We start from the raw sequence: 72,089 nt of genomic DNA on the forward strand, positions 1-72,089 counted from the left end.
TGTTTAGCCGAATGGATATATTTACTCTCTGTTGGAATTGTTTAGTTGTATAACATTTCTCTCCCTAGAGTTTAAGCATCATATATGAGCACTCTTTTTATTTAACTTACCAATCTTCATATAATATATTGACAAAAAACAGAAAGCAGCCAAAATTTTGTTGCTAATATTTCTGGCTCTATATTGCAAGTCTTGGTATTAAATACCTTTAAAATGACCTTATATTTATTAGGCTCTAAATTTTAAGGAAAATAGATGGGGCCCTATTGTCCTAAATGATGATATATGAGCAAAAATTTTTGCCTAATATTTTTCATGTGATCTCAGGGAGCGACAATAGTTGATCTATCTGTAAACATAACTCTGGATCCAGATTACAAGCTTCCTCCTGCTGCTTTGGCACCACCTCTTGTAGGAATCATCCAGAATCTTTAAATTCTCATATTTAACACAACAGACTAGTGTTTCTGACCTATTGTTTCTTAAACTTTGCAGACAACAGAAAACAAAAGTCCAGGTGGTGGTGAATCTGCTTTCCAAAAGGCAGAAGACGTTGTCAGCAGCATGCTTGCGAAGGGCTTTGTTTTAGGCAAAGATGCTGTCAATAAAGCAAAGGGCTTTGATGAGAAGCACCAGTTGACTTCGTCGGCCTCAGCTAAAGTCGCTTCCATTGACAAAAAAATCGGGCTTAGTGAGAAGATAAGCATTGGGACTTCTGCTGTCAATGACAAAGTTCGGGAAGTAGATCAGAAATTTCAGGTTTCCGAGAAAGCCAAATCAGCTTTTGCAGCTGCTGAGCAAAAAGTCAGTAGTGCTGGATCAGCCATAATGAACAACCGGTATGTATTTACCGGGGCTACGTGGGTAACCGGTGCTTTCAATAAAGTTGCAAAGGCAGCCGGAGAAGTCGGCCAAAAGACGAAAGAGAAAGTGGGTACAGCTGAAGATGAACAGAGAAGGAAAATGGTGGATGACTTTGCTCAGGTTCATTTATCCGAGTCTCCTAAGGCTTCCGCGCCAAACGAGCAGCCGCCTCCGAAGTATGAAGAGGTAAAAGGTTTGATCCTCTGATACTCTAATTCTGTAAATACCTTGGTCAAACTTTTGGTTTCCGTTGTCTTTGATATCTTGCTGCATCCTTTTCTTAAGGAGTGGTGAATGTAGAACAATGTGCCATTGTAGTTGGATTCAAATCACATTGTTGTGTTGACTTCTTTATTTCTTTTATAAATCTTAAATAAATTGAACTTTAATGAGATTTTCTGGTAGTTCCTTTTATTTATTTATTTATTTATTTGTAGTATGGCTTGGAGTAATTTTTTGGTTTTAGAAACATATTTTAGCTGTCTCTATGCCTCAGTGCTGTGAATTTGTAGTTATTAGTGTTTGTGAATGTAGGACATTCCTTTGTGAGGTTTTCTGATACGGGGGTTTTCTCATTAGGGAGACTTAGAGTAAGCTTGTTTCTATCAGTCCCCACTGGATTCTCTTAATGGTTTATTTCTAGTATGGTACAGTCGAGATATATATATATATATATATATATATATATATTGTATAATGGGGCCAACAGGACTTCAACAAAAAAGTTCTCTTGAACTTGGAAAATGATCTTTCTGGTCTTTTCTTGAGATTAGCTTTCACTTCTTTGATAGGTGCTAGTGCGACAGAAAGATGATAAAGAAGAGAAATACAAGAATTATTGGAGGTTTCCATGATAAATATATAACTCAAACTTCTCATAAATCTATAAATCTATTTGATTCATCAATGGGCGTTTGTTCAGGTGGTATGATATTTTCTTTCCGAAGGAGAGGTTTAGTGCTGTGTCATGTGTGCGTGCGTTTGCTTCAGCTTTCAGAGTTAAAAAACTAAAAGATCGAGTTGATTCATGTGATGTTGAAACCACTATTAAATCTTTAAAAAGTGCTCAATTAGGGATGATAATAAGGCAGGGATCCCAATTCCATCCCCATCCTTTTTAGCGAAGCTCACCCATCTCTGTTCAAAATCATTTAATAAACTTACGAAAATAATATTGAATGAAATAAAATTTTCAACCGTAGTAATAATTTAAACAAGGTTTAATATAATACAAAATAATATCTAGTGATTAAATTAGGATAATCTAAAATTTGCTTAATATATACTTGATATTTTTTAAAATTAAAATAAATTATAATGATAAAATTATAATTTATCAATATAAACATATAAACGAATAGACATGCAACCGCTCGGTTTTTTAATTATAAGTTCTATTTTCGTCCCAAAATTATTTAACCACGGACAGGCCGTTTCCCACTTTAAAGTCACGACAGAAACAAGGTTCATTCCGTACAAGCATGGTGATGGTGGGGAACACGTGGACCACCCATGCACGTGGTCTTGTTGTTCTAAAGGCTCCTCCCGTGACAGTTGACCCCTCCGATTCAAGTAATCATCCTCAATCATAGAGTGGGGTTGGGTAAACCGGACGCTGTTGGTATCGTTTTCAAACAATTTTTTTTTTTTTTTTTTTTTTTGTTTTTGTTTTTTTTTACTAATTGATTTAATTATGAAAGAGTAAACTAATTGAATCCAAACCTTACTTATCTTTACTCCATAAATGTAATTCTAACCTACCAAAATGAAAAGATATAAGAGGAACTAATCTTCAATCTTATCCATCTGCACTCCTACCAACAAAATCATATCATTTATACAATAATTATATTAATTATATAATAATTACATTATATCATTATTTTATAGTGTTACACTTATTAATAAGCTACTGTCCTATGATGTAGAGCCCGTTTGGAATTGTTTCTCTACTGTTTAAAAATATGTTTTTTTAAAAAAAAAAAAAATTTAAGTTTAGATGTGTTTGCTAATTATTAAAAACGTTTTTAATAGTTATCAAATTTAGTTTACTAGAGTTTTTAAACTAAACTAGATTTAAAGTTTTTAAAACTGCATTCTAAATGATGGTTGAATATTTTAAATAACAGACAATTTCGTTATTTTTGGTTTTTTAAAGACAATTACACTATAAGCTGCATAAAGTAAAAGCCGCAAAATTAACTAACAAATAGTGGGAATAGGATTGAAAGCGCATTTGAAAGTTAAGAATAATTGTGTGACTTAGATTATTACACTACGTCCTTAATAAAATTTTATTATTAAATTTGGTAACATCTTATTAAAAAATATTATTATAAAATTAATAGAAGTAATGTAAAAAATATTGTTACTAAATAATATAAAATTTAATTAATTATAAAAAAATATTTATTATAACCATCATCAAACACTTCAATTTTCAGTCATATTATCTCATCACAAATGGAATTGGATTTCAAATATTTGAACCCAATTAATTTCTGACTGAAAATTAGATTGTGATAGATTTCAATTGTCGGTTCTCTATCCTCCCAATGCATCCACATGATACAGTTGCACTCCCCAATGTCAAAATGGTTATTAAATATCACTAGAATATAAAAATCAAATAAAATAATAAATAAAATTCGGGAGAATTTGACTCTTCATTAAAAAAAAAAAAAAACTTAAATAGACATTTTATTATTTAATGATCATTCATATATTATTACTATTAAAATACATAATTCTAAGTGGTCATGCTCACGTCATCAATTTTGGCATCTTTGATGCCCCTTTTATACATAATTGCACTACACAATGCATCCAACGACTTGGGCAAATTGGGGCCCCAAACACAATCATTGACACAACCAAATGACAATACCATGCCCATAACATGACTATATCATAAAATGGTATAATTTTGATCTCAAATATGATTGAATCCGAAGCATATCCCACTCTATTCGGACTGAATTTGAATTTTAAAGACATTTAAATATAGTCAAATTTGATTTCAACATAATTATTATGGAACAACACTTAAGACTTTACCATCATTTTGATTGATGACGGTGTACGTTGCAGTGTTGATAGGGGTCTAGGAAATAAGTAAGTCTCACTTTTGAATTGCATTCCTGACTTAAATGGTGCAAGAGTTATGGGGCCGATACACGTATTCTAAAAATAAAAAATAAAGAGAGAATGATGTATATCTTCACTGGTGAAGACCTAAGTATTATTCATTATGATGTGCACAAAATAAATGAGTTTAATGATGGTATGATTTTTCATTCTCAAATTGGAGGTTAGGTGTTTAAATCTTTTGAATGATAATATTGTGAGCGTATTTACAGTTGTTTGAACTTTCAGAAAATAATAATAATAATATTAAATGCAATACTCGATTCAAAATTATGAATTTAAATTTTAAAGCAATTTAAAGATAATCCAATTTGAATTGAATATAGATATAATTTAAATTTTATGCTTGATTTACAATTATAAAACAGATTGATTACACATCTAAAAATACTAAATATTTGTGAAAATTTTCATATCTATTTATTAATTTAAAGATTATCCATCCAATATACAATGAAAAGATCATATTTAGATGTGTGAAGTTGTTCGGATCCTTTTTTTTTTTTTTTTCTTTTTCTTAGTGATACTATATTATCTGGTCAATCCTTCAAAATAAACAGCGACGATTCAAATTCTTGAAAAATGGATATGCAAATTTAAAATACACACACACACATATATATATATATATATATATATATATATGTGTATATTATTAGTAGTGCACTTATATCATTCATACATGTGAATGACATATTTCTACATAGGCACGTGCTAAGGTGCGCTCTAAGTGAAGCAAATTCACATGCAATCCGCACGTACACGCGGGAGAAAATAAATAGCTGCCCGAGTTCGCACGTGCCAACTCCACCGACGGAAGCTGTACCTCTGAGAACTCATAACATAGAGCTAGAGAGACAGACGCATAACTAGAGACAGGCATAGTGAATCCGCAAATGCTGACTAAAAATTGCTGATTTTTCGGTGTCGCCGATTTGCCGGACCATATCTACTGATCTCCTGCAACTTCCTCAGGCCCCGAATCGCCAAAACACCCCCTTTCTTGATCTCCAAAAATCTTCCAACATCATCAATATCTGTTGAATCTACGCAACACAAAAAACAACAACAGAGAAAACACAATAAGCAATGATCGCTCAAAAGCTTCGACATAACAATTCTTAATATTGTACCTATAAGCTCCGATGATCGCTTTAAGCCATTGAACTGAGCCAAATCTGAAAAAAAAAAATAAGTCAAAGAAAATGAAATAATTAGTTTGACACAATATTGTAAGTCGCAGAGTCTGTCTTGTTACCACTATCTACTGAGATTTAATTTTTTTAAAAGGTGATTAAAATTAACTAATTAGTTTGCTAGTATAAGTGATAGAGTGATCTTGCTACCACGATCGACTGAGATTTAATCATTTGAAAAAAGTAGTTTAAACCGTACTAATACTAGATTGTGTTGAATGAATTTGTTTACCATTTTGAGATGGATTGTGAGAGGAGAGGTAGAGGATGAGGAAACAGATGACGGTGAGGATTGGAATGAGGTGTATGAATTTGTAGCTTTCGGATCTCGAAGGCGATTTATGAGCTTTCTGTGACTTGTTGTTGTCTTCTTCGTTGTTGGTGAGCCTACACACTTGGTCTGCTTCATCTTTCTCTTCTACTGCTTCGATTCCTCCATGACTGTGGAGCTTCGAAGCTGGTGAGCCGAGAGACTGCCGGTGCATGATCGGTGTAGAGAGAGAAAGAGAGGAAGAGATAGAGAGAGCAGCTGGGGAGCCTAGAGACTGCCTGTGCATAATGGGTGTAGAGAGAGAAAGCTAGAGAGGAAGAGATGGAGAGAGAGTGTGTATGTGTATGAGAGGGGAGAGAGAGAGATCGAGAGGGGGTTTTAGTTGGGCTTGGGTTTTGATAGGTTTTAGTTCGTCCGAGATTGGGTAGCAAACGTTTTTTTAGCTTCTTCTTGTTTTTGTTTTAATTTTTAAATTTACGTTTCAATCTAATCTAACGGTCATGAAGAGGCGTTTCCAAATATATATATATATATATATATATATATATATATATATTTCTAGTCACATGCTATATAGCTTATTGCCTCTACAGGTGGTCAGGTTGTGATTTTGTTTTTTTAGTCCTAACAATTATTAATTTTTAAGGTCAAATTGTATGAAAGACCTCAAGACTATCAATTGGTAGGAAAATTATTTTTTTTTATTTTTTTTTCCCGGAAAGCTTTTTATAGTTTTAAAATGAAAATTTCATTTTTAAAGTACCCATTATAAACAATTAATGTAAAACACAAGTAATCAATAGACAATAATAATATGAAATCATGTGGCACATTTAGGAGTAAAAAATGATTCTGTTGTGACACTTATTGAGTTCGATTTATAAATAAATCTAGAGTGAAATTACATGAAAAAAATATTTTTCGATGTGGAAAAGTCCTTCCATTTTGATTATTACTAGCGCCACTAAAAAAAATAAAATTTTTAAAATTACTCTCACAAGTAAAAGAAATACTGAACTGTACTTTTTCTCGATTAAATGATTCTTTTCAAAATAATATGACCGTTGAACAACTTGGTGATCTCTTCTGGGCTAATAAATCGTCGAACTGTCTCACTCAACACAAAACATGGTATGCAAAAATTTGGCAAATAATGTAAAACTTGGTCAAAATTAGTTTGTGCAACCAATAGTATTTGGTCACAAGGTGGTAGATAAATTTAGGGTCACGAATAATATATTGTTGGTGGAAAATTAAAAACTCTTCATAATTGAGCAAAATTTTAGTAGTAAAAATAATTCACTGTGACCAATTATTTTAAAATAAATAAATAAATATATATTTTTTGCAACTAATTTTATGTTAGTTGTAAATAATAATTTACATTTTTGTTATTCAAAACATAATTTATAATTTTTGTTACCAAAAATTTGCTTGCAAGAAAAAGCAAACTTTTTTTCGAACCAAAATATATTTAGTCAATAAATATTTAATTACAAAAATTTTATTTTTAAAAAAATTACAATATGTTTTAAAAAAATTTAAATTATTCTTAACCAAGAATACATTAGAAACGGCTGAAATACATCTAATTATATGATTAGTAACTAAAACAACATACTCGAATTAAATTTAAACTTCCATACAAATTATGCAATATGTCCAGAAAGCAAATTGCATAAACAACATTTTTATTAAAAAGTATTAGTAGTAATCCTATATATATATATATACTGAAATGATCTCTTGTTTAACGATGTGCGTGTGAACAAAACTTTCTCCACACTAAATGTAGAGATCATTGGATATGATTTAACTATATATAAAAAAAATAGTTAATAAAAAAATATTAATCATATTCAACAATCACATGTTTGGCATAGAAAAATTTCTTGATTGACTGTGAGCAAGAGATCATTTTTGTACAAATTTATAGGATAATTTTTATCTTTGTTACTCTTCTGTTCCGCCCAATTTTGGACCGATAAAAATATATTGCAGAATGCTTCGTCCCTCACTTCTTACTTATTTTTTCTTCTTCTCCTTTCAATCAAATAAGGAAAGCTCATTCTACCCCTCCTCACTTCCATCCTTTCACAACCCTTCCTTCCTATCAAACATAGCATCAAACTTAGTTGATTATTTGCCTCCTAACCCTTCAGAACCTCACTGAATTCTAAAACCGGCTCATCTTGCTTTCTGACACATTCTTAAGTTAATGCTGGTTGCATCTAAGTCACACAATATAAGTGTAAAAACAAAGCGTAAAAATAATAAAATCTAAATCACACATAAAAGAAGGATCAAAAGCAAGTGTACAGAGCAAAACTCGTTTAGATGAGTTAACCTGCAAAGAGTTGATTTGGTACTGCAATGATTTGTTGGTTTTTTTTTTTTTTTGCCCTGTTTGCTTTATTGGTGTTGCTCCTATTGTCCACTTCAATTTAATATATTGTTAATACCTAAATCTACAAATATAAATTTACCATATAAATAGAATAAAATTGATTGAGCACCTTGAGTTTCGGAGTCACGAAAATTTTCACATGCAGCATGCCAATCCTCAAGTCCAAAATTTCTATAAGTAGGTGTGCATGTGACTTTTATGTAGTCTAAATTCACCGCAACTCATTCATCTTTTCAAGAAATAAAATAGATATATTTAGAATATATATATATATATCATAGGACATTGTTGCATGAATATCTCACTCATATAGTTATATATAACATGGCTTACAACACGAATTATCATCTAATATATTCAATAATAACTTTGGAGAGAAATTAAAATCAGGGTGAAGTAGTTGGAAAAATATTGAAATAGTTTCCATGCCCCAACTGATACACAGCAAAAATCAAACAATGCATAATGAGAGAGCGCTAATCTTCAAGTCGTTGCATCATGCCGAGTGGGTTCCCTCCATTGCCGTCGAAGTGAAGAGTGCACTGTGAAGTAGACTGATAGGGTTTTAGTGATAAGAAAATTTTTATGTGGGCTCGTACTCCAAAATTATAATAAATAAATAAATAAACCTATATGGTGGGCTTGTTTATTGACATGGACTTGATTTGAGTTAATGGATTTTGGGCTTTTTGAACGATTGAAACTATTTAGAGTTGGGTTGGATTGGGTTTTGTAAATATATGGATTGGATTGAGCTTTATAAATTTGTTTTTATGTTTTTTTTTTCTTCTTTAAAGGCTTAAATGATTAGTTTTTAGTTTGTATTTTTAAAATTTCATTTTCTTTTCCTTTCACAATTTCCCTCACTAAATCCATGAACCAAAAAGAACATAAAAAAAAAAAAAAAACCAATTCAGCATTCTGTTATAATTCACATGGTGGCATGCAAAAGAGGAAACTACGCTTCAACTCTAAAATTTTATTGGATCAATTCTAAAATTTTACCAAAAGTGCCCTTCAAATCTAACCATTCATTTCTAAGTTTTCATGTTAGGAAATGAGACTTATGCATGTTTATTTGTAGAGAAGTCGTCCCCTGTTGTTATATATAAGGGTTTTAAAACCTTTATTCAGCTCTATTAAAAGATAACTCTCAGTCGAGGGTAAACACTCTAATGTTTTGCAAGAATTTATAAAAAATTATATAAATATTCTAAAGGTATAACGTGGTTTAATTATCAATCAGGTATGATGTCTAAATTACTTTTTATTTAATTAAAATATTCTTGATTTCTTCATGAATTATTAAATTAAAATCCAACAATAAGTCAAGTTTTTTCTTCTTCAGTTCTTAATTGTACTAAAGAGGAATCTAGGGAGCAGAGAGTATGATCCCTAAAAGAATCACACTGCAAATACAACTATGCAATAGGTTTGAGTTTTTTGAACCATTTCTTGATTTACAGTAATTCACCCTTGCTAGTTTTCTTCACTCTCCACCTGTTTAATCACTAGTGAACCTGTTTAATTAAATTAGATTGTCAGAGTTTTGGACTTTACCAAAAAGAAAAAAAGAAAGAAAAAAAAAAAAAAAGTGCAATCTATAAGAAAAAAGGGTGAACCAAATTTGTACAATTTTAGGAGGTTACGTGGAACTGAGTCACTCATATGCAGACACGATTGTATGTAGCGGGCACAACGGTCAACAAATTCAAACCACTATGTGAATTAAGCAATGGATGCTTGGGTTAAGTTAACAACCAATTTAGATGTAAAATATATATTTTTTTATTTTAGGTGTTTAGTTGTTAAAAAAAAAAAAAAAAAAAATTATTATTTAATAAAAATAGCTTACTCATCAATTTTCGACAAGTTATTTTATACATTTTATCTGATGGACTCGACATCGATATCGATTTCAACTTCAACTTAGATTTTTGTCAAATACCAAAAAATGAAAATAAAATATTTTATTTAAAAATATATATATATATATATTATGTCAAAATAAATGGAGCCCTCAATTTCAGTTTCTTTTCTTTTGCACAATTTCCCCCGCTAAATCCATAACCAAAAAGAACTTAAAAAGCTAATTCGGCATTATGTGATAGAATACATGCAAAATAGGAAATTATGCTTCAACTCTAGAATTTTCTTGGATCAAGTGTTTGCATCATATAGACTCCGTATATACAAAGACCATGTAAGATAAAGATGCAAAAATTATTTGATTCAACTACTTCAACAAGTATCCAAGTGTTTGATTGAGACTAACACAAGAATATTCATAAAGGGTCTGGTTACAAGAATATTCAACTAATTTAACCAACTAACAATTTCAAGATTCTCCAAGATGCACTTACCTAATAAATGACACTACTCCTTTTAAAACCTCCCTCATCATGTTTTAATGTATCGAAATTATGATGTTATGTTTGTCGGCACTGAAATGACATTTTAGATTAGAAATTAAAGAAAATTTAACACAAATTTTAAACTAAACTTTTTCAATCTCAAATCTAAGATGACCTCCCAAACATAAATGAGAGTTTAAACGGTTGAAGAAAAAAAAAACAAATGGTTGCAAGTCATGAAACAACGGTCATCTGTTGTCCATCTTATCCGAACAAGCATGGTTAAATACAGTAACAGAGAAAAATGGCGAGCAGAGAGAGAGCATAGATGGTCCCGTAAGTGAGCTTAATGTAGAGTGGGAAAGGTACAGTGATGGCGAAGAAGAAGGCTGTGAACCCAAATAGAACACCCACATGCTCTAGCACTTGCGCTAGCTTTGGGTACTTGGGATGAATGTAATTTGAGACAAAAAGCAAAGCGATTGCAATAACGATGGCGTGAGAGATTAACTGGAAGCTCAAAGGGAGCACTAATGGCGCATGAATTTGGAGCGGTTGAAGTGCAACTGAAACAGCACAGGAAAAGCAAAATCCGATTACTTTCGCTGGCCACTCAACGACATTATGATGTGCTGCAATGACACCAATGGGATTAGGAACACCGTTGGCTGGTTCGAGTCGGTGGTGGTGCTGATCATCAGCTACTACAGGTGTTTCGGTGTCTGAAGTAGCAGAAAATGGCGAAGATGGTGGTTTTGGTGGAATGGATATCATCAGGCTTATTGCAACAAAAAGTTTTTTCTTCATCTCCTCAATTCTCTTCATTCTTCACTCTCTCTCAGTGATTTGATTTTTGTTTGGATGGGCAATGTGATCATTTTATAGGCACCAAAAGTTGCGAGCTGGGGCTAAATAGTAACTCACAGAAAAGTACAATTTTTAATATTTTAATCGCCACCAAAAAAAATAGCCAATCTCTGTGCCAAAAAAGTGTCCATGTGCTCAATATACCAATTATTTTTATACTCATATGACGACTTACGAAACCGCATCACCACTTAATCGTCGGCATCGTCTTCGAAATGTCGACCTTTGTGATATCCTAAACAAGTCTGGCAGACTTGGACTCCAGGCCTTTTGCCGGTTTTCACGGCCATTAACAAGGACGACGACAATAACAATAATAATAAATTTTTACTTTCTAAAAGGTCAAAATTGATGGAGTAATATATATTTTTCATTTGATCGGAAAACTCTTCCGCGAATCTTCCCAGCAAATACAAGACCAGCTTCTAAAGTATCAATGCACATGTTACAACTTTGGTCTTGTTTAATTGAGCTCAAGAAGTCTAATTCGTCACCTTTTTGTTTCTTGTGTTTGTGCCTTCTAACATGCTACTGATACAAGAAATTAGGCACGAAATTTAATTTTGATTCCAATACAGAATGAGATTAGATTATTTGTTATTCTGTTCACTTCTTGTAAAATTGTAACTCAAATTTGAAAATTAACATGAATGATTTTAGTTAGTTTTTAAATTTTAAATTTTTTTTTGAGAAAATTAGATTTTGGTGATCAAAATTTTAAAAACAATTGATTTACAGAGACCTTAAAACACAATAAAAAATAAATAGTAACTAAACTTAGACAATAATTACCATTTAGTGAGTGACCGATTAACATTTTATGTCCTAAATACTCTTCAATTTCACATATATCATAACATTTATATTATATAGACAATTTGCTCACTTCACTTTTCTATAGTTGCTCTCCTCCTAAAGAAAATGACTATTCAATCCTTTATTTTATAAATTAGTAATTTTTTTTTTCAAATACTACATAATTACCCTTTCAGTTATTGAAATATGTATTTGTCTTCATCTCTCTCTCTCCCCATCTCGGGTCACTCCTAATCTCTCTTAATTCTGTATCTACACGTACAATAATCTTCTATCTTTTTTCAGACTTTGTTTGGTTAGCTATAATCAACTAAAAAAGAAAAGAAAAAGAATTTTTTCTTTTATTTTATTTCGAGTTTGAATAGAATAAAAAAGAAACATAGTGGAAATTCATTAAAGACATCTAATTATAAACTCACCATCACGTTCCACCCATTGCCCCAAATATACTGGACAACAACAACATAAAATCAAATGTATTGTCATTAGTTTATTCATCTCTAGGCTCCGTTTGATTAGATGGAAATAAAAAAAAAAATAAAAATAAAAATGAAATGAAAAATGAAATAAAAGTGAAGTGAATGAAAAGAAAATTTATTTTCTAACATGCATTTGGTTAGCATGAAAATTTATTGAATAAAATATTAATTTATTATTTTGGATAACATGAAAGTGAAAAAAAAATGATTGAACATATCAAAATTATCCTTATGATTTAGAATCCTAAAAAATAAATTAATTTGTATTTGATGATGTATATTTTTAGCCAAAAAAAATAGTAAACTGACGGAATATTAAGTTTAATAATATAATTATTTATACTTTATTTAAATTTAAAATAAGGCTTCATAATATTTTCTTAGTAGAAGTATAACTAATTAGGGTTAATTACAACACCACTCCCTGAGGTTTGCATTATTGACAGTCATATACAACTTAGCCTTTTTTTGGACAAAGACACCCCCCAAGTTTGCAAACTCAAACAATGACACTCCAAACATGATGAAAGTACATGTTTACCCTTTGACCACGTAAAATGACCAAATTACCCTCATCTAAAAAATCCTTTCTGTTGCCCAAGTTTAGACTCTAGAGGGGGAGGTGAATAGAGTCTATGCAAACTATGGTCAATTATCGATCTTAAAAATTAATTAAAGACAAACTCAATTTCTTTGACAGATAATGAATGATGCAATCTGAATTTTAAGCTTCAATAGTTAGCATTAATGAAGAGGCATATTAAGACATACATAAAGCAATAAGTATAGAGATAGAGATAGAAGTTGCAAACATGTACTCAGTGATTTTTAGCGAGGTTCGGAAACTCCTACTCCTCGGCTCAAGACCCCTCTTGAGACTTCCCAATTCACTATAGCTTCTCCTTGCGAGTGGAGAGCAAACCTCTTACAAGAAGCTCTTCCTAGCTTCTAAGTGCTAAGAGAAACACCTTCTCTTAGTTTTCCTTGGGCCACACCAGCCCTTACAAGTTTTGAAGTATATTGATGGAATACAAGATGATCTTTCTCTCAGATCTAAAGTACAAGATTTAGCTCACTCTAGAGTATATATGAATAACTTGAAGCTCAATACTCTTTTGATGAAATGAAGTGTGTGTGTATGATAAAAGCTTTATGATTGCAAGTGCTTCTTTCTCAATGTGTGCAACTCATTTAAATAAAGTTCTAAACTGTTTTTATAGACTTTCAGACATGTCTGATAAAGTTATAGCTGTTGGACACACATCCCAAGAATAAAATGCCCGTTTGAATTTTGAAACACTCAGTTTCGGTCGACCGAAATGAAACACCCTTGTGTTTCGGTCGACCGAAATGGTTTGAGGTTGGACACATACTCTTAGTACCCTTGTTTTGGTAGACCGAAGTAAAGCCTCGTTTTGTTTCCGTCAACCGAAATGATTTAAGCTCGAAAATCATACCCTCAGTACTCTTGTTTCGGTGACCAAAGTAAACCCTCATTTTGTTTCAGTCGACCGAAATGGTTCAAACTTGAATATCATACTCTCAGTACTCTAGGTTCGGTAGACCGAAGTGATCTCTCAGTTATTTCGGTCGACCGAAATAACTATTGGTTGGATCTGTATATTCATTTCGGTAGACCGATATGAGACAATGATTTATTTCGGTAGACCGAAATAACTTGAAGCTTTAATCTTAACTCTTGGTTCATTTTCAGATAAGGATATGCTTAAGTCCTTTGTTCCTTAGTCATGGTGAATGAGATGATATGCATAATGTTGGAGAGTTTGAACTTCAAGATGTTCATATGCACTTTAACAAAGCTTCCTAAGAAACTCACCAACCTAGCTAACCCCATTTTGATGTCTTGTGATGACTTGACTTTGACTTTTGATTGCTTAGTCCTTTGCTCATTCCTTAGTGTTGCTTCTTCAGTTTTGTCCTTGTATTGTAGTGCTTGTTTTGATGAATGTTTTGCTCTGTAAATTCACTCAAGAAGACATTAGTAATCATAGAACATCATTAATGAATTATGATCATCAAAGACCTTTGATTCAAGGTCAACAATCTCCCCTTTTTTGATGATGACAATTCATTGATGTGTTCGTTAAGTGAGAAAAGGTATGTGAGTGATTCTCCCCCTATCAATGTGCATAGTCTTGATGAATAAGAGATTTACAAAACTTCCCCTTTCTTTGTGCAATCATTTAACCATCATTAGAAGTGAAAGCATAACATATTTAAGGCATACAAACAAATCATAAAAGAATTGAAGGCATGAAGGCATATAAATTTTAATTGCCAAAAACATGTATTTTCATTGATTCATGAATTTAAGGTCAAGATACATCATTCCCCAGTGACCAATACAACCAATGTTCCTATTACAACTACTATCAGCATTACCATCCACAACCTTCGTTAGCAACTCTATCAATTTTTTTAACAGTCAATATTCTATATTCCAGCACAAAAATCACAGAGCAACATCAGCCAAACAACATCAATTAAATTATTCTCCCCCTTTGTCATACATCAAAAAGGAGGGGTGTAATACCCCGTATTTTATTAAAGAGTTTAGTTTATTTGAATTAATTAATGTGTAGATTTCTTTACCATTCTTATATTGAGTTCATTTAATGGTGCATGTATTATTATTAATAATTTTATTTGTTGATTATGTTTAATTAAGCATTATTAGTTAATTAAAGTATTATATTTGTGTTATAAAGTATTATGATGATATAATGTATTCTTATGTAATAATAATAATAATAATTATAATAGTTTAATAATAATAATAATTATAATTATAATTATAATTATAATAGTTTATTAATAATAATAATAATAATAATAATAATATAATAATAATAATATAATAATAATAATAATAATATTTATAATAATAATAATAGTATTAAATCATAAGTCATGATGAAATTAGAGATTAGGATATGATTTCATTAATGTTTATGGGTAAGACTTGAAGCCATATGGTTGGGAATGTGGTTAGTTAAATGCAAAATTAGATATTTGTAATATTTATATTATATAAATTGTATATAAATTAGCTAGCCTACCTTAGAAGGAATAGAAGGGAGTTAGAAAAAGTTATAACTTTTAGTGAGCTATTGTAAAAGTGTGGAAAGGAAGAGAGAGAAAGAAAGGAGCTTGGACCGGTGTAGGAGAAATTTACCCGACTACGCGCAACCGGCGGATTTATTTTAAATCCAAAAAGGCAAGTTATTATCTACTTTTCCCCTTTGAATTAATAAATTAATTGTTTAGTTTATTTTTATGCATAGAGCCCAGGTTAGGAGGTTAATAAATTATTAATTTTAGTTTATTAAATTAATGAAATTTTAATTATATAGGATGGTATATATTTATATAATATCCTATGAAATTAATAATGGCTGAAAATAATTAAATAAGGCTTTAGGGATTTTTTCTAGAATTTTCTAGATTTTTCTGGGGCTTTTCTGCAATTTTCGGCGAAACTCCGGCGAGGTTTCCGGCCACCGGCAGTGAGGAAGGTGACCGGAGTTATCTGGTGTGTTGCGGCGTATTGTAACAAGCATGCGCATGGATCCGCAGCCGTTAGATGGGTTGTGGATCCTTAGATTGATACGGCGTAGCGCGGAACACCATATGATGGTGCGCGCTAATCATCAGCCGCAGGATGAAAGGAGCATAGGTGGATTGATCCGGTGTGGCGCGCATGTAGGAAAGATGATGCAGCCAACCAACCGGAGGTCGCCGCGTCAGCAAGAAGCCATCAACGCGCGCGTGGGAGCGCGTGCGCGAGCGTATAACTCTCCAGACGCGCGTGCAAGCGCATGGGAGAGTGGGGAAGGTTGGGCTGCGCGTGGGGGAGCTTAGGGCGACGCGTGGGGGCGCGTGAAGGGCCCTGTCAGCTGCTGGAAATTACCAGAATACCCCTAGGGCCTGTTTTGTAAATTCCAGAACCTTAAACGTGGATTTTTAGGTACTGTGTTGGTATTTACGGGTTTAACGGGCCACGAAATTATTATTTTAATACCCGGTAATTATTCTTATGGCCGATTAATCTTTTCTAAGCATTTATTGGCTCGTTTACAGTACGGATATTAATGTGATTTATTTAATGACATTGTTAAATATAAATAGTGTTATTATCTTATTAAATGGTATCAAACATTACTGTTAAATTAAATAATGCCATGGTTTTAGTCATATAAATTATCCATGATATCTTATGGGATGTTTATACTGTTAAATGATATATAAACCATGATTATTATGCTGTGTGCATTTCAGGAAATAAATGGACTGTTTAATCATGTCACATTTATATTATATGGATGTGTTGCCATATAGAACCATGTGAGCTGGCTAATAAATTTAGACTCATTTATACCTTATGTATTCGTTGCTATAGACAGATGTGTGGCTGTTGGGGTATGTGGTTTAATATTATTGGCATGTGTTGCCTAATTGACATACTCAGTTTATTTAGTATTATTATTGGCATGTATTGCCTAATTGTTATGCTCAGTAACTCATTAGTACATTGAGATGCGTTACTACTGTGTAGTCTTTACAGTCTGTGTTGTCAGTACCGTGCACCATGTATAATAGTTGATTTCCCGGGTAGGGAAAAGAGACACTTAACCACCTAGTGTGAGTCTAAGTGATCACCGTCTATTCTGGTTGAGGTCATGTTATACATTGGATAGTTCCATTAGGATGTATACAGATATAGTACTCATCCGGATATAAATGATTAATTTATTTGATTCTCTGATTTGGGTTATAGTAGAGAGGACTTGCTCGTGGGGTTGATCCACCATTGTTGTTATTTCAGGATACGGTCAGTACCCGTTCCAAGGTTGAGGTTAGCAGTGTGGGACCACCATCCGAACTCATCTACTCTTACGATCCAGTTTAGGGTAGAAGTTTATGCATTACTTCAGTTTCAGTTTTTATTTACTTTTGACGTTGAACTCTCAGGTTTATTTAGGGATCCTTGATATAGGATTTCCAAGTTGTAATGGAGTACTATATTAAATAAAGGATGGATGGATGTTGTATTATTTAGGGTTCCTTTCCTGTCTAAATTCTTTTATTATTATCATTTTGTATTCCATGCTTATATATTGCCAATTGTTTTTGATATCCCTCGTTTTTCGTGTATAAGCCTGATCAACTTATGCGTGGAAAATGTTGGGGGTGTCACAAGGGGGGGGTCTGAGCATCAGAAATGGGGAAGTCCCATAGCCCGAAGGTCAGTAAGATCGTGCTTGACAAGGTCAACTTCATTGGCTACTTCTTCAACCCGTTCGCGCAAAGCAAGAATGTGATCTCGATTTTCTTATGAAAGAGCAAGATTTTCAAGTAGAAGCTCCTGTATCGATCGTTCGTCGGAAGGAGGGATATGTATGGGTTTTGATTCTTCCTGTTCTTCCTCTCCAACCTCAATTTGCTCTTCTACATTTACACCTTCTTCAGCACCTGCAGCTTGGTGCTCTGCCGTATCAATGTCATGGCCCTCATCTACTGGATTTCCATGCTTGGGATCATACCAAATGTTGTTGTCAGATTTTTTGAGTCCCATTCGACCTAACAACTCTCGATCAAATCTGTAGAGATTGGTAAGCTCCTTTCGATCCTCGTCTTCTAGTCGCACTTTGAATGCTTGAAAGATTAGGGTAAGCGGCATAACATAGAAGAGGTGAGTTTTTTCTCTCGTGGCGCAATCGATCATATGATGAAAGATGAGAAACGCGAGATCGATTTTCTTGCCATTTAGAACACACCAGATGAGAAATGCCTCCATGAATGAGACATCGAAGCGACCGCCAGATTTAGGAAGGATGCAGTAAATGATGACATGATAAATGAGACGGGCTTGTACCGTTAGTTGACTTGCAAAGATTTTTTTTAATGTTATTGGTAGGAAATTGGCTCATTTGTTGAATGACTTGGTAAGGATTAAACCCTTCTCTATCATACCAGTCATAAGCCGTGAAATATGTCATATCACCGTGTGGGATTTTGAGAATGTGACGAATGGCTGACAGAGAAAGTGTCATCTGAGTTCCTACAACGAAGGAAAGAAAAGTGTTTTCTCCCACTATCCTCTCAAGATGAGTATAAAACAACCTAACCAACTTAGAGTAGATATGAACTTTCATACATAGGAAGTCACCCAACCCTATGGCTTCAAAGAGAGAAAAGGTGTGTGTGATGAGTTCTTCAGTGTCATTTTTGTCGAAAATTTTTCCTTTTTCAACTATCTTATGAAGAAATTTGGTTTCATAAACCTCTTTAAATTTTGGTTCACGAAATAAGCACATAGTTGGGGCAGGATAAGGGTCGGAAGGAACAGGATTTGGGGGATTAGACCCTCCAGCCTCAGTGTCATGTGTGTGCTTAGTTCTCTTAGATGTATTTTTCCGGGTTGCCATTGGTTTCTCTTGACAGATTAGAGGTTATGTGAAGGGATGACAGAGATTTAAACAACACACCCTAACTATCAGTGATGTAACAAGAGATGATAAAAACTGAAAGGAACCTTTGACGAAGAGATGATAATAATAGATGTATAAACTCAGGAATGAATCATACGAAAAGACTAGAGATTTCAATGTGCAACTTACCTTGAGAGATAATGAGTGATTCGCATGAGAAGATAGAGGAAGAAAATCGCAGGAGATTTGCACGAAGTGAGTCGCCTCAGAGAATGAGAGAGATAGGTTCGCGAATAGAGTTTTGAGGTTTGAAACCAAAGGTTGATTTCGCGGGTCTTTAATACTCAGAGATATGCCATATATGATGGGGCCTGAAGGTTCGGTCGACCGAAACGGCTTCATCGGTCGACCGAAATGACTTTTATAGAGAATGTCTAGATCTCATTTCGGTCGACCGAACTATGATTTCGGTCTACCGAAATGCTGATCCTGAGGCTTAATTTTTCTGATGATTTTGAGGTTCAGCTACTGCTATGTATCTCATTCTGTATAGCCATTCCGATTTCTCGCCGAAGAGTGCAAAACCTATCTTCTTGAAGTGGCTTTGTGAGAATATCCGCCAATTGATTCTCGGTGTTGATGACCATCAGATTAATATCGCCTTTAGAAACATGATCACATAGGAAATGATATCTGATCTCAATATGCTTAGTTTTAGAGTGCTGAATGGGATTCTTTGATATGCAAATGGCGTTGGTGTTATCACATTTGATAGGGATTTTGTCGAAAAATAAACCGAAGTCTTCTAGTTGTTGTTTGATATAGAGAATTTGTGCACAACAGCTACCAGCAGCAACATATTCAGCTTCAACGGTGGATAATGCAACTGAATTTTGTTTCTTGCATGACCAAGAAACAAGTGATTGACCTATAAAGTGACACGCACCGCTTGTGCTTTTTCTTTCAATTTTACAACCAGCAAAATCGGCATCCGTAAATCCTACGAGTTCAAAAGATGTGTGCCTAGGATACCATAAACCAAGGTTAATAGTACTATTCAAGTATTTAAAGATGCGTTTGATGGCATTCAAATGAGATTCATTGGGACAGGACTGAAACCTAGCACATAAGCACACACTAAACATTATGTCTGGCCTACTAGCCGTTAAATAAAGAAGACTTCCGATCATTCCTCTATATTTCTTAATATCAACTTCCTTGCCTTTTTCATCTTTGTCAAGTTTTAAGGAAGAACACATGGGAGTTTTAGCATGTTTGGCATCTTCCGAGCCAAATTTCTTTAGCAAATCTTTGGTGTACTTTGATTGGGAAATGAAGATTCCATCAAGAGTTTGTTTAATTTGCAGCCCCAAGAAGAAGTTGAGTTCACCCATTATGCTCATTTCAAACTCGTTTTGCATGGAGGAGGCAAACTCTTTACTTAGAGTGTCATTTGTTGATGCAAAAATGATGTCATCAACGTAAATTTGAATGATCAACAAATTTCCATTTATGATTTTAGTAAAGAGTGTGTTATCAATCTTACCTCTACAAAACCCACTTGTAAGTAAAAACCCACTAAATCTTCCATACCAAGATCTAGGAGCTTGCTTCAAACCATATAAAGCTTTTGTTAATTTAAAAACATGGTTTGGAAAATCATTACTTTCAAAGCCCGGTGGTTGTTCAACATATACTTCTTCATCAATAAAACCATTTAAGAAAGCACTTTTTACATCCATTTGAAATAATTTGAATTTTTTTAAGGTGCAAATGCAAGTAGCATTCTTATGGCCTCAAGTCTAGCAACGGGAGCAAAAGTCTCCTCATAGTCTATACCTTCTTCTTGGTTTTATCCTTTTGCAACAAGTCTAGCCTTGATCCCAATGATAGTTCCCGACTCATCATTTTTGTTTCTAAAAACCCATTTTGTCCCAATAATTGTTTTATTTTGAGGTCTTGGGACAAGATTCCAAACCTTGTTCCTTTTGAATTGAATTAGTTCTTCTTGCATTGCCAAAAGCCAAGATTCATCATTTTCAGCCTCATGTATTTTTTTGGGTTCGAATTGAGAAACGAATGCCACAAAATTGCATACATTTCTTAATTGTGACCTTGTGCTGACACCTTTGGATGGATCACCAATAACTTGGTCAATGAGATGATTATGAACTAACTTCCATTCATTTGGAGTAGTTTTGTTTTGAGAGGTATCATCACTTGAATTGGAACTTTGATAGGTATCAATAGGAGACTCATTTATGTTGAGATCATTGATACTCTTCTCAAGCTCTATAGGGGACCTATTCGTATCAAGTTCATTGGTACCCTTTTCAAGTTTAACTTCTTCATCATTGACCATCACATTTTTTTGTGGGAGAGGTTGGGGATTCATCGAATATAATGTGTATGGATTCAACCACAACTAAAGTCCTCTTGTTATAGACTCTATATGCTTTACTTCTAGTGGAATATCCAAGAAAAATGCCTTCATCGGATTTAGCATCAAACTTTCTTAGATTATCCTTGTCATTGAGGACAAAACATTACACCCAAAAACTTTGAAATAGCCTATATTAGGTTTTCTTTTGTTCCATAACTCATAGGGTGTTTTGTTGAGAATCTTTCTAATGACAACTCTATTTATAACATAGAATAAAGTATTTACGGCTTCGGCCCATAGAGATCTAGGTGATTTGTGCTCATTAAGCATGGTTCTAGCCATTTCTTGAAGAGATCTATTTTTCCTTTTAACAACACCGTTTTGTTGGGGAGTCCTAGGTGCCGAAATATTGTGATTGTAGCTATTTTCGTCGCAAAACCTTTCAACGTCTTGCTTGTCAAACTCTCTACCCCTATCACTTCTAATGGATTTAATTTTATATTCCTTTTCATTTTCGACTTTTTTGCAAAATTTTGAAGAATTGAATGAGCCTCATTTTTGCGTGCAAGAAAGAATACCCAAGTGAATCTAGAGTAGTCATCTACGATCACAAAGACATAGATTTTACCACCAAGGTTAGCAATTTTCTCCGATCCAAAAAGATTCATGTGGAGCAATTCAAGTGGTTTTGAAGTGGTTATGTCCTTTTTTCTTTTGAAAGAAGACTTGATTTGCTTACCAATTTGGCAAGCACTACACGTTTTATCTTTTGAAAAATTTGTCTTGGGGAGACCTTTGACTAGTTCAGTTTTAGACAATCTTGAAATTCAATCCATGCTTGCATGACCTAACCTTCTATGCCAGAACCAACTATGTTTATTGGATGACATGAAACATTTGACATCTTGTTCTTGAAGTTCACCTAAGAGCAAGGTATATACATTACCATTTCTAGGAGCACAAAATATTTGGGATTCATTTCTTTTAACAATGCATTTATCCGATTTAAAAATCACATCAAATCCATTATCACAAAGTTGACTAACACTAAATAGATTATGCTTTAGACCCTCAACGAGTAAGACATGTTCAATTGATAAGAAGGAGAAATACCTATGATCCCAATGCCAATTACCTTGCCTTTAGAGTTATCTCCAAATGTAACGCTTCCTCCATTGTATGCTTCTAGAGAGGAGAATTTTGCGCGGTCACCCGTCATATGCCTTGAATATCCGCTATCTAGAAACCATTTGTCCTTGGAAGATGTGGAGACTTTGAAACCATCCTACAAAAGAGATTTCAAACATTTTCACTTGGTACCCAAATCTTATTGGGTCCATGGGAGTTAGCTAAGAGCATATATGTTCCTTTAAGAACCCACTTCTTATTTTTATGAACTTTGGCTTTCTCCTTGAGCATTCTTGAATAAGATGACCTATTCTTTTACAATAATTACATCTAGAACTTTTGTTTTTGCTTTTAACAAAGTAGTTGGTCAAAGGCTCTCTCTTATTCAATAGACATGCTTTCTTGTCAAAAGGGTCATAACTTAACCCGTTTTTATTAAAGAAGCTTCTTTGAGCACCTAGCATAAGTTCTAGATTTTTGGTACCTTGAGTGAACTTTGCTAGATCATTTATTTGGTTTTCAATGATTAACTTTAAGGAAGCATTTTCAGAGATGAGCCTAGGAGATCCTGTTTCTTTAAGCAAGGTGCATTCCTTTTTCAAGCACTCATTTTCATTAAGAAGATTTTGAAGTTTGTTTTCAATGATAAGTTTCTCTCTTCTTTAAGAAGCACATTTTTTGACCATTTTACTTAGTTCGTCATGTAATTCTTTAAAACCATCAAGTAATCCATTATATGCATCAACTAAGTCATCATAAGACATTTCACATTCAGAGGAAGAGTCATAATTTGAGTTTACCTCATCTCTATTTGCCATGAGACAAAGAATTGCCTTTTCCTTATCACTTTCGGATCCATTTGAGTCGTCATCTTCCCAAGTGGCTTGTATTGCTCTTCTCTTTTTCTTTTCCTCTTTGTAGGCATGACAATCAGCTTTAAAGTGTCCCGATTTTCCACAGTGAAAACAGGTAGAGGTATCATGTTTGCCTTGCTCATTAGATGATTCTCCCTTTTTGAACCTTCCCTTGTTGAATTTCTTCCTATGAAGAATTTTTTTGAAGGAATGAGTGATGAGAGCTAAATCATCGTCTTCACTTTCGTTGTTAACAACTTCCTTTTTTCTTGAAGATACTTTGAGAGCAATTTCCTTCTTTTGATGATGATTTCCTTCTCTATCTTTTAGAGTGATTTCCCAGGTGAGAAGAGAGCCAAGAAGTTCATCCAACTCAAGTGTGTTGAGATTGTGAGCTTCTTTGATTGCCGTAACTTTTGCATCCCATTTTTCGGGTAGGCTTCTTAGAATTTTCCTTGCAAGATCAGAGTTAGTCATAGTTCTGCCAAGATGTTTCAAGCCATTAATGATGTCAGTAAATCTCACAAACATTGCACTAATAGTCTCATCTTCATTCAAACGAAACAATTCATATTGATGCATAAGAATGTCAATTTTAGATTCCTTGACCTGTGAAGTTCCTTCATAAGTAATCTAGAGTTTTTCCCAGATTTCTTTAACTATGGTACAAGTAGAGACTCTATTGTATTCATTAGGACTTATAGCACAATTCAGATTAACTTTGGCCTTGGCATTCAAGGAGATAAGTTTATAGTCCTCTGTATTCTATTCAGCTTTAGTTTAGGGACCCTTTCAACACCAAATCCTTTCATTGGAACAAAGGGTCCATTAATAATAACCAACCAGATTTAATAGTCTACGGATTGGAGGAAATCTATCATTCTATTTTTCCAATAGCCATAATTTGTTCCATCAAACCAAAGGGGTCTAGTATTGGACTGACCTTCTTGAAGAAGGTGACCATTTAAGTTTGCCATGATCGATCTCTAAAATACTTAAGCTTTTCCAATAGAGACCCAGCTTTGATACCAATTGTTGCCCAAGTTTAGACTCTAGATGGGGGGGGGGGGGGGGGGGGGGTGAATAGAGACTATGCAAACTATGGTCAATTATCGATCTTAAAAATTAATTAAAGACAAACTCAATTTCTTTGACAGATAATGAATGATGCAATCTGAATTTTAAGCTACAATAGTCAGCATTAATGAAGAGGCATATTAAGACATACATAAAGCAATAAGTATAGAGATAGAGATAGAAGTTGCAAACATGTACTCAGTGATTTTTAGCGAGGTTCGGAAACTCCTTTTCCTCGACTCAAGACCCCTCTTGAGACTTCCCAATTCACTATGACTTCTCCTTGTGGGTGGAGAACAAACCTCTTACAAGAAGCTCTTCCTAGCTTCTAAGTGCTAAGAGAAACACCTTCTCTTAGTCTTCCTTTAGCCACACCAGCCCTTACAAGTTTTGAAGTATATTGATGGAATACAAGATGATTTCTCTCTCAGATCTGAAGTACAAGATTTAGCTCACTCTAGAGTATATATGAATAACTTGAAGCTCAATACTCTTTTGATGAAATAAAGTGTGTGTGTATGATAAAAGCTTTATGATTGCAAGTGCTTCTTTCTTAATGTGTACAACTCATTTAAATGAAGTTCTGAAGTGTTTTTATAGACTTTCAGACATGTCTGATAAAGTTATAGCTGTTGGACACACATCCCAAGAATAAAATGCCCGTTTGAATTTTGAAACACTCAGTTTCGGTCGACCGAAATGAAACACCCTTGTGTTTTAGTCGAACGAAATGGTTTAAGGTTGGACACATACTTTCAGTACCCTTGTTTCGGTAGACCGAAGTAAAGCCTCGTTTTGTTTCGGTCGACCGAAATGATTTAAGCTCGAAAATCATACTCTCAGTACTCTTGTTTCGGTAGACCGAAGTAAACCCTCATTTTGTTTCGGTCGACTGAAATGGTTCAAGCTTGAATATCATACTCTCAGTACTCTAGGTTCGGTAGACCGAAGTGATCTCTCAGTTATTTCGGTCGACCGAAATAACTATTGGTTGGATCTGTATATTCATTTCGGTAGACCGAAATGAGACAATGATTTATTTCGGTAAACCGAAATAACTTGAAACTTTGATCCTAACTCTTGATTCATTTTCAGATAAGGATATGCTTAAGTCCTTTGTTCCTTAGTCATGGTGAATGAGATGATATGCATAATGTTGGAGAGTTTGAGCTTCAAGATGTTCATATGCACTTTAACAAAACTTCCTAAGAAACTCACCAACCTAGCTAACCCCATTTTGATGTCTTGTGATGACTTGACTTTAACTTTTGATTGCTTAGTCCTTTGCTCATTCCTTGGTATTGCTTATTCAGTTTTGTCCTTGTATTGTAGTGCTTGTTTTGATGAATGTTTTGCTCTGTAAATTCACTCAAGAAGACATTAGTAATCATAGAACATCATTAATGAATTATGATTATAAAAAACCTTTGATTCAAGGTCAACACTTTCTTCTTCCAATTTTTTGATCTTCCGTGAGCCTCATCCAAAATTTGATTTGGGTTTTTTTGGTTGATCATGGTTTTTTTTGTTGATTGATTTGGTTTGTTTAAGTGATTACCACTTAATTTATTATATTTATTGTCATTACACTCATAGATTTTAATTTTCTTTCTAAACTAAATTATTAGGGTTGCTAACATGATAGAAGATGGGAGAGAATTAAAGGTTAAAGAGGATGTGTAGTTTTGGGACAGTTACATGGCTCATGGCACCGTTGCGGTGACTGTGCTTATGGTGGTTTACTGCCTGGCACCTGTCATGGTGAGGTGGTTGTGGTGGTTTGCCGCCAGTAAAGGTTAGAAAATGGGAAAGAGAAGATGAGTGTTAAATCACATTTCAACAGTTAGAAATATATTTATCACTCTCATTGCTAAACGAAAAAAAAAAATATATATATATATATATATATATATATATATATATATATATGTAAGAATTAAACTGAGCAAAAATTAATTCATTATATTCAATTCAAAATTAATAATTATTGAAACAAATCAAACAATGACAAAAAAAGAAAAAAGAGCCCATCCATAAAAGAGTCGGCGCCCATCACCACCGCTGTCAGTCAGCCGCGCCCGTCACCGCCGTTTCGAAGTTAACCGAGCCAACTGCCGCCGATTCCATCCTACCAAGCTATCCACCGGCGTTCAGTGCTATCAGCCCGTCGCCCACAGCCGTCTTTATCACGGCCGAGCCCTTACCAGCCGCCGCGAGTCCTCCATGGCCGAGCCATCCACATCCAAGTTCTCCACCGGCCGAGCACTCCCTCTTGCTCGTCGGTCGCCATCCTAAAAGTGCTCCACGGCGAGTCCTCCATGGTTGAGCCCAACGCCGTCCTAAAAGTGCTATCTGAACCGTGCTGCGGCATGGAATTGGCCGGCAAGAATCGAGATTGGGGGTTTGAGATGGGAGTTTGAAAGATACTGTGTGTGTGAGATAGATAGAAAATTGGGTTTGATTTAAGGATTCGAGGTGTGGAAGAGAGAGAGAGAGGAACTGTTGAAAGAAAGAGATGAGATGAAAGGGTAGCTTGGTCATTTTAAGTGAGGATTAAAATATATCTTAGGGTATGTTAGACATTTTATGTTACTTAAGGCTCTGTTTGGCTCCGTTTTTTTAAAATAGGATGTCATTGTTCAAGTTTGTAAATATAGGGGGTGTCTTTGTTCAAAAAACGGCTAAGTTATATATGACTGTCAATATAGCAAACCTCAAGGGGTGTCGTTGTAATTAACCCAACTATCCAAACTCAAAAAATAATTTAAAATTTTCTCTTACCTTTCTTTTCTAGTTGATTCCACATAACCAAACGAAGCCCTAGCATTTTAAACTAATAATTAGTTCTACTTCTACATATATAAATATTATGAAGTCTTATTTTAAATATAAAAAATAGAAATAAATTTAAATAATTATATTATTAAATTTAATAATCCATTATTTTACTATTTCTTAGCTAAAAATAGATATCATCAAACTCAAATTCATTTATTATTTTTAATATTTAAAATCATAAGGGTAGTTTTGGTATATACAATTACTTTCTTTTCACTTTTATATTTTCCAAACTAACAAATTATTATTTTTTTATAATTTTCTTGAATTAATTTTCATACTAACCAAATGCATGCTAGAAAATTATTTTTCTTTCATTTTCTATTTCTTTTTGTTGAACCAAGAGGGGGAGGTGGGGTGAATTGCTTCAAGCTCTTTTTAATCCTTTTCTCAATTTGTTAACTAGTTGTCATACTGAAGTGTTTGCAATGCAGTGGTTATAATCAAATACTCATGAAATGAACCTTAATAGCACACACACAAGGACTCGGGATATTACAAGGAAAACGCCTCTTAATAGGGTAAAAACCTTAGTTCTTGGCCTTAGCAATGCAAATCCACTAGTTGAATGCAAGTAGTTACACACTCAACTATCTCACACTCTGCACACACCTATGTATAAGATGAAACACTAGTTTTCACAGTCTCTACACACACACTGGCTCCCTCTGGTGCTCAACAGCACTCCCCCTGTCCTAATCACCTTTGTTTGGATAAGATTGACATTAATACGCACTAACGGATCGAGAATGGAATATAATGAATCCTAATATTTAGGCTCTAAACAAAATATATATGCAACATGTAAGTCAACTAGCGAAAGAGACCCCTAGAGACACTTGAACCTAGAGTGCTCTAATACTAACTGTGATACCTCTAATTTCCATGTGTAGGTTGGCCAGGCCCACAGCCGAAAATCAAAGGATATCAAAATCAATCGATAATAAACAAGCACAAAATTTTGAAAATAATAATAAATACGTTGAATGTAAAGCTGTCTAATAAATAATTCATTTGATAATATATTCTCGGTTAAAAAAAAGGCTAATTCCATAAAATCCCCATTACTTTTATATTTTGATCATAAACCCCTAACCTATTTTAAAAAATAAAAAAATAAAAGTGATCACATTGTCCCAATATCCATACCCGACCCATTAACCGAGTTGTGAAATGATAAATTTAACCTTACTATTTAATGTTAAATTTAAAACTGCAAACTATTTTTTATGAAATTACAACAATACCATTGTCTTCTTCATCATCACCCTTCTCTGTCTCAAACTCTTACCCCTTTTGTCTCACCCCTTTGTATATACGAAAAAATAAAAAAAGGGTATGACGACAAGTCTTTCATGATAGTTCCATATGCATCTTTCACAATTATAAAACTAACACTCAAAAGAGTTAATTGATTTGTTGGGTGAGCCGACCAGGACCGACCTGAGAAATGCAGAGCCCCGAGTTTAGTGAAGACGAGGACTCGGTTTGGTGAGCTGACTAGGACTGACCCATGATGCGACCATACAGATCCGAGTTGGGGCAATACTCGGTACTGCTAAGTCAAAGGGTTACTAGTGACGAGCGATTTTTTAAAATCGGGGGAGTTTGCCTAGAGATAAATGAGTCTGAGAGAGGAAGCAACGGGTTGAAGGGAACATATGGGAAGAAAATGAAGGGGGAATCTGAGCCATTGATTCTGGTCCGGATCGAAGACATGGAAGGTGGGATTTGGGGACGCCTGGCGGTAACGGTGGTGATAGGGGTAACGGAGAGTGAGGAGGTGGAGGTTTGGTCAGGTGGTTATGAGGTGTATGAAGGAGTGTAAGGTGAGAATGTGGTTAAAGAATTTGGAAACTAATGGCAGATGATGATTTAACGGAAAGGGAGGTTTGAGAAGATTTGATGGAGGGCTTATGGTAGATGGTAGATCGGTGATGCTTCTATTAGAAAGAGAGATTGTCGAAGATGTGGGGTTGGAATTTTAGTGGGTCTGCTAAAAGTGAGGGGGTGAAGAAGATGAGGGTATTTTTGTAATTTTAGAGAAAATATTTTTTATTTTTAATTTAACATTAAAGAATAGTAAGGTTGCATTTGTCATTTCACAGCTCGGTTCACGTACGGGTTGGGTATGAATGTTGGGGCAATGTGATCACTTTTTAAAGTGTAGGGGTTTTTTTTTTTTTTTTTAAATAGGTTGGGAGTTTATGATCAAAATTTAAAAGTAGCGAGGGTTTTATGGAATTTGCCCTTAAAAAAACATAATATAAATAAACTTCCAATCGTACACAACTGTATAGTAAAATTAATCTCCAATTTACAACTTGGAAATCCATAAATTAATGACTCCTAAATAATCCCATAATATGAAATAATAAATCTCCTATTGTAATAAATAAACAAATAAAGTAATATCCTACATCGAATTATCCGGGGAAGTGATGAAGACTGGCTCTGATCAGCACGAACACAACTCTAAGACTGAACTGATGTGAACCTGAAAAATATTAACAATAGTGGGTTAAACCCACGAGCAAGTCCTCTCTACTACGACCCAATCAGAGAACTAATAAACAAACCATCTCTATCTAAAACTCAAGCAATAGCTAAATAGTCATACATAAATATACGCATTAATAGACGTCACTAAGCATAGGGAAGCCTCAACCAGATAGAGGGTATCACTTATAAATCGCACATAAAGTGGTAAAACGTCCCCTACATCCTACCCGGGAAACAAATCTCATATACCAACTACACATTTTCGGCAATATACGCCTCAGTCCTAGACATTGATCCCAAGGCCACAAATCAACTCGTATCAGGTTCTATACATATATAATATTAACTACAGAGTCATATCTAACAATGACACGATATAAATGAGTCTAAATTTATTAGTTAGCTTACTCACACATCTCATAACCATATCTAACAATGGCACCTCATAAGTGAATCTACACTTATTAGCCAGCTCCCTTAAATCCACACATCATAGCTATATCCTGATAATGGCACAATATATGTGAGACTCAACTTATTAGCCAGCCAGCTCACATAAATCCATCATATACATTCATTAATTAAATTCTTATAACATCATCATACATAAGCATGATTAATATCATATATCCTTTGTAGGAAAAACTAATTAATGTCATTCACTAAACATAAACATGATTATTATCATACATCATTAATAGGAATAATTAGTCAATATCATTCGTTAATACGCAATAAACAATCCAGCTTGATTAGTATCAATTATCACATCACTTAAACGTAGACTTAACTCAGTTAATTAATGTCTAATACGAGCACTCATCTCTACAGCGCGACCGGTCACACAAGGGTTGGTACGTTCGCATCGAGACCGATTGCGTTGGGCGTGACCGTTTGCATCCCCACACTTAGAATATTTTTTTGAATTCTAAAAACTACACCAACTTGGTCCCATCGTTCACATCAAAGGCTCGACCGATCGTGTTGATGACGCGATATCAATGCAATCAATTGCATTATCCACATCACCGGTCGTGTTCATCCTAAACACGAGATCTGTTGTGCGACTTCGGGTTTCAGATCTAATTTTGCCCGATTAGAAGTACTAGTGATGCAAAAACATGTCCAACAGTTGATAATACGTATCTAAACGATAATCCCAATATTAAGCAAGCAAAATCAAGCCTTATGAACATATATATACATATAGATACAAACTTATATAGACATATATATACATATATACCTAACCGCATATATATATATACGTATATATACGTACACTTACATATAGATTCGAAATCATCATTACACATATATAGGTTTAGATTTAAAATTATAAATGTACAAACATATCTATTGATCTGAAAACATTGATACACATATATAATCGAATTCCATGCTTTTACACCTATGTCTAGTCATGATTAATCTTCAATTATTAACCCTAAAGTTCCGCAAAGATGAAAAGTTTATAAATTCAAAGGGAAAGAGTAAAGTTGTGACTTGCATTAAGTTTTCGTAACGAAAATGATGTCACAAGCCTTCCGAATCTTCTTCTCCAACTCTTATAGCCCTAGATGGTTGGTTTGCCTTCTCCCTCTTTGCCTTTCAATTCTCTCTCTCTCTCTCTTAATTATACGTATGATACTAAACATAATAATAATAACCCTAAATATATATATAAATAATAAAATCATATAAAATAAAATAAAATACATATAATATAATACATGGACTTTAATCCCAACATAGCCCAACAAGTCCCTCACATAAGCTAAACTCAAGTCCTGTGGTCCAATGATACTAAAACCCAACCCATTAAAATTAAAATAAATACATTAAACAATTTATCAATAAACACAATTAATTAAACACATAATAACAAGTTACAAGCAAATAAAATGAACCACAAGCGAGTAAACCACGTAACACAAAAATCAACAATTTAATTGCACATAAATGAAATAAAGTAATCTAATTAATTAAATCTAATCAAATAAGCAAATAAACCAAGTTAATGAAATCAACAACTAAACAAATAACACAATAACAATTTAAATAAATATAATTAGCCCAATAATCAATTAATGTAAATAAAATAAATAAAAATAAATCCTCTGAAAATTAGGAAGAGGTATTACAAATACCATCGCGACAAATACCTTCATCTTATCGACAAAGTAATTCAAATCTTTAAGTAAGAACCTGTACAACACAAAGGCTAAAATCATGAAAGAGAGTTTGATGGGTCATACAATGATTCAAGCATTGCTTGAAAAACTAAGTCAATGTGGTTTTACTTTTGATATTGAGCACGACAAGGATAATAGTTTCACTCATTTATTTTTTGCACATCTTTCTTCAATTACGTTAACAAAAAGTTATATATATATGTCTTTATAATGGATTGTACTTATAAAACAAATAAATACAAGATGTCATTGCTTGATATTATTCGAGTGTCAAGTTTCAACAATTCATTTTATTCTTATTTTGCCTTCCTTAAAAAGAAGAAGAAGAGTATTATATTTGGGGTTAATTTGGAAAAGTTCAAGAAAATTACTGGTGGTGATAAGCATCCTTGGGTGATTCTATCCAATAGATAGTTAGCACTAATGAAAGCTATTCAAGATATCTTCCCAAGAGTTGCACATCTTTTATATGTATGACACATTGAGAAGAATATTCTTTCAAGTTGTAAGCATCACTTTAAAGAGAAAGATGATTGGGATACATTTCTTTCTATATGGACAAAATTGATAAACTCTTATGATGAATAAACATTTGATGAAGTTTGGAATCATTTTGAAATTCAGAATAAATGATAAGCATCTATTTTAAACTATATCAAAAGCATATGGCTGCCATTTATAAAAAAAAAAAAAAAAAAAAAATGATTTGTAGATGCATGGATAAAGAAATATACACATTTTGAAAATCGTGTCACTTTAAGGATTGAAGGTGCATATGCAACGCTTAAGAGATATCTTTAAGTTTTAACTGGTAATTTTTGGAAGGTAAAAGACAAAACTAACCTTAGGTGTTATAATAAAATGACAAAAAGAACCACTAGCAATGTACTAAAATGCCCTTATAAAGTTAAGTTAATTACCTAATACCCATTCTCTATTTATGTAGTATTTATTTTTACCATGGTTAACCTCTACCACACCATTGCTACCTCCACATAACCACCACAATTGCCGACCTCCACCACCATCACCAATAGCAACAACCCCCAATAGTAACAACCCTAATTCTTTGTCTTCATCTTGTTTGTCGGGTTCAATATGGTTAAGAAGATTTAATCGAGTATGCACTTAGGTTCCTCAAGTTCGGGTTCTTGCATCGTCCTTGGCCTTGGGCTTTCAATTGCTTCTATTTCTTGCATGTCCTGGGTCACTCCTATTCATTCCCGTTACTTCCCCGTATATGTATATAAACATATATTATATATATGATATATATGTGTAGTTATACAAATAGGTAAACAAATTTTTTCGAAGGGGGTTAGAGTTAGGGTTTGGAGGTAGTTAGAAGGATCAATGAAATATTCTAATGATGAGGATTGGAAGATTTGAGTGACCTTATAGATAAGGTCGCGACGAGGGAGCAAGTAGCCTTGTATATCAGTTAGGAAGGTGGTAGAGTCGACTTCAATGGCGAATGAGCGGCAGTTGTCGGATTCGACAACAACTTTACTATTGTATTTGGTGGCGAAGACACAACAGAAGGAATAGAAGCGATGATACATAAATTTTTACATATGTAATCAAAGAGAGCGATGAGAGAGAGAAAATGTAAAGGCATCTGACTAAAGATGGAAGGCAAAATTTGACTTTTCAAGTAAACAAATATTCTTAATATAATATAGGGTAAATTGCACTTACACCCCTGAGGTTTGGGTTAATGCCACTCAGTGGACAATCAACGCACTAGTTTACATTGATACCCCTAAAGTTTCAAAAGTCATCATACACACCCCTCTACCCGAAAAAATGACCATTTTAACCTTTGAATTAGTCAACAAATACAAAAAAAAATTGTAAATTACAAAATAACCCTATAAACTAAATTTTGAAGGACTAAAATAACCTTCTCTCTAACTCACCATACCCTCTCTCTCCAACCCACCACACCATACCCTCTCTGTCTCCTTCTTCCCAAACACCACCCATCACCATACCTTCTCTTTCTTTCTCATCAGAAGCACCACCACAACTCCCTGCCGCCACCATCGCCACCACAACCCACTGCCGCCACAACCAATGCTACTCTCAAACTCACTACCTGACCCCCCTCCTCTACGTGACTCACTGATCTAACCTACCACAACCACTGGTCCACCCAAACCATCCACCTCTAACTGGTTGTTCTCCACCCACCACCTCTACACCACCGCCGCAGTATAGGCTAAAAAGAAATCAGTCTCAGAACTCTTGAAAGTTCAAATCGGAGATGAAAAAAATCAGATCAAGGAAAAAGATAGCAAATAACCGAAACCACTAACATCTCCACCATCTGGAGGCCGTTGCTGGTGTTGCAGTAGAAGCGGTCATTAGAGTAAGTGCAGCTGGCGCGGGCACAGATGCAGCGCGACTAGTGTTGGGATGGAGCTGTGGGTCAGTTTATGGAGGGGGAAGCCACCGCGCTAGAGGATGGAGTGGCCGACGTTGGGTGGATGGCGGGCCGGATGGCGTAAAGTTGTTGTCGTCACTAGGAGGTCCGACGAGTAGCGCGAGCGGTTGAGATTGAAATGAAAAACTATAATCTTGTTCACAAAGCTGAAAGATCAATCATGTTGTTTTGCTTGTTTCCAGATTTTGTAGGAAGTTTTTAATCTATTAGTGGTGAATTTGAGTGAGAGTTTAGTGAAGGTTGAGGTCGAGGCTCAAACTGGTGGTTGGGGTTTTTTATGGGTAAAGAAGGAATAGAGAAATGAAATAAGAGGGGTGTTGGCTATGGGTTGTGGTGGGGGCAAGTGTGGGTATTAGCTTGAGATGGCGAGGCTATTTTGGTCCTATAAAATTAGCTAGAAATGCTTATTTAGGTAAATTTAATGGTTATTGACAAGTCTAAGGATTAAATGGTCATTTTGCGTGTGAATGGGGTGTTAATGAAATTTTTTGAAACCTTAGGGAATGTCATTGTCCAGAAATCCTTTGACCAATATCTGAGTGGCATTGACCGAAACCTCACGGAGTGTCAGTGCAATTTATCCTATAATATATTATTAGAACATTGGGACATTAATGTCTTTTCACTCTAAAATTTCTTTTCTAGGTTAATCTATCTTTTAAGTCACGAAAATATTCTAATGTATAAATGATTAAATCTTTGGAAAAACACGAAAATTTTGAATTAACTTAATTGAGTTCCTTGAAATCACATAAAAAAAAAATAAATAAATGTTTTAATGAGTAACAATTGAATCTTCCAATGAAAATATATTAATCAAATACCTTGTAATTTATTAAATATATATGTATAAATTTAATCTGTAATTCATATTCAATTTATTAAAGTGACGAATTACCAAATTTTAATATATATTCATATAATCAGATCAAATTTAAATTAACATATTCAAGTTCTCACTCAACCTAAAAATAAATGAACACCATTTATATATTACAATTTATTTGTATTATTAATTTTCATTTTACATGAAGCATTATACCATGTGCCGATTTTTTCTAGTAATTCTAAATATCTAAAAATTATACTTGTACTTTATTATATTTTGGTGGATTTCTTATATTTTCTTATTAGTCTTTATTTTTATTTTTTATTTTATTTTTAGCAACATTAGTCTTTTATCATTGCAATTGTCGAAAGAGAAAGACGAAAGAAACCCTAATTTGGGCAAATCAGACGACGACGACGAAGAAGAAGAAGAAGAAGAAGGGGAGAGAGATGACGATGACAATTGTAAACTGAAATATCAATTTGAAAGCACGAGTTTCAGGTAAATCTACCTATTTGTCGTTAAATTGTTCAATCATTGTTGTTTCTGTTGATAGCATAGCAATTGCCTCAATTGGAACGACTGTGTTGCTCATAGTTGGAGATAGAAATAAGATGAAAGAGGCATGATCGGATCAAAAGGCCTCAGAAAAGATGAGAGAGAGAGATGTGTGTGTGTGAGGGGGGGGGGGGGGGGGGGGGGGGGGGGGGGGTGGTGTTTGTATAATTTGTAAAGAGTAGTTTGATCATGCGGAGAAACTAAGGGAAAGTGTGCCATTTGGGCTGCAACCCTTTTCGGAGCTGCTCTGCTCTCTCCCACCCAACAGTCTAAAACTAATCTTCCAACTTCAAACCGATTACTCATAGCAATTGGGAGCATGTTAATGTTTGATTGTTAAAACAGTTAAAATTTTGCTAGGATCGTTTCTGGGTTTCTTTCAATTTTCTTAATGAATTTGGTTTATGAATATTGGGGGTGGATATTGGAAGTACTCTGCTTATTTTCAGGCTTTTTCATCTAGATCATATACTCCGTATTTGGCATTGGGAGGCCATGGTGTTTGTTTGTTTGTTTTTTTTTTTTTCTCTCTCTCTCTCGATTAGTAAAGCGTCTATGAATGTGTAAATAAGGCCCTTGCGCTCCTTAGGAATTGAACTTGAGAGATCAGACTTAGTTGACTATTTGCTTTGAATGTTTCTAATGTTTGATTCTAAATGCATATGATAAATATGATGCATGTTTAATATTTATAGGATTGTAACCTTTTATTGCACATTGTAATGGTATTTTTACATAATTGATGCAGATGCATATTGCAATGATATATGTCTTATCAATTTAGCTAATCCTCTTCGTTGATATGGTGTAAAAATCATCCTCAATAGTAAATAGATAAAAATAAATGAATAAATAAATCATACTCAATATGTACATTCATCTTGCTAATCATGTGAATTGAATACCTAAAAGTTTCTTCACTTTGAATTTTATTAGTTTGTGTTACATATTTAATCTTGTTTTTCAATTGTTAGTATATTTAATACGCTTTTTTATTGGATAAGCATCTTAATCCCACTCAGGTTCAATCTTTATGCGCATCTTCCTCTTGCATCTTAATCCGCTCAGGCTCACGCCTTATGAAGCATCTTGCACTTATGTTTTAGAAGATTTTGGGACCTTAGTGCGCCTTGAGCCTTTAATAACCATGCTTAATAGCTAACAACTCGCTTTTCCTTCTAAGCACAGTAAATTGTGAATTATGGAAATGTCCTGGAAAACCTGGGCAATGGGCTTTAAGCTTGGAATTATGGTATTTGTGCCTATTATGATCTGCTAGCTTGTCCCCAAACTGCTTGGAATGTGGACTAGGATATCAATCATTACTTCTTTTTTTAGTTTTATATACATAAGTTTGTGAAATTACAAAAATGCCCCATGTAAATGCCCCTCAGTTGTTCTTTAAATGTTGGATTATTGCCAATGTAAAACATAATGGTGCACCTTCACTAGTATTACCAAAACTCGATTGTATAAAGCCACGAGAAGGAGAATATCAATGTTCTCACTTCTCTCTTCCTCTGCAAGTATATGAGAGAAGATTGATGCTCGATTTTCACGGTTCACCTCAGTTGCCAGTGACCACTTCAAAGGTCTCATCATCGGCAACTGGTGACCCCATAGTCATAGGTAGGGTACATCTTCGTTTCTTCCTCTTTCTCTTTCTTCTTCTCTTAAAATTGAAAACCCTAAAATTCTTCTTTCTAAAGATCTCTCCCATGCTGTTGGGTTTTCTTTTTTACTCTTCTTCTTCTTCTTCATTTTTTTTTTTTTGATTCTCTTCAAAAAAATTGCATTCCTTTCTTGTATACAATTAGTTTTAAGAAAAAAAAAAAAAAAAAAAGGATCTTATATGAATTTTATATCAGGTTTTTGCATTTGTGTCCATGGAATTTTTCTCATCCAAAAATTTCACTTCAAATTTTCATCCATTCATAGCCCAAGACTCAACTCTATATCTTCCTCATGTGTTGGTTTTTTTCAAATTTTCTTGTGACAGTTTACAAAGTTGAATATTTGTAATAAATCTCTAGGGTAATTGTTCATCTGCAGAAAAACCTGGTTGGTTTCTCTTTTTTCCTTGATTACCTCCATTGTGTAGCCTGAAATTGGGTTTAATTCAGAGATCGCCAGATGGATCATGCTGGTTTAGAAGTGAAAAATTCCAGCAGTGACACTTACATGTAGTAATATAAAAGATAGTAGTGTCCAAACAATGGCATATTTGAATTGTTCCTATTTGAATTTATTTATTTATTTTTGGTAGTATTGGTGTTCGATGATTTTTTTTTTTGGCTAAGTAATTGGTGTTCGATGTAATGTTGCTCTTTATTTTTTTCCTTGAAGGATTTCATTGTGTTTTCATTGGATATTTAGCAATTTATTTTATTTTATTTCTTGTCATTGATTTTTTTTTTTTTTTTTCCTTAGTTGGTACTCACTCACACATGCCTCAACTGAAACTTGAACCCCTGACCTCCCATTGGAAATTAGGGGCCTGATACCGCTAGGCCATTGACTTGTTGGTCTTGTCATTAATATTCTATAGTATATTACCTATAACAGTGAAGGATTTCATTGTGTTTTCATTTTATGATAGTTCATGTGTCATGACTTTTATGCTTTTAACAGCATAAGTTATTGAGTGGACCTAATTAAGGTTCTTTATTAATAATCGATAGCTACAGGATCTAATTCATGTTCTTTTTGATAATCTATAGCTTGATCAGGAGTTGGTTTTAATTCATGTTCTTTTTTTATAATCGATAGCTTGATCAGGATCTAATTCGTGTTATGTTTTTTACATACTTCAGTTCATAACTTCATTGTAGGGACCTTTTATCTTAAATGTTGATATGATGCAAGAACCTTGTGTCGTGAGTGTTGTTAGGTTAATAAATTGTCTATTAAACTATACATTCAGCCCTCCAAGTTGTTTGCATCGTAAAGTTGATTATATAAAATCAGTTATGGAGAAATATTTGGTGTATAATGTAATGCTTTCAAAATATGAGAACTATTCAATGGAATATTATCAATTGATATTTTGGTTCTATTTTTTTTATTTTTGTGGGAAAACAACCTATATTTATCAAGTTAGTTGGAAAAAATATTATTCTGTTAAATTCAATGTGCCCCCCGAAACAAAATCCTATCTCCATCACTGTGTTCATTGCTAATAATTTAATGGTAAATACTTGAGATTGGTTTGTGGTGTTGATTTTTTGGTCTTGGGTAATAAAAGTTTAACACTTTATACATATTACTTGGATGCTTTATATAATTTATGTGGATCTGCACTTTTTAGTTATGTTACATAGACTCTTCAAAAGTAGGTGGGGAACCCGTGTTGGACAAATAATACTCAAACATGGGTATGGGATATATGTCAGATACTTTTGGTTAGGCGTGCACCTAAAAAAGACATATCCAATAACTCAAATTGATTATATTATTTCTTCAAAACAAGTAATTGTCTAAATATGAATATTCAGCAATATCCCTATGTTCTTTTGTTTCGGGATTTGACACATTTGGATAAATACCTGGTTACCCACACCCAAGGCACATACTGATTCCATGTATGCCATGTAACATAGCTCTTTAAGTAGGATGAGGTTGCCACAGACTTTTTTTATGACTAAAAGGAGATGCCTCCCTTCTTGGTGCTCTTGCCTAGGAACTCTTGTTTTGAGCTGAGAGAGAGGGGGCGGGGTGGGGGAGAGGGAGCTGAGTGGGAATGTTCTTTTAATTTATTGTAATTTTTTTTTTTTCCCTCTTGAAATGTTAGTTATGTATGAAAATGCTAATTTGCAGAATTTGTGTTACAGGCACCAAAATCCACAAATCCTACAATGGAGTTAGCAGACAGAGCTGTTGGTTTTCTGTTATCCTTAATCAGCTTGTCCGTTTTCACTTACTATACTTTTTGGGTCATCATCTTGGTCAGTTCACTTTCATTCAATTTGTTTTCCATACGCTTTTTTGAGATTGAATAAATATACCCCATTCACATATTATTTTATTATGGTCTTTCAGCCATTTGTGGACACTGAGCACTTCATCCACAAGTACTTCCTTCCTCAAGAATATGCCATTCTCATTCCTGTATGTGCTCTTGTGATGCTACTCTGCTTCCTGTGCGTCTTTATTGGGTTTGTGATGCTCAAATCCAAGAAGAAGAAGGCTTGATTCAAGTTCTACAGTAGTTTTAATCAATTTCAAGGTACTTAGTTTTGGTCTTTTTTTTCTTTACAACGTTTCTTGATCTGAATATGTTTTACTTTTGAAATGGAAACAACTCACTAGATCTGCAGTATACCATTTTATACTCTCTAATTGTTCTAATTTGACCGTTGCATAGAAGAAATGACTTTGACAGTTATGCAATAAGACTATTGTGTGTCCATTCGTATTCAACTAAAGTTATTTGTTTACGGATTATGGAATATGCATTTTAAGGATCATGATTGGTGTGCTATGACTCATAGTTCATTATAGCAAGGATGTCATATTAATGACATTTTGGAGCATGTACTTTGGTCAGCAAATTTTTTTTTGCATGTAATGTAGTCCATATATATTTATAGCAAGGTAATTCTGTTGAATCTTTTTATCATATGAGTGAAACTGCCAACAAACACTCTTATTGATTCTCTTTTAAGGTCTCTCTCTTTCCCAATTGGTATTCTATGGTAGCAAGTTTGATGTGTATGCCGGATCAAATGTGTGAAGGTTCATAAAAGCTCGTAAGCATGGATCAAACTCTATAATTTGAGGTAAATTGATCAACTTAGACAAGACTTTCTGGTAGAGTCAAGAACCAGAGTCGGAAAATGAACCGCTCAAAACATTTTGACTTGATGTGTTCCCAATTGCTTAGCTTTTCCAAGCTTGAGAAGTACCTAGCTCCATTTAACTGGGTTGTGAGCAGATGGTTAAAGACATCTTTATGTAGGTGGATTACTTGAACTATTTTCATTATATGACCAAGTCTTTCAGATTTTTGGCAGAGACTTCAAGAACACCTACTTAATACCTCTAGAAGTGTCAGACCTGTTTGGTTTAATTCTCTAAGCACTGTTTTCAAAAATTCTGAAAACAGAAAATCGACTGTGGACCAAATGATTTTTCAAATTGTTTTGTATTTTTACTGTACCTTGATAAGAACCGGACTTAGAATGTCGATCATCTCTCCATACTAGGAAACTTGAAAGCTATGAGTGAGACTTGAATACTAGGAAACTTGTTCATGTCTGCCTTGCTATCCACAAGGAGATTGGAGGAAGCACCATTTACGTTCCAGGTACAATTAAAATTTTCCAATACTTTTGTGAGCTTGAGGTCTACTATTTTTGTGACTTTTAACAAAGTAGTTAATTGAAAATACACCATCCTAATCCTCCTAATCTGGCGTGGTTAGATAAATGTTTTTGAGTAATATTGACATCGATAGATAATTATTTTTGTAATAGCACATTATTACATGGTTCGCCGTATCGTCCGATACTTGACTTTTTTCAAGTTCGAAACGCGACCCGTATCGGTCAATTTACACTAACCGAGTTCATTACACTGCAACCGACGATAACTGATATTACGAACCAATTTAACCTTGACGTTTTGTTTTTTTTTTTTTTTTTTTTTTTGTGACGAACTTTATAGTCATAATTTTGAGCTCGGTTATCCCATTTTGGTAATTATTTATTTATTTATTTGTGTTTTTGTGCATTTTTTTAGATGTACGCCTTCCAATCCACAATTATTTTGTCAAAGAATGCCTTTGAGTTTTAAAAGATGTTTTTCTCACAGATTAAATCAATCGAGTAATAGATAATTTATTAATCTTTGTACACATGAAAGGAAAACCATTGTTTTGAAATATATTAAAATTCCGTATTATGGAATTGGTGAATGGTGCCTCGAAATTGGAATTGAAGAAAAATTAATTTAAACTTCAACCAAAGTTTGGCTTCAGTGGTTTATTCAAATTTGCATCCATGTTATATTCAAATTATATAGATAATGTCTTAAAAATCTCGTAATACATTCAAAAGTAAGTGATTCAAGCCCACATCACAAAACTTTTCTGGATAGTAGTTTTTCTTTAAAAAAAATCTCTTGCAAAATGTACAAATAAGCTAGTTTTTTACAACATTATTCCATAAAATTGAGTTTTTAGTGATTTTTATTGAATTTTTGAAGACCACTTTAAAACGCCTAGTGACCTATTTATATTTTAACTCTCTGTCGTTATTAAAGAGGCTTTTATTAAAAATTAAAGTTCAAAAAAAGTGATAGCGTTTATTATATATAAATTTAATTAAACACTAAGTCTAATGGATAGTGTCTTAATCAAATTTTTAGAGAAATTATTAAATAGTTTTTGACCTTTTTTTTTTTTTTTTTTTTTTTGTTTGAAGTATCAAGTGTTAGAAGTCCGAACCGATCGACTTATCTTGTTCTTACCCAAACCTACCACTCTTCGAAGAACCGGCCAGTTCTATCACGATCCTATTGGTTCTTTTGTGTATTTAGTTCTCGTTGATAAATCAGCAAGAACCGAATTAGATTTAGTCAAATCTGTTATGAACCGGTCAATTTCGGGCGAATCATGTTTTGGACATATGAAACTATGCTGTTGGATAAGGGACTGTTTTTTTGTCTCATATGATATGACTGCTGTGGCCTGGGCTGCTACTCAGGCAAGCCCTCTGCCTGCTGGGTCCATTAGGTTGGGCCAACACTTGGTAATTGGCAGTTAGGCTCGGGAAGCCTGTTAACCGATAAAAAGACCGACTGGGCTTGGGCCAAGCGGCTCCACAGGCCCACATTTCTCGGACCTTTGACCTGATGCTTAGTGTAAAGCAAAGTCACACTAAGCAAAGTCAGACACACAAACACATTCGACTAATTTTATGTGAGACTTATATCATCGTGACATCATGATGTTGTCTACATTCACTCGTATAAGTTAATCGGGATAAATAGGCGAGATGTTCCACACCAATAAGTAGAATTTTTTTCCTGGAATTTTAAAAGGTTTGGGATTTTATGGATTCCAATACTTTATGCTACTGCAGGTTGAAACTCTATAGTTTACCGGGAAAATTACTCTAGTTGAGTACTGCAGCATTTCCATCTATTTATATACATATATAAACACACTGGGTTAAAAATATACATATATATACACACTGGGCTATCGAGGCATTTACATATTTATAAGGTAAACTGGAACAAAATTATATTTGTTTATCAAAATTTCATTTTATTCCAAACACATAAATTCATTTTTCCATTCTAAATCCAAATCCCAAAGAATTTTGTTCCAAACAAAGCAAACAAACAAAATTATGATGCCAAATGAGTTGTTTAACTTGTTTTCATTGATGAATGTGACGCCAGTAAAAAATGAAAACCTCAAAATAAAGGGTGTACTTTTTAACCTAGGGATGAAAAAGGTGTAGTTTGAAGAAAATTAAATACACACAGACCGAGTAAATATTCAGATTTTCATGAAAGAAAAACCTCACTTTCACACTGAGAAAAAGGGTTACAAAATGAAACACTTTGCTCTCAATAGGAAGAGTAGTAGCTTTTGGATGAGTTGAATCTGCTCTTGCATTGTTAGACTTCTCCATTGTGCTCATTAAATTGTTATCTCCGTCTTCTTAAACCATTGTCTAACCAGTAGGTCCTGCACACAACAAAATTGTACATATAGAATTTCAGATATTTGTTTCTCGAGCAATTTATTTTAGAGAAAATTGGTTAACCATGCACAATTGTTCTTCTAATCAGTGACGGACCCAGGAATTTTTTTGAGGGGGCATTGTCGAAGAATAAAAAAAAAATTTGTGAAGTGGGCCATTTTATAAATTGAGTGGGGGAATTTTTGAAATTTTAACTAAACTTTAGGTAATAATATAAATTAAAAAAAAATCCAGTGGAGAAATCTGTGAGGTAAAAATGTGAAGGGGGGCATGTTAAAAAAATTAAGGGGGGGCATTTTTGAAATTTTAATTAAAACTATAGATAATAATGTAAATTTATAAAAAAAAATCCATCCACCCCCATTGGTCATGAACTAGGTCCGTGCTTCTGATGTCCGTAGAAAGATAAATATTTTTTTTTATTAATGAAACCACTAATCTAACAGATGGCTGTTAAATATTTATAAAACAATTTATAGGGCGGAATTAATTTTTCATAAAACTGTAAATGAAACATAATCCATGAGTAATATGATATAGTTATATGGTGTATGCAGACTGGGACATAACAAGATTCTAACTCTTGCACAATAGAAAAGAATGATTAGTGCAGATCATTTAAAATATCAATCATCACAAGACTGAAATTTGAAGGGTACAACAGACATAAGGCCTTCTGTGGTGACTGGAAAGGGTTCTTCAGATGATGTTCGAAATGCACGCGGGCGCGCGCGCACACACATATTTTGTTCTAGCAACAAAGAATCAGGGCTTCATCTTGGCAATAGTTTAGATATACTTATTTTAATCATGACAGAGTCACAGTTACTAAACAAGCAACTTGGTTATGAAGTGCAGAAATCATCGCTAGAAGGTACCTGGTTAATTAGGTTGAAAATTAGCTACCATTGTGGTGGTAGATATGGTATAATTAGGTTAACTCACTCTCCCTTTGCAGGCACCCAAGGGAGGATACAAAAAGAGGTGGGTTTGGTGTCAGAGAAGACGGATGATCGTAAAATTTTGTCAAATCCCCTTTGATAGATTCTGGGATGGAAAAAGAGAATCACACGTAGCCATCTATTGGTTGGTACAGGATAAAGGCAGGAATGATGATGACGATGACGATGATTCTTTAGAGTACATTGATAAACCTCATTAAGCAACATAAAAGCTCGTCGAAATAAACATATACTTAATCTAGTGTTTGTCGAAATAAAAGCTTTTTCCCCTTTCAGTTGACCTAGTCTCTTGGCAGTTAGAAAGCCAAGAAGATGTTCTGTGGGAAACCAGTGTTCTACCTTTTGGAAAAAGGTTAGGTTGGGATCCTTATTCTTCCACTACACAACCACCCGAGACGTGAACGATCAACTGTTCTAGTCTTAGTAGGCCCATCAGACAATCCATTGTGATCAGTAGAAAAAATAATTTCAAATTACTCTCCTCTAGAGATTTCATGGTACTTTCAGACCAGAAATGAATGTTTTCATCTGTGTTCCCTTTGTTTAATGTGTGATTAACCATAAAAAGTTCCTACAATCCAAAAGAACACAAGACGTAGTCTATGAAGATTAATAATTTAGATCAACCCCCAAATTGCATATAAATCATCACCAAATTGGACACAAATCATCAAAACCAACACCTTTTTCATAAATACTATATAATCTGATTACACAACCATCCTATTCTGACTACTAGATTCTGCCCAATTGTTCTAGTCTCCTAACCAAGACCTTCATATAGCATACTGTGATTAGTAAATTCCTTATCTCTATCAATTTCATAGCACTATAGAATCTGATCAATAAGTTGTTTTGACAGTTGGTTTAAAATTGACCAAAAATGGATGATTCATCGACTTTGTCTAATCGTATGCAATAATTCTCTATTACTCATTCAAAAGTTCCTACTTTCTTGAAATTTTAATACCCAAAAGAACACAAGACATAATCTATGAAAATCATCATTCATATCACAGCCCCAAATGGTGTATAGAACTTCAAAATCAACACCCTTTTCATATTGAATTGTTAAACACTGAACCCTTATTACAAAACTATCATATGCCAAATAGAATTTCAAAATAAACATTCAATAGTTCAAATTGTATACACACCTGAGAATTGCCAAACCTCAAGCCCAAGAATTGTCAAAAGCAGCCGAAGTAATCGCCTGCGCGAACTCCTGAAAGCTGATCCGGCCATCCCCATCCATGTCGGCTTCCTTGATCATCTCGGTGAGCTCCTCCGCTGTCAGGGCGTGTCCGAGCTTGGCCATGGAGTGGGCCAACTCCGCAGCCGTGATATACCCATTTCCATCCCGATCAAACATCCGAAAAAGCTGCCTCAGCTGCTCCTCAGTGTACGGCGACTTGGCCGGAAGAAGATCCGGCGCCACCAGCGCCACGAACTCCGAAAACTCAATCAGACCATTGCTGTTCGTGTCGGCCTTCTGTATCAGTGTCTCGAGTTGGTCCGGGCTTGGTTTTAGCCCGAGCGACCGGAGTAACGATCCGAGCTCGAGCTGGGTCAGACTCCCATCGTTGTTCCGATCAAATGATCGGAAAATTTCTCGCAGCTCGGCGATCTGCTCATCGTCCAACTTCACCGGTTCTCTGCTGCTCATGTTAGCTTCAGACCCTTCTCCAATACCCCTCTCTCTCTCTCTCTCTCGCTCTCTCTCTCTCTCTCTCTATATATATATATATATATCTAAAATCTATATCTAATTCTCTATATTTCCACCATTTTGTACCATCGCTCTTCTTTCAGCTTGATGTTTGGACGGACAGAAAATTGGGTTTCTCTCACTTTCTCGGAAATCTTTAACATTTTTCCCCCTTTTGCAGCCGATTCAAGAAGATGGGTTTTGTTTATTTTCTTTCTTTTCTTCCAATCACTCTGTAAATTCAATACCCAACAAACATTCCGATTCGTGCCCCCATTTCCTCTGAGAGCAAGATCTGAGGCGTGCTTGGACTTTGTAATTGCTCCAATTTCGATGGATCTGAGCAAAATTGACGCACTATTCGGATCGGATTGAGCAACAAAATTGGAATTGACGAGTCTTTGTCGTCTGTGGGATGAAGAACACGTAGTTGAGAGAGAGAGAGAGAGTTTTGTAGTGGTGTAAATATTGAATTGGGTGAGGAAAATAAATATTTATTTGTAATCAGCATTTGTTTAGTAGTCAATACCATCACGACCGGCAACGAATTGATAGGATAAGGAATTGGAACGCTGACCCTAATTTTATTTCCTTTTATTTTCTCGGTTTTTTTTTCCCGAGAAAGTTCCAAATGTGGCGGCAAAAGAGGCGCGAGTTCCGTGAAACAGGCACGTCTTTTCAGACTTTTTCAACTGTTTTTTAAATTTGATATAACCGTTGAGGAAGTAGCTATCTACGGTTGCTTTTTGTTCATTTTGGTACAACTGGCTACGTGTGTTCCAAACAATCCTCGATTATTCCTAGGGTAATGCAATTCGATGGAGTTGCACAAGACAATTTCTGATTTTGTAGTAAATAAGAAAGCATATTTATTTTAAAGACAAAATTATCCTCAAAATTTTAGCATTTTCTCTCATTACAATTTATTATTATTTTATTATTATTATTATTTATTTTTATTTTTTTTGTCAACATTACAAGTGAATAATCCACCTTTAAATCCAAATATTGTTTATCCTATATTCTCAGCTATCATATACGATTATCATTTATCACTTATGCCATCCTTATCTCTTAACCGCCACCTCACTCTTTGGAACCATCCTCATCTCTATCTCATAAATTATTTTGGTGGTGGTTTTGCGAGTTTCGGTGGGAAGAGTATTAGAGAGTTATTTTCCTATATTGAATTCAGATGAGAAGGTAATTATATGAAACGCATGCAGGCAGAGTCAAGCCAAAAAAAATTCAGTTGGGAGGCCAAATAGTAATATAAAGTTAAATTTAATAAATAAATAAAATAATTACAATATTTTTTTCCGGTGCATTTTTAATGTACATTTTTTTATAACAAATCTATAAATAATATAAGAAAAATAAATAGAAAGAAGATTAGTTTACAGTCCATTAATAAAGTTGTCATTGTCTGGTATTATTATTATTATTATTCCTCTCTCTCTCTTTAAATCATAACAAATAATTTATATACTTATATATATATATATATATATATATATATATGTATATGTATATATGTATTCTATATCTATGCCATGCATATATTAATTTATTTTGTAATTAGATTTATTTAGATTTTCTTTTCAAGTTTAACTACTATAAATATATAATATTAAAATATTAAACCGAACAAAATCTAATTAGAAAAGGATTAATATAAATATATAATATTAAAAAATTCAACTACGGAAGAAAACCTAATTAGAAAATGATTCAATAAAAGGAATATTTAGTCCCAAGAAAATCTAATTAGAAAAGGATTCAATAAAAAGAATATTTAGTAATAATATAAATAAACCCACTTTTATTGTATTACTAAGTCTTCCCTAAATAGCAATTTTACAATAAAATTATGTAGGAAAGAAAAAAATTGGATGGAATGGAGAGAAGAAATGATGAATAAAACATCTCTAAGAAAGAGATTGTGTATTTTTTTTTTTTTTTTTTTTTTTTTTTTTTTTTTTTTCCATTTGGTTAAATAGAAGAGAAGAGAATAAATTCATAATTCATAATTTACTATGTTCCTTAAGTAAAAAGTAAAAAGAAAACCTTAATTGTTTTTACCCTTATATTCAATAATATTTAAAGTATTGTAATTTAAACCTTTGTTTGATTATAGTATTTAATTTTAAATTTTTATAATAGTCCACCCCTCGGCCCATTTTTTGGTGAATAAAAATTTGTAAAGAATGAATGTCATCCTTCGTATTTTCCTTTCTTTCTTGTATCATTTTTACCGAACAAAGATCCTTCCTTCCTAATTTCTCTCCACGCATCTTCTTTCCTTCCTACGGAACACAACATTAATCAAAAGAGTTTTGATGTGAATAATAGATTAGATTTAGAATTAGAAAAAATTTATTCCACTTTTCACGGTTTGTACTTTAATCTTAAATGAAATGGCAATTTTAACCTTAACTTTGCAAATAAATAATTATTACTGTACTTTTTAAATAACACAAATGCCCTTTCAATTTCATCTCCTTATCTCCAATCTTCAATATTTTAGGTCTCCCTTGACAAGACAAAAAAATAAAAAATAAAAAATAAAAAATAAAATAAAATAATATATATATATATATATATATATATATATATATATATATATATATATATATATTTTACGGGACAAAAAAAAATATGTTGAATAAATTGCCTCTTTTGACTAGAACAAAATAATAAAAAGCAACCATTAAAAAAAAAATTACAAAAAAAAAAGAGAAAAAAAAATTACAAAAAAAAGATAATTAAAAAAATAAATTATCTCTACTGAATAAATTATCTCTCTTGACAAGAGAAAAAAAAAAAAGAAAAAATTATCTCTTTCGACAAGACTGAAAAAAAAAATTACTTTGTTGAATAAATAAATCTTGCAATTGTACAAAATAAATAAATAAATTAGGAAAAAAGTAAAATAAAATAAAATAGTAAAGAAGGTAAAAATAAAGTTGTATAAAGAGTAATTATAACATTAAAAATGAAAAAATGGTGCATTAATAAATTCAATGATCTTGTCATTAAAAAAAAAAAAAAAAAAAAAAAAAAAAAAAAAAAAAAGGAGTAGTTCCTAAGGCCTAAATGAATAAAGCTTGGTTCATAAAATAACCACTTTTGTCAAGGTACTTGTAGACCATGGTTGGGTACTGTGTGGTTTATGGTTCATCATTAGACTTTTTACATTACTGATTTCACATAAATTCATTATTTTCAAATTAACTTCTTTTTCTATGTGCAATAAAACATGTGGGAGAGAGTGAGTGTGTGAAAAGAGGGGTGTAAATGCTTCTATTCCAAATATGGCTTTGAAAATACTATACCATAGATTTTTGAAAGTAGTATATAATTTTGTTTTTATTTAAGAATAAAATATTGCATATTAACAAGAATATATATATATATATATATTATTATATAAATGACTTTATGTAGCAAAGAAAATTTGTTATTTCCTTCCTATTTTCTTTCCTCACCACTTCCTTCCAAGCACAAAAGAAAGTAACATTACCAGTCCTCCATAATCTATCAACATTAACCCCCACCTGCAGACAATTTCTAACAAAAACTTTAAGAAAGTTATACTACTAGTCCTCCATAAGTTGTCAACCTTGTGTCTAGTGCTCATCACCATATCTTGCCCGTAGAACCTCAAACATAGCCCTTTTTTGCTTCTCATTATATTCCAGCAGTAGATACTCCGCTGACATCTCTCCCCTGAATTCATCTCTGAAAAGAAGCCTTAACATCAATTAGACAGTAACCATAACAGAAACCTAGACATAATTTTTAGTCACGTTTTATCAGCAAAAACGAAAAACAAAGATATAACATATAACGATCACAATACTTTTTAACATCAATTCTATTATATTTAAAAAAGAAAAAGAAAAAAGAAGACAAACATCATGAAATAAAAATGGTACTATCAAAGATGGAACTCTAACTTACTAGTAAATGAAACTGGTGTAATATCCAAATCCTTAAGGTGTACAATCTTTTATAAAATGGATGCCAACATAAAGAATGTCATCGATCTAACATTAAATGTTGCTAAAGTACTTCATGAGAAGTGTGCCCAAGTCGTATCAAGTGCATCTCCTCGAGCACTATCGGCCCACTTAAAGGGTTGATGCCTTGTGGCAAAAAACAACTAGAACGCACCAAACCTCACATACGGATCAATTTAAGTGGTTGGTGCTCCATGGCCAAATTTAGGCATAAGATTCAATTTCTCATCTCAATTCGGCAGAGCAGGAGAATAAAGCTTGTCAAGGAGAAAAAATTAGTTCATAATGTTGTTTACACCCTAATTTTCAGTTGTTACACAAATCCGAAAGTGACACGTTGTAGGTTCCAATAGAACTTGCTACAACGAATTATTATTTTTTTTCCCAGGCAAGTTCGGAAAATTTTAAGGGATAAAGTAGGGGCATAACCCTACTGAGAACACAGCAAGGACCAAGTTTCAATAAATTGAAGCATTCCAAAACATTGGAGATCAAGGACTATAAAGCAAATTCAACAAACCCTGAAGTCGAAGATCCAAGATTTCCATCACTTCCCAACAGATGGATTTAGCTACTTCTTCAGCTTCCTTAGAAATACCAGTATGGATTCTCTCACGTCAGATACACCAAATGGAAGTTGAGCTACAACGAATTCTTATGCTAATGGCCAGTTAGAGCTTGACGTGTGGCCATGAAAGAGAGATGGATCACCTATAGCAAAGTCCACGAAGAAAAGGAAAACATAAAATTGTGGAACAACAAGAAGATGAAATGTGGAGAGTTCCATGCCAAAGCGTATTCCAATGTCAACTGCCAACAGAAATGTGACACTTGGTTGTCCAGAGGAAAAGGGAGAGTCCACCAAAACATTAAGAATTGAAGTCAAAAGACCACTTAGATGTTGCCACGTGTCTTTGAAGACTAAGTCAAGCAAAAAAGGGATTCGACAAGACGCCGACCGCCCAGAGAGAGCTATACGTGGCACAATACTATGGAACCCAAGTGTTCAATTGCCACATGACAAGTAGAGAGGATAGCATCCAAGGAAGACTAGAGTGGAAAGTTAACTCTGTCTACTGTAGAGAGAAACGAGTCACGGTCAGAATATACTCACTTGCCATATCAGTTGCCTAAAATCAAGAAAACATCTCACCATACAAGGAAACAAGGATAAATTCTAGGATCCACCAAGGAAGTTGCTCCAAATCAAAAACTATGGATAAATCTTTAGGAGTCAACTAGGAAGTTGCTGAAAATCAGCAAGTGGTCGAAGTACATGGAGCATTTACCTAAGAAAGCTGAGCAAAAGATAGATGGAAGGTCATGGTCATTTCCATCTGCAGGTCCAGAACGTGGCTAGGAGCGTGCAACATGATGCACCACATGATGCACCACAAATTCCACTCCTCAGGCTACAAATTAAGGAGAAACGTAGTCTTACACGTGTCAACGCTACGAGAAGGCTGAAGAATGCATGGGACACATGACACAAAACCGGACATTCCAAATGGAAGCATCCTACCGTAAATTTGCAAAACCCATTAACCCACGAAATCCCCACTACATTTGAATAAAACCCATTAACACCCCCCCCCCCCCCAAAAAAAATAAAAATAAAAAATATATAAGGCACTAAGAATGGAGAACTTAAGTGCCCAAATAGGAGCCTCATCAACCCTGACTACATATCTTTTTTTGTTCATGGACCTTTATGATATACATGTGTTTATTTATTTTTCATAAGTAAGATATGCATGTATTTATAGACAAGACGTGCATAAGAATTGGGAAAAAAAATATGACAAAAAAATAAAAGGAAATTTAGATTAAAAAAAAAAAAAGAAGATACAAAAGAGCGTTACATTGTTTAATGTAATTTTTAAGGGTGCGCAATAAAAAGGTGTGGTACCTGTTAACGGAAAATATGAGGGTGTAGGCTTTGATGGTTTGGGAACATAAAACGGAGACCTATACATGCACCGATTAGAAGAGGAAGTTTAATTTGTATAAAAAGTAAAAGGAGAGGGAGACCAAAATAACGTGAGATATGGCGAGTGTTAGAAAGGAATGGAGATAGAGAATTCATGTGGCCGACCCTATTAATACGGAAATAAGGCAATGTTGTTGATGATGTAAAGAACACAAGTAGAATAGTCTTGTAAAATTAAAAATTCAGTTTTTTTTTTCTTTTTTGATAGGTAAGATTTAAAATTCAGTTTTGAGTAAGGAAATTTAAGATAACTACTAAAATACAGTTTTGAGTAAGGAAATGTAAGATAACTAGTAAAATTAAGTTTTTAAGTAAGGAAAATTAAGATAAATATTGGATTGAATATTTAATGAAATATTATTTGTTTATCAATTGTGTTTGTTAAAATAAAATAGAAGAGTTTGTCGAGTTTTTAAAATAAAATAGAAGAGTTTAGGTATAATGTAAGAGTTCGTGTTTAATGTGAGAACTTTTATACATTTTTGGAGTAAAAATGAAATTTTAATATAGAATAAAGCAATATAAAAAAAATGACCCCACGCACTTTGTAATTTAAATAATAATATATACATAAAAGAACATAATTAGAATAGTCTTGCAGCTTTAAAATTCTACGTTTTTACGGGGCCAACACTAAAAGATGTGAGAGTAGCATGGCCAGTAAATAATAATGAATGAAGTTTAAAATGGAAGGAACCATTTCTAGGTGGGAACCTAGATCAACAACTCAGTAAACTAAGCTTACAGCAAGCTACACTGGATGTGTAACTTACCTACCAAAAAGAAGACGAAAAAAAAGAAAAAAGAGGTTGTTTGTTCTTAAAAGAAAGAGAAACACATAAAATAAAGGGAAAGAGGTTGTTTGTTCTTTTAACACGTAGTCAATTCAAGATCCTTCAAAAATCGAACACATGCCTCATCCTTGGCCCTTCCAAATCCAATGGAGGAGGTGCCTTACCAAGCCAATAAGAGGTCCACTTGTTTGTATGGAAAAGGAGGTAGGAGAGAACAAAACTTACATATTATCTCCTTCAAGAACCACCCATTATCTCATTTTTCATTCTTGAAAATCTAAACAGATTTGACATCTTGTGAAGCATCTGTGGTATTTTCCCTCCCAGTATTGTTGGCCAATGGGGTGCCAGTGCCATTATACCCTCTCCAAACACCCCCTTTATTTCTGTTTCAATATGATGATGTTCTCGTTAGAGGTAAGGAGGGTACGGAGAGATTGCAAGGGACTATCCTTGCCCATACACCACGGAAGAGACCAATGCCCCCGAAAAGAACCAATCTTTTCCCAAAGGATTATATCTCTCACCATCCTCCAACTGACCATGCACACCGAAAAAAGCCCAACCTAACACATCCTCCTCCATAATAAAAGCACAGGACAACGAGAACCTCCCTCAACAAACATCCACCCTGAACACCCAATCTTCTATCCCACATCACTGAGATACCCCCTGAAGTGCCCACAGTATCCAACACTTCCCACTTCATAAATTTCCCTCTCCTATGAATCATTGCCTTTATCCCAAAAGAGTGGCGGCCCAAGTTCCTACTCAAAATCTTGTAACAGGTGATCATGACCCACTTAATAATGCTCAATTTTAACTCTGATGATGAATCAATAAAGGTAGCAAAGGGCACTTCACTTCAAAGTTCGTGGAAACTTTGGGCAACGGGCAAATCGAAAGTTTCAATGACCAAATCAGAGTGCACAACATCACTTATCAAAAAAAATCAGAGTGCACAACATCAAAAAAGGAAGAATAGTAGACTAGTAGTCTATGGTAGAGTCAAAGAAGGCGCAATAAAAGCTAAAGTGTAATTTCAGAGAGATAATTGATTTTGCCTGGGGTTAAGGGGAAAATTGCAAATCTATAGAGGAACCGACAGAACTGTTAGCTAGTAGTGTATATCATCTTACGAGAATAGAGTATGGTGTGGATCAACCAGAAGAAGTATAATTAAAGGTAATTCCGTCTGTTTTCTGGGTTTGGAAAAGTTTGGATTTTCAGGAAACTCAATCAATGAAAAAGAAGACAACGAAAGACTCCATGTTCCCCACCTTTATGGGTTGGTTATCGAGGTACAATCAGAGCAGGAAGAATGGAAGATTCAGGAAAAGGGTGGAATGGGTCTTTATTCAGGGTGTGCCAGAAGGAATGGAATTTGAAAAACAATCGGTGATAATGGTTACAAGTTATGTTTCATCATTGTCGTATTCCATGACTACTAAAATTAAGCTTCTTAAATTTTACAGGAAACAAAACATAATATAAACCCTAATAAAATTGTCCTACATCACATCACATGTTGGTTGCCAAGCAGGAATATGTAAACCACAGTCGAAGTAGAAAGTCCAACGGTCAACCGTAAAATAGATTCAAAATATTATAAAGATACATAGGAACGCAGTAGCAAAGAGATATTCAAGTTTCAAGGGAAGAGACGAACAGTTTGTCTCCGATCCAGCCCATCACTTTAATTCCCATGTAATAAAAACAAAACAAATTAAGATGTAAGACACATTATGCAAAAAAACTACAATTGTTCCAACATGACTCTTAGATATAGGCATATAGAAACTACAAACATTATATGAGTACAAGTATTAATACAAGCCGCCAACAATACAGTAGGTTGTCTTGGGATGTGCAGTTCCGGCGATCCTTTCAGGATTGAGAGTTGGATGATGTCACTAATTTGTTGGCTCTCTTGTATAAACAGGAGATGGAGGGCACTGGTGCGGATTCCTTGACTTGGGTGCCTTCTGCGCAGGGGATGTTTCAGGTCTGGTCCTTCTTTTTTTGTCTCTCTGGGTTTCACGGTTCTACATTCCCGTGGAAGACAGTGTGGTTGTCAAAGGCACCTCTTAGGGTGGCCTTTTTTGTGTGGACCGCAGCTTGAAGTAAAATTCTGACTTTGGACAATTTGAGGAAGAGACGACATATCATTGACAATCGGTGCTGTCTTTGCATGATTGATGGAGAGTCTGTGGATCACCTTTTGTTGCATTGTGCATTGTCCTGTGGCCCATGACTATTGGAGTCTCATTTTTGGTTTGTTTGGTGTCCATTGGGTCATGCCCCGGACCCCTAGGGAGTTGATGGACATTTGAAGGGGCCATCGGATGGGGATGCAAGTTAGAGATTTTTGGAGAGTGACTCCCCTTTGTATTTGGTGGAGTCTTTGGAAAGAGCGGAATAGAAAATCTTTTGATGGAAAGGAATCCTCCATTGAGACATTGAAAATTTCTATTATTTGTACCCTTTTTTTGTTGGGGTTGGGGGAGAAATTATTCATCTATTGTGGAAATTGTGGATTTTTTGGGCTCTTTGAGCTCATCGGTCTTTTCCACTTTCTTTTTTTTGCTTTGTGTACAACTCTTGGGACGCGTTCCTCTTTTGAACGGCTTCTAAATACATTTTACTTATAAAAAAAAAAAAAAAAAAAAGCTATAAATAAATGGTCCAAATATATCATTGATTATTTAACAAGCACCTTTAGATGATATAAAAGAGAAACCAATAGAAATCCAAATCTATTGCATACCATTAGAGTAGTAAAAGATTAAATCCAAATGACAATCACAAAAGTAACACATGAATCATTAACAAAGAAACTTCAACCATTAATAACTTGAATCAAGGTGAAAACAAAGAAAAACAGTGCTACTATAGGATTGCAGCAACCAAAAAAGTGGTAAAATACAATAAATTAAAAAAAAAAAAGAAAAAAAAAAAAAAAAGTGGAGATCATCAAAATATAAAATTTGTTGAAAGAGAAAGACACATTTTTCAAAAACACAACAAAATAATAAATTGGGTATAAAGAGCAATCTAAACTAGTCAATTGAGATGTGAAGAAGGGATTGAAACATACGCCAACGTATATAGAGCGCCAACAGTACAACAAGCAACAGCAGCGGTCGGATAAATAAGTGATGCAGTAAGAAAACAAAATTACTTAGTGAAAATCGGAACCCAATTAAATAAAACAGGGAAGGGAAGGTGGAGAGCGAATTACTCATTCTAGCAGCCAACGGCATTTTAAAAACCCTTTCACATATCCTCCTGACGACGGTCATCTGAAACAAACAATTTATTTATTTATTATACAAATGAAATTGTATGACATAAAAAAAAAAAAGGGGGGGGCAAATATTTGCTAAAACCAAAAGAGGAGGAGGCATTTTATTAAATCAAAATGGATTCTAAATCAACCAGTGATTCGTAAACAAGGGGATAAATAAAACTTTGACAACCAATTCTTCTGAAAACCCTAGCACGCAAGAGAACAATACCTTAACTTCTCCCCTGTATATGTAAGAAGTTTAATGATAAAAATAAAAAACAGATGGAGAAGAACAAGTAACGAAATCAAACCTTAACCCCTCCGAATTTGCTTCTCTTCTATTCTATTCGTCCCCTTTCTAATTTTTTCACTGTATTTCTTTCTCTCCCTTATCGGTGGCCCAAACGATAAAAAGGGAGCTCATTGTCTTTGGGCCGCTCATCCCACACCCCACTCTTTTTTCATTTCTATTGCAAGTCTAGCCCAGTAGCCACATTCACAACATCTAATCCAATCCTAAGAAGCATAAAAATACAATCCATTAGTTTGAGCACCATTATTATTATTATTTTTATTAACATTATGCTTCATTAATTTTAATTTAACAGTAAGAGGCACCAATTTATTAAATTTGTATTAAGGAGTATTTTAGTCATTATAATACCACTTTGCAACAAATTGTATAATTAGGGGAGTTTTATGTCAACTTTTTTTTGCTGGGATGTTTCTTGCCAAAAATTTAAAGCGGTTTTATGCAATTTGCCCCAATAAAAAAATATTGATTCACTTCTTAAAGGTAAGGTAAGAGAGATTAGGGATCAATTTAAGAATTGATATGCACATACTAAATAGTAGGAATATTTTTTTTAATACATTTTTATATAGAAAAGTTTTTTTTGCACTTTACCCAAATAATAATAATAAATAATAAATTAATTTTATAGTCTCATGTAAGAGTAATTGCTTGTTACTTTCAAAATAATAGGATAATTTTATTTTATTTTTTATTTTTTATTTTTATTTTTATTTTTATTTTTTGTTCTCTCTCTTAGTGCCTCAAGTTTTGCTCAATATAGTATGAAATAGGAAACCCAAAAGAAAAAAGAACATATAGAACTGGGAGAAAGGAGGCTTTTATTGGAATGAATGACCATTAATCAAACTAATTTTCCCCCGATTTTAATTCGGAAAGACTTTCAATTCATATTATACCACCACCACCACTACTATTATATTTAGTTTGGTGTCATAACCTTTCCTTATCTAATGTTGTGTCTCCAATTTCAACCTTGGATTTTCTTGCAAGTTTGAACAAGAGAAATATGGATTGTGTGACTGCTATGTAAGGTTTACAATTGTATTCTTTACTTTCTGATTCATTGTTACTTTTCAGTGGCAACAAGAACAAAGAACCCAAAATGCCCAAACTGAGACATCTACTTGCAACATACTGAGTCTCTCATGTAGCCTTTCACACTGTTGTAGTCAATACCAGAAAGGAGCCCTCCTCCCCAATTCACAAGTAATTTTGTTTTCTTACGACATATCATTGTCAATCGGTGTTGTCTTTGCATGATTGATGGAGAGTCCGTGGATCACCTTCTGCTGCATTGTCCTGTGGCCCATGACTGTTGGAGTCTCATTGTTGGTCTGTTTGGTGTTCTTTGGGTCATGCCCCGGACCACTAGGGAGTTGATGGACATTTGAAGGGGCCAACGGGTGGGGATGCAAGCTAGAGATTTTTGACACTGCTTTTTCACTTAAGAAGTCTCATGTTACTTGACATTTCATCCAACTCAAACAACAAATTTCTCTCAGGTGAGAACCCAACATGGCTATTCAACTAAAAGGAGATTAAGAATTTGCACCTAGGAGGAAACAGACTTGCCTGGAATAAAAACGCAGCAATAGTTCCATAGTGCGTGCTGTCTGAGTTGTCCTTAGATCTTGTTGTGTTTTAGGGCATATGCCCATATGGCTAACCAATCAAGCAGGTCTAAATTTTTTGGACCTAAGCAAAATGAGCTTGAAGGAACCTTCCCACAGTGGCTAGCTGCTTAACTGCACAATGGTAGTATAATTTTATCAGAAAACAAGCTTACAGATTCTCTGCCCCTCAGTTGTTTAAAAGCCAAAATTTACTTGTCCTCGATCTATCAAGGAATAACTTCTCTGGGGAAGGGCCAGAAAAACAAATATATGTTGAAGCCAAATGCGGCACTGGTCCAGAAAAATTGTTACCGGACAACATGAGTACCATCGGTGAAGTGGCTTTAGACAATCTAACAATTAGATTGAAGGTCATTTTAGTATATAATGCATGCTAAAGATAAAAGATCAACGAGGTATGAGCATATAATTCAATAGTTCAATGGTGCAAGAAAAACTCATCTTGCACAGATTGTGGCTGATCCATCCTAAAGAAATACAAAAGCAAAATGTAAACAAACACTAAATTTAAAATTATATATTATTTATATCATAATATATATATAGAGAGAGAGAGAGAGGCTTTCAGGCTTCACCTCAAGCATGGATGACAAGGGTATTTATCCCTTTTTTGCTCTGTTACTCAAATTCATGATCTCCCTCTGCACTTTCTCAGTCGCAAATAAACTTCCTCTTCTTGATACCATCAAAAAGAATCCCTCAAACCATCTTTGTCCTGAATGCTGCAACATTTGGAGCATTTGGCTTGCCTGGATGTAGGAAAGTCAGTCCCTACAGTCACTCTATAGCACTAAATAAGTTGGGAAAAATGGTGGTTAAAGACGGATGGAGCTAGGATTTCATTTCCGGGATTAGTGTTCTTGATTTAAGTAATAATAATAATAATGCAAAATAATATGCTAAGAATCAAAGAGTAGTATAAAAAAGTTAAATACTTGACAAATTTAATGACCAAAATATTTATTGGTAATATTTCCATTGAATACAATTACAACTGTTCGTTAAGTCTTCATATTTTGAAAGCAATGCATGGTAGCCTCTTTACCTATGCCACATTGGGCAACCACCCTTATATATTTTCCATTGGTTTAATTAGCTTCAATTGATTTAGCGATGCATGATAACCTCAATAAAAACAGTGACAGAGCCAGAAATATATTTCAGGTATTTGAGGGTAGGCATATTAAACATGATAATGTAAATTTTAATCCAACTATCATGACGACTAATAGTGCAACAAGACAGTGATCCAAAAAATAGAAGTCAGTAACGGTGCATTAATCAAGATTCAAACAGTCATTATCTGCAAGAAGTTACAATAAAAAAAAAAATCAAAAATATAAAAAACACACATTGAGTTCATAAAATTACAATAATAAACTTAAATAAGAAGGAAAAAAAGAATAAGAAGACAAAAATAGGTTACAATACATGCATCGGGGAAAAAAAAAAAAAAACACAAACAAACAAAAACAAAAGAAGAAGTGAGAGAACTTTGAAGGGTAAAAAATCAAATTTTGATTGAAGAAGAGGAATGCAACTTTCTTTTTTTAAAGAAATCAAAGGAATTTGAAGAGTAAAAGAGAAAAGAAAGAAAAAATTAAGAGATAATTTTAGCAAATGAAAATTTTAGGAGAGCATTATATAAACTCTCTCATATATATGTACATAAAAAAATAAAAAAAAGAAAAAAAAAGTATACATATATATATATATATATAGTGGGAGGGGGAGGGGGACACGTGCCCCCAAAACTGCATTGGCTCCGTCCCTGGTTCTAAATATAAGTGAGTTGATATACTAAGAGCAAGAGAGCGCCACATCCAGAAATTGCATTATGTATTTCTATAAATCATAAAGAAGAAAAAGCAAGTGCTACTTGATGCAAAAGATATAATATAACTAAGAATATTAGTCCACAGAGGCATTTTAGAAAAATTATCCCTTACCCAAACTGTGAGTCGTACGCAGCGGAAATTACTTAGAAAGTTTTTGTTTGTTTTACAAAAACAGATCTGTGTCCTTAACTTTGCTTATTTTATGTTTTAACAAGTAAACAGTTAATCACATGTAGATAAAATAATGCAGAGTATAAAGTTAGAGATGACACCAGGATTTTAACGAGGAAACCCAGTTGATAAAATACGTTAACTGTTATGGGAAAAACCTCGTGGACTGTGCAGTTCAAAGTAAACCAATACACTATGCTTGAAACAAAGTATACCGAACTTTGACTCTTGCTTACACCCTATCGTTCTACACCACACCAATCGCTGATGATCCTCTGGCTTTGCGACTCCTCGTCCAACAGCAACTTGATCTCAGACTGACACTTGATATTTGTAGAAGAGTAACAGGTAGATCAGACAACACTCCACGAATGCTCCAACCCTTTCAAAAGTGTGATTGCGTTTACCTCTGTTCTTCAATCGTCTGAGTGATATGGAAGAAGATCTGCTTCGTCTAATCGATATTGATACAACTGTATGATCACGATCAGGATTCAAACTCCACAACTCTAACTTAACTAGGTGAATATGTGTATGTTCTAGGAAGACTACTGAAAAATCAACTTTGATTTTCTGAGAGGGATTTTCTTCCTAAGGCTCTGTATGATATATGAATAATGATTAAAAGCCGTGAAATAAACCTTGTGTATGACATGGTTTATATAGAGGTTTGCAAAGTCCTATTCCTTCATAAAATAAAGGAAATCTCGTGCATAGGACTTTAGAAGGAAAGTGGAATCAAAAAGGGATTCAGCAGAACAAGATAACTTGTAAACCTGTTGCACTCAGGACTTGTGGAACCGGTTCCCACTTTGGCTACCGGTTCCCACTTAGCAGAGAGTTATCTTCGAGATGTAGCTCCTGGAATCGGTTCCCAAATCTTGAACCGGTTCCCACTTGACAGACTCCAGCCTGAAATTGGATTATCTGTATTTTGGTAACTTTGACCATATACTATGTAGGTACGTAATTGTGTCCTAAGTGGAAAACGATGTCTAAAATGTCCTTCTTGCCTTTCAACAATCAATAAAACTTTCATCTTCCGTCAACCTCTGAATTCCGCAGTTGATGTCAAGTCTGATATGGTAACGGAAAATACAACTCGACTAGGGCTCGTTTTGTAACCGAAATATGCCAATTTATAAAAATATATCTCACAATCTCCCCCTTTGGTAATTTCGTGACTAAACCTTAAAAATAATTTATAATCTACCCAAAGTAGAAAAATAAATTACAATTGTTTAAGGAAACACGGAATTTGTTTATCTCTGTTCTCTTCTACTATTGGACAAAATCTCCCCCTTAATGGAACCTTGTTTCTCCCCCTTTTTGGAACAAAATTAACAAAGTAATAGCAAAATAACCAGAGAGAAATAATATGAAAACAGAGTAAACAGGAATAAGTTTAATATATGTCAGAAATCAAAACAAAATATCTAAAAATACCAAGTCATGACAATGTAAAAACTGAGCAAAAAGTAATGTCATGATGCAGGACAAAATATCAGGCATTAGTATGTCTAGAAATAATGTCAGAAAGAAATCAATACTCTCCACCATCATTCTTATCATCATCCTCATCAGACTTTGCATCCATTGTTTGATTACACATGCATCATGATGACAATACTAGTTCTAGCTTGCTTGGGAGCTTCCGGAATCTCAATTTCTTTACCTTTGGCTTCTTTGAGTAATTGAGATGCCATGTTTTTCACACAATTTTTCACTTTGAAGCCTCCAACTTCTGTTGAGAATTCTATCAAACACTTAGTGTGAACTTTAACACTTGTTCTTGGACAAGCTTGATTTGATTCTTCAAAACCCCAACAATCAACTCAATATCAAAGCAAGCAAAGCTTCAATCACAACACAAACAAGTCTTAATCTCTAAGTTTCTCAAACTCCTAAACTCCACAAATTCTCTTCAACTTCCAAGCTTCAATCTTCAATTCTTTATGTTGATACAAAGATAACAATATATGATTGAATGTAAGCAACAATATTATGAGAATAATGCATTTGAAGATGTGAATATATGTGAGCAATATAGAGAGAGAAAATGGGTACTCTAGAGAGAGAATGGGTTTATGCAATATGACCCAACAAAGAGCAAGAAGTGAAACTTTAAAGCTCATTCTCGCTGCCAGGAACTGGTTTCCAAAGTGGGTACCAGTTCCCACTTGGCAGTGACTTCAACATGGTTTGAACCACTGTTGAACCGGTAGAAGAATCAAGTACCAGTAGCAAGCCTCCAGAAACTTGAACCTCGAAGGTTTTAACTGAGAACTGGTAGGAGCCATGGGGACTGGTAGGTAATGGACAATATGGTTTCTTAACTTGAAAATTTTCAGAACTTTTTCCTTTGACTTTGTGAAACACTCAATGATCAAACCAAACCTCAACAAATCTAATCTAAAAACCAAAAATCTTTTTGAATTTTTACAGTTTTTTTTTTTCATTTAAAAAAAAAAATAAAACTAAATACAAATCATTGAGCAATTTAACCAAAGTTTTTCAAGTCCATACCTGATCCAATTTCCTAGAGAATTAAAGAGATATCTATGAACAAAAATTCTTGACACCACAGAGTAGTCAGTCAATTTCAACTCTCAGGAAGTAATCACAACATGAATTTTCACTTGCAAATTTTAATGAAATATTTAGAAATCAATCTAGCAAGTTCAAATGTGTGTATGCAATCCATCTCATCAATTTCCAATCAATTATCAATAAATCATTGTCTAAACCATATTGATCGAAAAGCATCAAGATAAAATTGTCTTTGAGCAATTTTTCTAAGTTAGGTGGTTTTCACTCTAAAGAGCAGACAGTAATTACCCACTTTAACTTGTCTCCACCTTTTTTTTTACTCATTTAGCTCCACTTCAAAGTCTCATGGGAGCTTTCAAATACATCTCAATAGGTAGCCTTCTCCTAAACAGAGAATTCAGCATTTTTTTTCTTTTTCTTTTTCAAACTGAATTTTTTCCATTTTGTTTTTAAAGCTCCTATTTTTTTTTTTTAAACAATAACCTTTATAACTTTTATGATTAATATACCCTACTCAACAAATTAAAGATTTTCAATCAAATTTTTCAGATTTGGATTAGTGCACAAAATGTTATGAACTTAAGAGATTTAAATCACAACATCTCTCAATCAATGCAAATGAACTTTCATTGTACAGATTACAAGCCAAAAATCTATTTTTAATAAAAAAAATCATGTGTCCAAATTTGCATTCAAGATAGATCATAAATTCAATGAAAGAATTTTCACAGATATTTCATGAAGACTATAATCAGAAACTCAAAACCCTAACCAAACCATAGCAAGTGATCCAATGGCAACAAAAATTTCTTTTAACCACAAGCCATGATCACTGAATTTCATAGGACTTAGTTTAAAGGTGAAGTCCTTTTGGAAACTTGTTCCAAGGACTCAACAAGCACATACTTGATCAAATCAAACTTTTTGATCCGAACAATTCTCACTCTCAACTCTTGAAATTCTTTAACAATCTTTACTTCTTTCTTAGGCAAAATATCAGCTTTGGAAAACTTAAGTGTCAAATTCTTTTTCTTCCTAGAAAGCCCATTTTTCTTAGCATAAGAATTTTGAGAATGAATTTTAGAAAAGTCTTTCTTTTTCTTGTGAATACATGAGTTATACTTATGTCCATTCTTTCATGCAATGCAACAATTTAGGCACATAAGACATATTAGAATGTGATGCATCAGACAAACATGGTTTAGGCATAACAGCAGGTTTAACAAAATTTGTTTTACCTTGATTACCAGACAAACCTTTAACAAACCCTAACCTTGTTTTATCATTCACATCCTTACTCATGTTGATTATCTTATTCAAACTGTTGTGACTCAAATTGAATCCTTTCAATTTATCCTGTTCAGATTTCAATTCAATTTCAAGATAATCATTTTTCAAAGTAAGACATTCCTTCAATGAGTTAGCAATACTTATCTTATCCTCCAGAATGATGATATGCTTTTCAAGCTCAGTGATGACAAAATCGCTTTCAAAAGCTTTCCTTTTTCCTTCATCAATCTGCTTTTTTAGATCTTCATTCTCTCCTTTTGTTTGGATAAGTTCATTTTGTTTGGATAAGCTCATTTGCTAGCTTATTGATTGCCTGTTTGACTTCAATGGTTTTTTTGACCATCTTCTTTAACCTTTTATCGTCCTTTTCAGCCTCTTGTACCTGTTCATCATGAACGTCATTGGCTTCGTTATCTGAAATATCAGAATCAGATAAAGACACGACATGAAGACCTCTATCAAGAAAAGCGACATAAGAAAAATCATTAGAATTATCCTGAGGAGAATCACTATCACTTAAAGTAGAAAATTCAGACATAGAAACTTTCATTGTTTTCCCTTTATTCCTATCCTTTTGTTCTTTCTTAGGACTAGGACAAACAGTGGATGTATAGCCTTTGCCACCATAATTCCAGCAAGCGAATTCAGTTTCTTTGGATTCTTCTATATTCTTTTCATTAAACCTAAACTTTGATTTTTTGTCAAAGTTTTGAGGATTAGCCATGTTGCTATTCCTTCTCCTCTGTTGTCTCTGCAAAATCTGACTGAATTGTCTTGACAAGAATGCAAGATCATCATCAGAGTTGTCATCCACAGAATTCTCAACCTGTGTAGATTTCAATGCAAGATTTTTCTCTTTCTGACCTAAATCAAAATTCTTCATCTCAAAATTTTTTAATGAACCTACCATCTCATCAACTTGACAAGTAGCTAAATCCCAATGTTGAGAGATGGTTTCAACCCTAATCTGAAATCTTTTAGATAGACCTTAAGATTTTATCACAGATTTTTTTATCGCTAACTTTTTTCCCCAAGTGACGCAGTTCAGAAATTATTTCAAGAAGACTAGAATAAAAGTCAAAAAATGATTCATCTTCTTTCATCACAATGTTGCCAAATTTATGAGAGATCAACTGGATTTTGGACAACTTTACTTTTGAAGTTTCTTTATGGGTAACCTGCAAAATATCCCAAGTTTCTTTAACAGTTTTACAATCAGAAATTCTAACATATTCAGATGGAACAACAGAATTAATAATTAAATATAAAACTTTGCCATTAGCATTATTACGCTCAGTTTCAATAGCAGTAAAAGCAAAAGTATCTTTTAACTCTTTGACTATTTGACCATCCACAGTTGTATCTACTGTTGGAGGTGTATAGCCAGTTTCAACTATAGCCTAAGTTTTACCACCAGAATTTTGCAAATAGGCTCTCATCTTTGATTTCCAAAAATTATAATTATCTCTTTCAAATAAAGGACCACGTTGATTAGAACCACCTTCTTTCAACGCATAAGACTTGATGTCAAAAATAATTTTTAAAAACAAACAACAAAACCAAACTTTCCAACAAGGATCAACTCAGTGTATAAAGATCTGCTCTGATACCAAATTATGAGTCGTACGCAGCGGAAATTACTTAGAAAGTTTTTATTTGTTTTATAAAAACAGATCTGTGTCCTTAACTTTGCTTATTTTATGTTTTAACAAGTAAACAGTTAATCACATGTAGATAAAATAATGCAGAGTATAAAGTTAGAGATGACATTAGGATTTTAGCGAGGAAACTCCAGTTGATAAAATACGTCAACTATTATAGGAAAAACCTCGTGGATTGTGCAGTCCAAAGTAAACCAATCCACTATACTTAAAACAAAGTATACCGAACTTTGACTCTTACTCACACCCTATCGTTCTACACCACACCAATCGCTGACGATCCTCTGGCTTTGCGACTCCTCGTCCAACAACTTGATCTCAGACTGACACTTGATATTTGTAGAAGAGTAGCAGGTAGATTAGACAACACTCCACGAATGCTCTAACCCTTTCAAAAGTGTGATTGCATTTACCTCTGTTCTTCAATCGTCTGAATGATATGGAAGAAAATCTGCTTCGTCTGATCGATACTAATACAACTGTATGATCACGATCAGGATTCAAACTCCACAACTCTAACCTAACTAGGTGAATATGTGTATGTTCTAGGAAGAATACAGAAAAATCAACTTTGATTTTCTGAGAAGGATTTTCTTCCTAAGGCTCTATATGATATATGAATAATGATTAAAAACCGTGAAATAAGCCTTGTGTATAACATGGTTTATATAGAGGTTTGCAAAGTCATATTCCTTCATAAAATAAAGGAAATCTCGTGCATAGGACTTGAGAAGGAAAGTGAATCAAAAAGGGATTCAGCAGAACAAGGTAACTTGTAAACCTGTTACACTCAGGACTTGTGGAACCTGTTCCCACTTTGGCTACCGGTTCCCACTTGGCAGAGAGTTATCTTCGAGATGTAGCTCCTGGAACCAATTCCCAAATCTTGAACCGGTTCCCACTTGACAGACTCCAGCCTGAAATTAGATTATCTGTATTTTGGTAACTCTGACCATATACCATGTAGGTTATTGTGTCCTGAGTGGGAAACAATGTCTAAAACGTCCTTCTTGCCTTTTCAACGATCAATGAAACTTTCCTCTTCCGTCAACCTCTGAATTTTGCAGTTGATGTCAAGTTTGATATGGTAACGGAAAATACAACTCGACTAGGACTCGTTTTGTTACCGAAATATGTCAATTTACAAAAATATATCTCACACAAACTACAATATTGGCCATATGTGGCTCGCTATTACAATTAAAAATTATAATGAAGTTGAACAAATGACTCCAGTAATAATTAATTTAGAAAAATGGTTGCTGACTTCAACTTTCTATACGCCAATAAAACCACTCACCAGCTAGAGTCACCTAGACTGCCAACCATGTCCATTAATTTTATTTTATTTTTCCTTTCTCTTTTAATTTTTATTATTTATATTTGTTGCAAAACTGTGCAAACTATAAATTTAAAAAGAAAAATAGATAATACAAGTGCAATTTGCATACTACACTGGAGCAGTCATGCCTGCATTTTGCAAGTACTCCTAGCACTCACATTTTCAAAAGCAACAACATCATTTTAAAGCATCAAACAGAGAACACCAACTACACCATAGCATCATTTTGTAAATTCGGTACTTAAAGGTCCAACTGTGACTACCTCGATAAAAAATCATACAAAAGATAAGTGATAAGAGTGCCATTTATCTCAAGAACGAGATCCTTAGCACACTGAATTATTGAAATGAAACGCATAATATGGTATGCTTTTATGGGTCCTCTCTCCCCAGATTCTGCCATGACGGGATCAGAATTGAGTATTGCCCTTTTTTTTTTTTAACGGGCAGTGGTAGTGGTGGAAGTCGGTGGTGGTGGTGCAAAGGCGGAGGTCGTTGTGGTGGAAGGTAGTGGTGGTTTTTGAAGTTAAAACGTGAGGGTAGGGTTTTTTGGAAAGTTGATTTTTTTAAAAAAAATTACTTGAAAATGAAATAATCATTCTATAGGTTTAGTTGTGAAATAGATTTTTATTCTCATGTATTTTCATTTCAATAGAATGAGCATTCTCACTTTAAAATGCATACCAAACAAAAGAATGGTTGGAAAGAACTTTCCATTCCATTCTATTCTTACGCACCAAACGCAGCATTAAAGTCTATTTAATTTAGAATGACAAAATTGAACATTTTAAACAGTATTTGGGTAAAAGTTTTTTTTTTTTTTTTTTTTTTCCTTCCTAAATGTATTTTGGTAAAAGATTCATTTTCTTAAATGTCACATTCATCTACGTAAGATTGTATAATAAAATATTTTTCAGCAGTCAACATCATCATCATTTTCAAAGGAACATCCAAATAGTACCTTACAAAAATTCAGCCACGTATATATAGATTGGGCAAAGGGTAGACAAAGTATACTTATCTTATGTGATAAGAAAACGTCAAATAGGTTTAAAAGTGAGATTCTACAAGGAAATAGTAGACCGGTTATCTTATACTAAGATAGATGAAGCAGTAACTTGACCATATAAGTCCAGTAATCAACATGTAAGTGAAAGATAACATGTGATATTTATTAATTATTATTGATAAAATAAGATAAAGAAGGCTTAAATAAGTATGGCCCACCAGTAAAAAATAAAACACTATTTAAAATAGAGGAAAACCAAATTTAACTTTGGATAAATTCTAAAATAGATGTAAAAAAGCTTAATAAAAAAGAGACATTATTTGTATCATAATAGAATGGAAAAATAAGAATTTATGTGACAGACTTCTTTATGTGAATAAGACAAGAACGGTGATAATAAAAGATGAGCAAGTCCATTTGATAAAGGTGAAAGGAGGAAGAAACATAAATTCGTACAGCAGATCTTGACTTTACAAATCAAAATTCTAACCTTATCTAAAATTTCACTTAAGGGAGGTGTCAATGTTGTGGTTTGTAGCGGATCACCACTTGAATGTGCAACATTTGTTAATTCATATATGAATGGTCTCCCCCTTACGCCCAGTTTGAATAACGAATTTATTAACAAAAAAGAGAAGCCAGGAAAATATTTTGTGTTATTTGATTAATTACCATCATTGTTGCTTTTTAATCTTTTCTACATCAGCCATCACTCCTACAGGATTTAAAAAATTTAAACCATTCTTATTATGTTTTTTCTTTTACATTATATGCAAACACCTAAGTCCACCTCTTTTATTTTATTGCTAATAGAACCACACCTAATCTCTTCCTAATACTTTGATTATTAACTTATTTCTCATAATTATTCCTAACACTCATCTGAACATTCTCATAGTCGATTCATGTTTCTTTTTTAATACTCCGTACCCAATATTCCACTTCATATAAAATAGCCGGTTCAGTTATACCGGTGCAACGGTATTCATTAGGCGCACTTAGTCTGGCTTGGGCGGCATGCAAATAGGAAAAGAAAATAATTCTTACATTGATTTGTTGTAGTGAATTGTCACACACACACACACACACACACACATATATATATATATATATATTTTAATTAGTCCATTCATGAATCGAATAAAGAAGTGAAACCATTTACTTACTTGTATTATACATAAATAATCAGAAACTTTGAATTAGATCAATTTCTAACTCAAGAATTTTCTTAGGTTAGGTCACTACTCACAATTATAATTGTTTTGTTTATTTATTTTATCATGTATAGTGGTGAAACTCTTAATTATAATTGTTTTCTTTACTTATGTTATGCTTTTGACTCAACAATTTTCTTGGATCAAGTGTTCGTTCGCATCAGATACGACGGTACTCGATATAAGGCCATGTAATTTGACAGATGCACAAATGATTTGATCCAACTAATTCAACATAAAATTGGCAAATCAAGCAATACAACACGAGCACTCACCCATTAAGGGAAAATGCCGCAAATGGCACGCCGATCAAACTGTACTAACGACTCAACCTATGCAAGTAGTCTTAACAACAAAACACAGATTCTTTAACCCAAAAAAAAAAAAAAAAAACTGATTCAGGCAATTCATCAAACACTTGGATAATTCAGAAGTGTGGTGATGCTTATTTTCTGTGAATTTAAACTAGGTTATACTTGCCCACCCCGGAACATGGAAGGACATTTGCAGAGGAAAATGGCAAGCAGAGCAAGAGCAAGAGCATAGATGGTCCAATAAATGAGCTTAATGTAGAGTGGAAAAGGCGTGGTGATGGCAATGAAGAAGGCTGTGACCGCAAAAAGGACACCCACATCCTCTAGGCCTTGGGCCAACTTTGGGGACTTGGGATACATGTACTTTGAGAGAAAGAGGAGAGTGACTGCAATAGCGATGGCGTGAGAGAGGAAGTGAAAGCTTATAGGGAGTGAGGCATGATCAATTTGGAACCATTGCAGTGCAATAGCAATAGCCCATATTGAGAGGCAAAATCCGATTACTTTCGCTGCCCACTCAACATCGTTATGTGCCGCAACGGTAATGCCGTCATCAGCTGGTTGGGGTGGTTGGTGGTGCTGATGATCAGCTTCTACAGGTGCTTCGGGGTCTGAAGTGGAAGAAGAAGATGGTGCGAATTGCTGAAGGATAAACTCCTCCATCATCTCCTTTAGTCTATTCATTCTTTGTTTTTTGGATGTACGGTGTCGGAAGTGACTGAACATCACTTTATAGAGGCCGAAATTGAAGATTTTTCAAGTAAGTTCTCTTGGACCCACAAACCAGGAAAAATTGTGATGGCGATCGGCTATAGTCATCTTGGACTCTTGACTCAGTTTGCTGACCGCTCTCTACGGCGGTGGTCAAGTGGCCAAACGTCATCACTGGCGCAACTCTTCTCAGTGTACATTTGTCGACCCTTTCCATGTAACCCCACTGAAGAGTTAAAGGGATTATAGTATTTCATGGAATTATGAAATCATATTTTTATTATTTTATGAAGTTAAAGTCGAAATAAAATTAAATAAATAATTTATTTATTGTTTTTACTATTCAGATATCATTTTATGCAGAGAAGTATCAATTTTATGTTTTTTTTGGGACAAGAGTCGCTGATTTGCTCCAATCATAAATATACATATAATTTGTAATTATAAAATTTGAAAAGTAGAAATAAAAATATCAGAGAGGTTAGACTGAATTTATTCAAAAAATTATAATTTAATAGTTCATGAAATTAATAGCAAGAGTAATTTGGAGAGTAATTTGAATAAATAAACACCAACAGGCTAGTGGTCTAGTGGTACCAATTCCTTATTTTTCAAAGAGAGAGAACGAAAAAAAAAATTCTAACAGGTTTGAGCCTGAAAGCTGTGTGTGTGAATACAAAACTAAGAAAAAAAAATTAAATAAATAGACAATTTTTTTTTATTTAGGAAATTTTATTTTTTTAACTTCATCAAAATAATAAATATTAGTAGTGTTTTTTTTTTTTTTTTTGGTTAAAATAAATCTAATATTTATTTGAATATAAATATTAGTAGTTAACACCATTAGACTGCGTGACGATCATCTTCTTTAGACCACGTGTGTTAAGTCGACAATCAAAGGATTGGTCATGTTGATTTTGTGCTGCTTCGGTGGTGTGAAAAAGAAACGTGTCGGCAATCATGTGTTCATGGCGCCGTCTTAACGATGTTGGCCATATTTTTTTCTTCGTTTTTAAAAGAAGGATACGTGACCGATACTGTTATCAAAATAAAATAAAAAGTGGAGAGGAGAAAAAGTCTCTTTCCTTTGGCAGCTGTGGCACAAAGGACATTTTTCCTGACGGATAATCTTTCCTTTGGCAGCTATGGCCCACAGAGGACTTTTTTCTTTAATATGCCAACTGCACCCAGCACAGCTTCTCTCTATGTATAATTTATTCCGACTAAAATTCCCCACTTCGTTGTGCAAAAGGTGAAGGAAGCTACGGTGTTAGACTCGAGGAAGGAATTAGTAATGGGTTAACATGAGTTATAATTCAAGTCTAATTAAAAAAAAAAAAATTAGCACTATCATCCTATAAGCTTATAGACTATTCTTCTTATTTCTATCAATCTTGTTCAATGTATTTTTATAAATAAAAAGAGTTATAAAATTTACAAAGGTTAAATCTTAAATATGAGCAAACTCACGAACCATAGACATGTCCCATTACAAAATAAATCATATTAAAATATAATAGGGTCCAACACAGTAAATTAAACACATTGTTAGTCTATCGAGAAAGACCTAAATTATTATTATTAATCCAATGAAATATTGAATTTTATTTTTGTAAAAAAAAAAAAAAAATGGGTTTTATTGATGACTTGATAATTTCTTGTTAAATTGGGTAATTTACTATATAATGAATTAATAACTAGTCAGAGGTGAAACATATAGGTTTTATTTTCTAATGTGAATTTATTGATAAGGAACATATATATCTTGCATTCTTATATTTGTTTGTTTTAATATTTGTATGAAGCAAACTTCAATGGATTCTTGATTGTGAAAATACATTATTTGAAAGTATAAATGTGTTAGAATGTTGTAAATTATTGGATTTAATTGAATAA

General features: G+C 33.8%; 4 protein-coding genes and 1 long non-coding RNA gene across 6 annotated transcripts in view; 2 read left to right on the plus strand and 3 right to left on the minus strand.

Moving 5' to 3' along the window:
* LOC132303572 (binding partner of ACD11 1-like) overlaps positions 1-1,268 on the plus strand; it is a 10,683-nt gene extending 9,415 nt beyond the window's left edge. Inside the window, exons 4-5 of the mRNA XM_059800869.1 lie at positions 328-411; positions 496-1,268. Of these exons, the coding sequence (XP_059656852.1) occupies positions 328-411; positions 496-1,071 (660 nt within the window). The 3' untranslated portion in view covers positions 1,072-1,268. The remainder of the gene's footprint in view (positions 1-327; positions 412-495) is intronic.
* A 3,168-nt stretch (positions 1,269-4,436) lies between these two features.
* On the minus strand, positions 4,437-6,003 carry LOC132302271 (uncharacterized). Of its 2 annotated transcripts, none has more exons than XM_059799120.1 (3): positions 5,440-6,003; positions 5,145-5,189; positions 4,437-5,048 (listed from the first exon to the last, which is right to left on the minus strand). In XM_059799120.1, exons 1-3 carry the CDS (start codon positions 5,762-5,764, stop codon positions 4,915-4,917), a joined length of 504 nt encoding a protein of 167 aa, XP_059655103.1. In that variant the 5' UTR covers positions 5,765-6,003; the 3' UTR covers positions 4,437-4,914. The 2 variants fall into 2 exon arrangements, with proteins under 2 accessions (XP_059655103.1, XP_059655101.1); XM_059799118.1 differs by having other exon boundaries at positions 4,448-5,057.
* A 29,438-nt stretch (positions 6,004-35,441) lies between these two features.
* LOC132303573 (dolichol-phosphate mannose synthase subunit 2) lies at positions 35,442-40,106 on the plus strand. Its single transcript, XM_059800870.1, has 3 exons — positions 35,442-35,606; positions 39,494-39,607; positions 39,702-40,106. The coding sequence occupies exons 2-3, from the start codon at positions 39,518-39,520 to the stop codon at positions 39,852-39,854; spliced, it is 243 nt and encodes an 80-aa protein (XP_059656853.1). The 5' UTR covers positions 35,442-35,606; positions 39,494-39,517; the 3' UTR covers positions 39,855-40,106.
* A 2,904-nt stretch (positions 40,107-43,010) lies between these two features.
* LOC132303574 (probable calcium-binding protein CML18) lies at positions 43,011-46,567 on the minus strand. The gene is made up of 2 exons (XM_059800872.1): positions 45,498-46,567; positions 43,011-43,362 (listed from the first exon to the last, which is right to left on the minus strand). Exon 1 carries the CDS (start codon positions 46,004-46,006, stop codon positions 45,515-45,517), a length of 492 nt encoding a protein of 163 aa, XP_059656855.1. The 5' UTR covers positions 46,007-46,567; the 3' UTR covers positions 43,011-43,362; positions 45,498-45,514.
* Positions 46,568-49,491: 2,924 nt separating this feature from the next.
* LOC132303575 (uncharacterized) lies at positions 49,492-56,563 on the minus strand. The gene is made up of 3 exons (XR_009481287.1): positions 56,455-56,563; positions 56,096-56,156; positions 49,492-49,787 (listed from the first exon to the last, which is right to left on the minus strand). It is a non-coding gene; the product is annotated as an uncharacterized LOC132303575 (long non-coding RNA).
* Between the last annotated feature and the right edge of the window lie 15,526 nt (positions 56,564-72,089).

Source organism: Cornus florida, unplaced genomic scaffold (genome assembly GCF_030987335.1).
Source record: "Cornus florida cultivar Cherokee Brave unplaced genomic scaffold, ASM3098733v1 CherokeeBrave_3.0.0_Hap2_Chr04, whole genome shotgun sequence".
Lineage (NCBI taxonomy): Eukaryota > Viridiplantae > Streptophyta > Magnoliopsida > Cornales > Cornaceae > Cornus > Cornus florida.

Bases quoted from the DNA above. Each gene is read 5' to 3' on its own strand.
- LOC132302271 (XM_059799118.1), bottom strand. From the start codon at position 5,764: ATGCACAGGCAGTCTCTAGGCTCCCCAGCTGCTCTCTCTATCTCTTCC. The intron at 5,190-5,439 runs GTAAACAAATTC...TTTTTTTTTCAG, and splicing joins TCACAATCCATCTCAAAATG to ATTTGGCTCAGTTCAATGGC. The intron at 5,058-5,144 runs GTACAATATTAA...TGTGTTGCGTAG, and splicing joins GCGATCATCGGAGCTTATAG to ATTCAACAGATATTGATGAT.
- LOC132303573 (XM_059800870.1), top strand. From the start codon at position 39,518: ATGGAGTTAGCAGACAGAGCTGTTGGTTTTCTGTTATCCTTAATCAGC. The intron at 39,608-39,701 runs GTCAGTTCACTT...ATGGTCTTTCAG, and splicing joins CTTTTTGGGTCATCATCTTG to CCATTTGTGGACACTGAGCA.
- LOC132303574 (XM_059800872.1), bottom strand. From the start codon at position 46,006: ATGAGCAGCAGAGAACCGGTGAAGTTGGACGATGAGCAGATCGCCGAG.